At 41.5% G+C, this 70,171-nt stretch overlaps 9 protein-coding genes across 22 annotated transcripts in view; 5 read left to right on the top strand and 4 right to left on the bottom strand.

The window, feature by feature from the left end:
* Positions 1–694: 694 nt before the first annotated feature.
* On the bottom strand, positions 695–11,753 carry LOC308284721 (MAU2 chromatid cohesion factor homolog). Its single transcript, XM_080725443.1, has 19 exons — positions 11,459–11,753; positions 10,323–10,340; positions 9,961–10,026; positions 9,546–9,641; positions 9,311–9,405; positions 9,017–9,044; positions 7,884–8,039; positions 6,997–7,143; positions 5,778–5,868; positions 5,123–5,226; positions 4,369–4,446; positions 3,842–3,907; positions 2,848–2,931; positions 2,710–2,759; positions 2,524–2,601; positions 2,281–2,392; positions 2,087–2,177; positions 1,418–1,545; positions 695–819 (listed from the first exon to the last, which is right to left on the bottom strand). Exons 1-19 carry the CDS (start codon positions 11,693–11,695, stop codon positions 745–747), a joined length of 1,800 nt encoding a protein of 599 aa, XP_080581569.1. The 5' UTR covers positions 11,696–11,753; the 3' UTR covers positions 695–744.
* A 502-nt stretch (positions 11,754–12,255) lies between these two features.
* LOC308285694 (NADH dehydrogenase [ubiquinone] 1 alpha subcomplex subunit 13-like) lies at positions 12,256–18,045 on the top strand. Its single transcript, XM_080726539.1, has 5 exons — positions 12,256–12,367; positions 13,515–13,593; positions 15,496–15,567; positions 16,019–16,088; positions 17,803–18,045. Exons 1-5 carry the CDS (start codon positions 12,274–12,276, stop codon positions 17,920–17,922), a joined length of 435 nt encoding a protein of 144 aa, XP_080582665.1. The 5' UTR covers positions 12,256–12,273; the 3' UTR covers positions 17,923–18,045.
* A 1,341-nt stretch (positions 18,046–19,386) lies between these two features.
* Positions 19,387–26,974, bottom strand: LOC308285412 (uncharacterized protein). Of its 7 annotated transcripts, XR_013962055.1 has the most exons (8): positions 26,626–26,974; positions 25,621–25,727; positions 25,423–25,529; positions 25,113–25,248; positions 24,816–25,008; positions 24,652–24,716; positions 22,063–22,154; positions 19,387–19,631 (listed from the first exon to the last, which is right to left on the bottom strand). XR_013962055.1 is itself a non-coding variant. In XM_080726164.1 (7 exons), exons 2-7 carry the CDS (start codon positions 25,718–25,720, stop codon positions 23,507–23,509), a joined length of 609 nt encoding a protein of 202 aa, XP_080582290.1. In that variant the 5' UTR covers positions 25,721–25,727; positions 26,626–26,968; the 3' UTR covers positions 23,228–23,506. The 7 variants fall into 7 exon arrangements, 3 of the variants coding, with proteins under 3 accessions (XP_080582290.1, XP_080582289.1, XP_080582288.1); XR_013962056.1 differs by lacking the exon at positions 19,387–19,631 and having other exon boundaries at positions 22,106–22,154; positions 24,652–24,720; positions 26,626–26,762; XR_013962057.1 differs by lacking the exons at positions 19,387–19,631; positions 22,063–22,154 and adding an exon at positions 23,228–23,514 and having other exon boundaries at positions 24,652–24,720; positions 26,626–26,762.
* Positions 26,975–29,136: 2,162 nt separating this feature from the next.
* Positions 29,137–32,644, bottom strand: LOC308285414 (uncharacterized protein). 4 transcript variants are annotated; one of them, XR_013962059.1, is made up of 7 exons: positions 32,519–32,644; positions 30,777–30,884; positions 30,556–30,662; positions 30,197–30,311; positions 29,884–30,079; positions 29,734–29,802; positions 29,137–29,278 (listed from the first exon to the last, which is right to left on the bottom strand). XR_013962059.1 is itself a non-coding variant. In XM_080726167.1 (7 exons), exons 2-6 carry the CDS (start codon positions 30,874–30,876, stop codon positions 29,735–29,737), a joined length of 582 nt encoding a protein of 193 aa, XP_080582293.1. In that variant the 5' UTR covers positions 30,877–30,884; positions 32,519–32,644; the 3' UTR covers positions 29,137–29,278; position 29,734. The 4 variants fall into 4 exon arrangements, 2 of the variants coding, with proteins under 2 accessions (XP_080582293.1, XP_080582292.1); XR_013962060.1 differs by having other exon boundaries at positions 29,137–29,317; XM_080726167.1 differs by having other exon boundaries at positions 29,734–29,798.
* Positions 32,645–42,518: 9,874 nt separating this feature from the next.
* Positions 42,519–70,171, top strand: part of LOC308286232 (histone H1-like) — a gene marked incomplete at both ends in the record, with an annotated part of 38,400 nt that continues 10,747 nt past the window's right edge. For 2 of the 3 annotated variants that reach the window (XM_080727204.1, XM_080727205.1), the window contains one exon: positions 42,519–43,034. In XM_080727204.1, the coding sequence (XP_080583330.1) occupies positions 42,519–43,034 (516 nt within the window). Of the gene's footprint in view, positions 43,107–70,171 lie in introns of all 3 variants that reach the window. The other variant, XM_080727206.1, reaches the window with a different exon arrangement.
* On the top strand, positions 55,592–55,966 carry LOC308284527 (histone H2B-like; the record flags this gene model as incomplete). Its single annotated transcript, XM_080725181.1, has 1 exon — positions 55,592–55,966. One exon carries the CDS (start codon positions 55,592–55,594, stop codon positions 55,964–55,966), a length of 375 nt encoding a protein of 124 aa, XP_080581307.1.
* LOC308285445 (histone H2A-like) lies at positions 57,253–57,636 on the top strand (the record flags this gene model as incomplete). Its single annotated transcript, XM_080726211.1, has 1 exon — positions 57,253–57,636. One exon carries the CDS (start codon positions 57,253–57,255, stop codon positions 57,634–57,636), a length of 384 nt encoding a protein of 127 aa, XP_080582337.1.
* Positions 58,581–58,991, top strand: LOC308285663 (histone H3.2; the record flags this gene model as incomplete). Its single annotated transcript, XM_080726496.1, has 1 exon — positions 58,581–58,991. One exon carries the CDS (start codon positions 58,581–58,583, stop codon positions 58,989–58,991), a length of 411 nt encoding a protein of 136 aa, XP_080582622.1.
* LOC308286230 (histone H1-like) overlaps positions 59,705–70,171 on the bottom strand; it is a gene marked incomplete at both ends in the record, with an annotated part of 28,052 nt that continues 17,585 nt past the window's right edge. The window contains one exon of one of the 3 annotated variants that reach the window (XM_080727202.1): positions 59,705–59,821. In XM_080727202.1, coding sequence (XP_080583328.1) covers positions 59,705–59,821 — 117 coding nt within the window. Of the gene's footprint in view, positions 59,894–70,171 lie in introns of all 3 variants that reach the window. The other 2 variants (XM_080727200.1, XM_080727201.1) reach the window with 2 other exon arrangements.

The raw sequence follows: 70,171 nt of genomic DNA on the forward strand, positions 1-70,171 counted from the left end.
AAAACTATGGTTTAGTGATGAGTCATCACTTCTCACAGTTTTGTGGGAGGCACCTTCACCCCAAGGAATGTTTTTTGTGCAAAACGAATGCTTGCAATGAATTCAGAATCATAAAAAAAAACCTAGTTTGACCCCTCACATGCTACTTAAAGCATATTTATTTTGGTGTGTTTTATCCTGTACAGTTAATTTAATGGGACCCCAACTTTCAGCAACTGTCAAGGATTCTCCTGGGGAAACTGAATTTCAGTCTTTGTGAGATGTGTTAACCCTAACCTTTACAAACACATTGGTGAACATTTTTTAAGCTATTCTCTTCCTAAAAGCCAAAATGACACGTTACATACAATTATTTTGCCCATAATGATATGCCCAAAAATAGGGACGCAAGGCTGAAAGTGGTTAATATACTCTACGTATAGATATATATCTGGGGGTGGGGCACACTTGATGCTGAACTAGGATGGGAGGAAATTAAACATTGGGAAGGGATGACACAAAACCTACATCAACTCATACATCTGAAAGCTGCTGCAGTAATGTCACAGTCAGTGGAGTCTGCCACTGGCCGTGCATACCCCCCCCCCCCCCCCCCACACACACACACACACACTCTTGTTTACCGTCAACCTGATCATATACTCTCTAGCATCCTCCAAGAAGAATCATCTTCCTTTTTTTTTCTCTCTCTCTCTCTCTCTCTCTCTCATTCTTTTCCTGTCTCTTTCAGTGCAGGCTCTGCTCTCAGAGCAGGCTGGCCAGGCTGGTATTGGGTCCATTCTGGGCCTGGAACTGCACCGGCGGAAGGCCGTCTGTCCACTGCAAAAGACACAGACGGACAGAAAAACAAAAGATAAATGGTAAATGTTGCATTTATATTGCACCTTTATCCAAAGCGTGCTTTACAATATGCATTACATTCAGCAATTCTAACCAGTGTTGATTTTAGTAGTCTTTTGTATAAGATTACATTTAGTTTTAGTCATATTTTAGCGATATGACATTTTTCAGTTTTATTCTAGTTTTAGTTGAGTACATACTATAACATTTTAGTCGACTAAATTGTACAGTTCATAAATATTCAGTCAACTAAAATGTATTTTGGCCGGCCGTGATGGCGTTGAAATGCCCGATAAATTTTCAGCTGTATGCCAAAAATAGCAGATCTACAAGCTCACATAGAAACACAATAAAACACTACTTTATTAGGACAACTAGTTAAAAAGTTAAAAACTAAAGGGGATTATGTTTGTGTGATCATGAAGCAGGTTCGTGTAATATTTGAGAATTCTATCTGTACCTAGTCGTACAATGGTTTTGCACAGCGAAAATAGCGTATCTACAAGCTCACAACGCGGCACGGTGCAATACGTTGTGAGCTTGATTGGAGATATGTTGAGTGGTTGAGAGCACTTACGCTGACAAGGTTGTGTTCAGGCAGGCTGCAGGCAGCCATGTGGTCCTGTAGGAGCTGCTGGGAGAAGTTCTGGTGCATCTGGGCGGCCTCGTGGGCGTCTATGGTGTTCCCACATGTCTTGTTCAGATCTGCAGGGAGTTCAACAGCATTAGGAGTGAGGATCACATGGATTTTTTTTAAAAGCCTATGAAAATTATAGTAATCTGCGTTTCGTCAACGTGAAAGGAGCCCCACACACTAGCGCTGTTTCATAAGCAATTAGCACATTAAGAACTATGTGTAAAATTATAAGTAATATTGCTGTCAAGAAATCACAGATTGAGGCTTTAACTTTAGCAACGCTAGCATGGATTAAGATGAGGTCTTTTGTAATCGCCACGGCGTGCACGAACCATGCACCATCGCCAAATCGAGTAGCCCAGTTATGCTTGAAGTATCGAGTGTGACGAAAGTGACGTAAAAACGACAAAATAACTGTCAACGAGGATGTCCGCCGACTGTGTTGCCTACCCTTGGAAAAGCTACTACACTTTATCCAAATTGATTAGAACATGTTCCACTTATAATAATGGTCAAAACATAGGTAATTGGTGGTCTAGAAGTCTCCAAAATCGCGATCGGACCAAGGAATTTGGCATTGATCTCAAGACTCTGGTGCTGCAATCATACCTTTGAGGAGCGCGGAGGACCAGAGCTGGACGGACATGTCAGGGATCTTGCTGGCCAGCTGCATGGCAGGTACCACCATGTTGCTGCTTTCCTGGGAGGAAACAATGAATTCAGAACACGGGTTAGGAACATCGTTCGTACCAGAGAGATGCTGCTACACGGTCCAATGGATGAGGAGGGTTTCTTATCCTTACCCTGTGGTTTCCCAGGACAAAGAATATATGTCCCAGCAGGACCAGTGAGCAGGCGGTCAACCTATTTAAATCCTCTGCATTCGACATCTTCAGGGTCTCCCTCAGGAACCTCCTGTAATGTTTAGACATGAATAAAGTCTTCCCCCCCATCGTGTAAAGTGTCTTTGGGTATTTTTGCCTATAAGAACATGCCCATAATAGGGATGCCAGTGGTAAGATTTGTCAGTTGTTCAGAACACTTACTTGGCCTCATTGTAACGTCCCTGGAAGAACGACAGGAGCCCTCTGATGTAGAACGCTGCGGCTCGCAGACAGTGAGAGCTGGAAGTAACATGAATTTCTTTATTAAAAAAAAAAGAAAAAAAAACTCTGAATCATATACTGTAGGTTTGTTTCTATGAGGATTATATAGGTGGTAAAGTTACCTACCTAACAGGGAAGTTGTGGTCGGGATTGATCCTCTCAAGAAGACTATAGAGCTGTGGGTAGAAAAATACACTTAGTACTCTGCATAATAAGGCCTACTCCTTCACATGATGGAGCAAATGACCTGTGTCTCAGTCTGACCTCCTGGTGTCTGTTGCCTTCTCGGATGTAGACGGTGGCCAGGTTGGTGACGATGAACGTCCATAGCTCCTGGTGCGTTGTCAGCTGAGAGTGAAAAAAAAAAGAAGAAAAATTAGTGTCTCAGTGCGACGCTGATTATTATGGTTCTAACAGTATTTTGTCATTGTAGAGATCGTAGATCTGATATTTTCCAAGCGCAGCACCATGGCCCAATTAAGTATTATCAAGCAACCAATGTTTAATTTCCCCACTACGCAAATTACATTTTTGTTCAAAAACTTTCAGAAATTCGAAGGTCTTAGGAAATATTATTTAAACAGATTCTTTGCGACCGTTAGGCCGCAGTTACTATCAAAACCTCCACCGGCTGTCAGTCTGTCCGTCAGTCAGTCTGTCCATCACGTCACACTTTTCCCCTACTCATATCTCTGCAACCGTTGCCCCGATCCATGCCAAACTTTGCACACACACTCCTTGCCTGCCAATCCATCCTCATTTCTCACATGGCCCTCTTCTAGCGCCACCATGAGGCCGATTCTTGCAAAACACATTTTTAGACACTGCTCCTAGTATAGAGATTTTGCCCTAAAATCACGCAAAGCGGTACACAGTATCTCTACAGTCATGTCATCAACATGCATCTGTCCCATCTAGCGTCCACCATCAGGCCGATTTTTGCAAAACACATTTTTGGATACTGCTCCAACAGATTGTGCCCTAAAATCACACAAAGCGGTACACAGATCAACATGGATCTGTCCCATTTCCCATACTCCCTCCTGATTGCCTACCATTGCCTTCTAACGTTTACAAGTGTATGCGACTTGACGGTCGTTTATCTGCCGATTAGGGAGTCTTACTGGTGATACATTTAACAAAACTATGTGTGTGTGTGTGTGTGTGTGTGCGCGCACTTACGGTGACTGCCATTGCCAGCTCAAAAGTCGTCCTATGTGGACACGGCCTATAAATGTTGTTCATGTAATGGACTTACTTGTAGTGCAGCGGTGAACTGAGCCTCAGCGTTGTCCATGCAGTTCACTGAGATGCAGTACAGACCCTGGGAATGAACAGAGGAATGGACACACGTCTATGACTGATTTCTTTCTCAGTCTCTGTGTGTGTGTGTGTGTGTGTGTGTGTGTGTGTGTGTGTGTGTGTAGGGTTGGGATCCTTTAGGATTTTAAAGATTCCAGTTCCTTAACGATTCTCACGTAACGGTCCGATACCTTTAGGGGGTTCCAAATGGACCCTTAAAGGTCTTTAACTATGACAGTGTACAAATGGAACCAAATGGACGGGTCCATTTCTACAATGTCAAGAGTCCTTGAAATTAAAACGTTTGAGAACCACCAGTATTGTAATTGTATAGCAGATGTATAAAGTCCACAGCACTCCTAATGTGATGGAACCTAAGCTCCTCAATGTTGAATCCGGTTACTCCGGTTCTATATTCTAAACCAATGTGCGTGTGTGTGTGTGTGTGTGTGTGTGTGTGTTGTGATGGAGACCTATACTTGCCAGTAGTGTGTGAAGCTGTGCAGCATGGTTGGTGAACAACCTGGGCGACTGCTGGCAAAGCTGGCACACTTGAGAAATCTGAATACAGGGTAATTAGACTCATCATCATCATAATATGAGAACAAGTATTAACCCTATAAAAGGTTAATGCTCAATATCATCACAAGTAGACAAGCAGAATTTAGCAGAACAGAACCTATTCCTTTCTTCAGATGCCATAAATTGGTCAGTAGTGTACACACACACACACACACACACACACACACACACACACACACACACAAGGGCTGTCACGATATGACATTTTACATGACGATTAATTGTCACTCAAATAATTGGCGATTAACGATTTAATTGTTTTTGTCGTTGATAATTACATTTCTGTTTGGCTTTTAGGCTTTGAAGTTGTACATGGTAGATATGACACATAACCTAAATACACAAATAAATTACTGACATATTTGACAACTTACTACTTAAAAAATAACTTTGATAGTGGAAATATCCGATCTACAAGCTCACAACGCGTCGCGATGCAACACATTGTGAGCTTGTAGATCTGCTATTTCCACTATTTCTGTCATTTTTCAACATTCACGATTATGACGATTATGACGATTATGACAAAATAATTGCGATAATGTCAAATAATCACGATTAGACGATTATGTAATACTTGTGACAGCCCTGACACACACACACACACACACACACACACACACACACACACACACATTATGATAGTGTTACCCACCTCCTGTAAGGCGGTGGCCTTGTGTCCAGTGACCAGCCGGCACATGATGATGTGCTCCAGGAGGATGACTTGCAGAGTGGACAGAATGGGACTGTTGTCCAGCACTTCAACAAAACAACAAGCACACCTGGGTGAATTTAGGGTAGGGTGACCAGACGTCCCGTTTTACCCGGGACAGTCCCGTTTTCAAGCTGCGTGTCCCAGTGTCCCGACAAATATCTCTAAAACACTAATATGTCCCGGTTTTCAACATTCACTGCAAGATTGTCCCGGTTTTCACCAGAATTAAAATAATAGTAGCTGTTTGCAGTGGTTGCATAGACATTTATCATGTTCTTTTCATGAAAACATGCTCACCTAACCAATCAGAAAAAAGGAACAAATTCATTGCGTGTCTGAATTCAACGCTGAGGCTGTTTGTCAATCACTTACTGCCTGTTTGCAATGGGAACACGTGTCTCGAGAGTGGAGGAGTGACGAAAAAGGTTTGGATAAGATTGTGGGATACCGTTTATTTAATAAGCATATGCTTACAATTGCATGATTAGAGCATATTTATAAGCCATTTTACTATAAAAAATGTTTTGCTATGAGAGCAGTCACATGACCGTTATCCGCATCGGAACTCAAGTCGGGTTCTACCAACAACACTCACTTTTCAGCTTCTCCAGCTGCATGAGTGCTTTGTCTGTGTACTTCTGAGCCTTCTCCAAGTAGCCCGCCTGCATGGAGTGCATCACAGTCACCTGTTTTTATTGGAGGGGGGAAGAGGGAAAATACAATATGTGTTATTCTATGTTACTGTTGTGAATTCCATTCAAATGTATGGATTGTGTTTTTGTTTTTAACACCTTCTAAGCCTGGTCGTACTCCCTCGGACTTCCTACTGGGTCCCATCAGCCACACGTCTATTCCCGGACTTTTGATATAAATGATAATAATAAAAAAAAAAAAACATCAGCCATTCTTCTCTGTGTCTTTTTGGAGCTATCTGAAACGGTTAATATGCTCTCACAGTCATTTTCTGGTGCTGGGTGTGATACTCGTAATATCCAGCAGGCCACGCCGTTGACTCACATTCTGGATGGATGGCTGGCCAGGAGTGGCCTCATACTCTCCCCAGTGTTGAAACTCGACAAGGACACACAAGATGGCTACTCTTTGTCTCTGTTCGTGGATCGCGGTTTCAATCACGTTCGGGCGCCGCTTCTCTATCGCTCCTTTCCCTGCTTCGCCGCACGTAAACGAATGGAATTGATCTCCCCTCCGCCTCGCCAAAGTAAGATCGCCGACCTCTGCAGGATGAATATGTACGCTGTATCGAGCACTCCATTACGTGTTGTTATCATGTGGGCTTTGTTTTTTTAAAACATGTTTGTAAATAAATGGCTTATTTCTTCGGCGCTACCTCTGTTCAGAGGGTTCTGCCGCGGCTTGCAACGTGTTAAGCTGTGACTCTGCAGGAGGCTAGCCCTCTATGAGCGTGTGTGTGTGTGTTGTCCGTAGAACCGCTGGATGGTTCATCAACAATTTTTCAATTGAAACAAAATTCAATTTCATATTGGAAGTCAATGACGTGCCTGCGTCTATGGGCTCTATACGAACTAGGTTTTCCCTCAACACTACATTTCACTACAAAGTAGAAGTAACTTCAGTCTTATCTTTTTTTTTCTCTTCTCCACGTTATATGAAGTTTAATTCTATAATTGATGTTAGTGGTGAAACATTGATATACGGTACTTCAAAAATGTCATAGTCCACTGTTATAATCTGATCACAGCCACGCAGTTCCCATGTGGATCCCGATTAAAATTTCTATTCATTATATCTTTATGTGCGTTACACATGTTTCTGTGCAGCAGTTAAAACCTCACCAGGTACACAAGCACACACATGTGCTCCTTAGGCAGCCAATGGAAGAGGTCTGCTGGATTGCTGGGTAAGATCTCGTCGTCATGGAGAGTAGAGATGGTCTGGATGCACTGTTGAAGCTGTTTCAGACACGGCTTCACGCTCTTCACCTGATCAGCATGTTCAAAATTAAAACATTAGCACAGTAACAAACTAATAACGGTATAATAACATATATGTATATAAGATATAGAGTATAATATAGAGGAGACAGAGACTCTCTTGTTAGTCATCAACTTACTGCACAGTGGGCATTACCAAGATGACATCTGAGAGAACCAACTTTGTTTTTTGGGGAGGATGACACCGTTTATACATACTGAGTGCTTTACCATATATCGAGACAATGAACACTGTCTACATCACTGGTTCTCAACATGGGGTACAGGCCTTGAGGGGCATCCCCAGATAAACGATTAACGGTTAGGAACCAAATGTTAGCAACTCTGTGAACAAATGGAACCAAATGGACCTGTAAGGGTCCAATTTGTTTTAATTTGTACACACCCACTATCATTGTTAAATTAATAGAGTGCAGATTGGGGTCCCAGAAATAAAGGGGGTCAGTGGCCTTAACCAATATTAAGAAACACTAGACTGGGGCGCCTGGTTGCCTAGTGGACCAGGCGCATACCATATAGGCATTGCCATTTCGGCATCAATGCCTGTCGGCGTCGGCGGTTCGATTCCCGATCCGGGCGACCTTTGCCGCATGTCACTCCCTGTCTCTCCCCCATTTCCTGTCAGTCTACTGTCCTATCTAATAAAAAGGCAAAAAGACCCAAAAAAACAAATCTTAAAAAAAAAAAAAAAAAGAAACACTAGACTTCATGGTCCATTGTTGTTGTACCTGTCCAGCATCCAGGTAATGAGTGACCTGCAGCACCATGAAGAAGACCCTGAGGGACTCCTTCTGGATGGGGTTCCCCTGCCAGTTGTCCACGATGGTCCCACACAGCGTCAGCAGAGGGTTCACTTCACTGAGCTTCCTCTCCATCAGCAGCAACTGCAGTGCCACAGATAAAGGGACAATATGTACAGGCGAGCTTAGTCTCGATGCCCCTATCCCACAGGGAACCCATAACGGGATTAAAATAATAATAATAATAATAATACCAAGGAAAGGCTGTATATATATTTGTGTCTGTTCCTCCCACGTTAGAGGACTGTCTGTTACATATATGGTATTCTATTCTATTGTACAAGGGTGTCGTCCTGTCGCCTGTTGGAAATAGCAGATTTACAAGCTTCTAATGCATTGTGAGCTTGTTAATCGGCTGCACTCTACTATCCTTTTACCTAAATTGTAAATTGTCTATTCTCAGTATTTGACACTGAAGTATAGATCAGACTTAATGAGTGCAGTACTAGGCATTTGGGGACGATTAAATATGTATTTGGGACGAAGATATATCATCCCTAAAACGCAGTCGGGACAAAGGATTATTTTAACTTTTCTGCTTGGAAATGTCAATTGAGCTCACATTCAGTGTTCATGTCACTGGAAACTAACACACGTCTTCTGAATGCTTGCTACACTGGCATCTTGTCTTTGTAAAACCAGGAAATGCCAACTTGAAAGAGCTGCATTGTATGTGTGTGTGTGTGTGTGTGTTATTTTTTTCTGCAAATCTGTTAGATACACCAACATTGTTCTTGTAAAGTTTTGTTCTTATCAAGATTATAAGGGAGAAGGGAGGATCACAATACATATAAGGAAACTAAAATGAAGTAATTAAGAGAATGTGAAACTCTGTAGAGAATACAATTATTTGTCCCCAACCCAGCAAATTATGCCAGCGATGACCTTATGAAGCAGCGTTGTTCATAAAACGTCACAAGTTACTTTCATTCTTACTGAAGATGTGGGCGACAAATTATGTAAACATTACTAGGCTGAGAGACGTGATATAATGTGATACAACATAGCAAGCAATGTGCATCATATGACTAGTGGGGAAGTGGGAAATGATTTAAGCTCACCATTCCTTTACTTAGTAAGAACAGGGCTCTGTAGAGAAGGAAGAAACACACACACACACACACACACACACACACACACACACACACACACACACACACACACACACACACACACACACACACACACACACACACACACACACACACACACACACACACACACACACACACACACACACACACACACACACACACACACACACACACACCCACCCTTAACTACAGTAATGACAAAGACTTAATAAGGTACAAATATAAATATAAATATCTAAGTGATATTTAAACACCCTTTACCTGGTGTATTCTGAGCCCACAACCCTCGCATACTCTGCTCCCACGCCCAGGAGGTCACATGCTGACACCAAATCTTTCTCTAGTGTGTGTAGTTGCTGAGAGAGACGCAAAGAGAGAGACATAACATACATTAACCATGCTGTAAATCCAGTGGCCACAGGAATCTGGAATAGAGAGATCTATGAGTCGGTTTCTGCCATGTGTCGAGTTCTGCCATAATGTTGGGTTCTCTTACCGCCAGTTGGAATAGAAGTCTGCAGTGCCAGTAGGGAGTTTGTTGGGAAATCTGAATGGCTTTCCGCAACAGGGGTTTTGCGGAGTCCACCAAATTCTTCAAATGAATCAAAAGCAAGTTAAACTATGACGCAGCGTAGTGTAAGGCAGAATTCTAAAGCTTGATTAACCACAACCATATTGACCATTATTTTTCCAACAATTTTCTACAATAGCGAAAATAGCAGATCTACAAGCTCACAACGTGTTGTGAGCTTGTATATCCCCAGCTAGTTTCCCAATACTATACATATAAATACATATACAGTAGGACTTAAGTGCCAATAGTTTCCATTGAAATGTGAATGTTTTATTTCTGGTGCATTACACTGTAACAGTAAATTGTAGCAGCGGGCTACTTGAAATACATCACCTACCTGCTGGCAATAGAGCTCCGACAGAAGACTTGCTGCTTCAAATTTGACATCTTCAAATTGAGCAATCTGATATTATTGGTTAAAGAATTAAACAACTTTATTAGTACTAGTAATGTGTTACTTTAAACGTCAATGCAATTCTGCTGTACATTATAGGTGAACGAGACTTGAGTGATATTATAGTGAAAAACATTAACCCTCATGTCCCTGAACAGGTCATAATAGGTGGACATTCAGCAATAAATAAATTAATAAATAACATAGGCTAACATTACTCCAAAATAACAGATCTACAAGACGCTCAGAGATTCAAAGGTAGAAAATCACTACAGTATATGGTGCACAGAAGGAGAAAAGGATACTTGCTGAGAGATGAACCACTGGGGAAGAGAAAGAAAAAGAACAATTCAACAACACCATTCAAATCAACATGACATCTAAAACCACCACCAATAGCTAATGCAGAACGAGCACAAAACTAACACATAGATTGTGTGCGATATGCAACTAACTCCGAGTGTACAGATGATGGAACCAAATGGACCCTACACTCTCAAGAGTTATGGTGGTTACCGTGGTCCTTGACATTAAATGATGAATACATAACGCAAGAATGATTACAAAACGTAATACAGGAATTATGTCCTCATATTTAGTTTGGTGTTTACGCGTCTGTAACTCTTGAGAGTGTAGAGATTGGAACCAAATCACGAAATGTGATTACGTACACTCTCAGAGTTAAAGGACCACTTCACCCCTGGGACAATCTTATTTTATAGTTGTTTGGGACACGGTCAACACAATCCTGAGTTATTTTTTGTGTTCAATCTGTGTTTTTAGATATTTTAGTATTTCAGAAAGATTAGTGAAGCATTTTGCATCATCAGTGATGCGTTTTGCATCATATGATGCAAATATTGTACACTCCAATACATTTAAACGAACCCTTCAGTTATTAGTTACTTTGCAGATTTAAATCATATAAAACATACAATACATTAACCAGTTTAGCCCTATTTCACACCTAGGCTAATTGAAAATAGCCAATCTACAAGCTCAGACGTGTTGTGAGCTTGTAGAGCTGCTATTTTCACACAGTTTTCTGTACTTAGTTTCGGTGCTTTAGTATATTTTGGTGCCAATGCTTTTGTACTTTCTCTCAAGTACATTTTGAAATACGGACGTTCACTTGTAAAAGAGTAGTTCACCATTGCAGTATACTTTTACTCAAGTAAAACAAATAGAACCCGTAGTGGTCCTTGACATTATATTAATAGATAATGCACGAATGAGGACAAAACTTAATACATTGTGTCCTTATATTTAGTTAATGTGTTTACGCATCTGTACCTCCTCTGAGAGTGTATCTGCCGTACACTCTCACACTCTCAGTCATGGTGGTGCTTGAACATTAAATCAATAATGCAGAATGAGGACGAAACGTAACACATTGTGAATGATATCCTTGTGTTTAGTAATAATTGTGGCTCTCTCTCACCGCCTTCTCCAGGTGGCTGCGGGCCAGCTCGGTGTTCTTGGTGTGGTGGTACAGGACCGAGCCCAGCTGGAGGTGGGTGCGGGCCTCCACCCGCTGCGGGGGCTTGAACTGGAACACGGCCTTCAGACAATGGACGCACAGGCGGATTTTGGGCGGACTGGACGTGCGAAAGTGTTCGGCGAAGCCCAGCAGGGCCAGGTACCACGGCTCGGGAGCTTCCGCACTGCTTGCCGCCATTTTGGGGAAAAGCAAAAAAAAAAAAGAGGAGGCCGACAACAAAAACACAACAAGACGACGACGCAGTAACAAAACGAAACGACGCAACGACCGCGACGACGACGTCAGTGAATGACGACGACGACTGGAGCGGATACGGAAACGGACGGAAAGGCTGCTCAGAATGATGACAGACTGTTGATCTATGCTGTTGTCGCCGTGGAATAGTTGCCTGGCGCGCGAGACTACTTAGATCCGGTCTAGCCGCACACAGAAAGACCGTTTCCGTATCCGCTCCACTAACTACAACAATGCAAACTACAAATCCCACTTTTATCAGCTACGTTCACTACTTCTTAAACATTTGCTTTCTAATTAATGGCATTTCTTCGTTCATGAAAATCTTAACTTTGGGGAAAATGTTGTTTTAATGTTTTGAAATAATAATAAAAACAAATTGTAGGAAACAAAGACATAAGGGACCCATAAAAATGTTCCACACATTACCCCGACCCACCGTTTGGGAACCAATGAATGTGATAACACGTTCAGGGTGACGCGTCTGTGTTTTGGAAGGAGGAGGAGAGAGAGCCTGGAAAATGGCGGCGTCCAAGGTGAAGCAGGACATGCCTCCTCCGGGAGGTTATGGTCCTATCGATTATAAGAGGAACCTGCCCAAACGAGGACTATCTGGTACTAAACTACAAGATGTAGCGTTGCTTTTGTTTCAGTGAGATCATAAAGTGAAAACGTGTCTATCGGGGACAGACTGACACAGACAGGCACATAGATGCTAAACGGCTAGCGCCTGCTAACACAGTATAATGCCACTGTCGCCCCTATGCTTTGATTCCGTTATAACGCTGTTATACAGGTGGTGTGTATGTGTTCAGTGCAATGCAGTCTTGTCTTGCTGTCTGAGTCTGACATGCGTTTTTTGGCTGCGTTTAAGTGGCTTTGTGTCGCATGTTTATGTTGTGACAGATTCATAATCATGCTAGCACTACAGTTATGGTCAGCAGTACTACTCTCATTTACCTGTCTGTTAGGGTTTTGTTCTGTAAGTGGGCGACAAGTGGGGATTTGATACATTGGCTCACTCACAGCATTAGATTGATAGACAGACAGAACCTTCTGAGTGACATTGAGTCATCATAGCAGCGCCACAACAATTAAATTCAATCTTTATTTCAGACCCAGGGAGATCCATACATAGGCTGGCTATAATATCGATGGGCATAAAAGGGATTATATTAGTGTGGTTGCCCTAACAGGGCATCATCTGGGAATCAGATGTATAGGTCAGCTCCATATATGGAGATCTAGGTGATGATCCAGTCGTCTCCATGTATGTATATCCAGGGTTTGATCTTTGATCAGGTGATGTCACAACAATGTGATGTCATAATGTCAACAATGTGACAACAACTATAGACATTGAGGTGTTACTTACTCACTGACTCAGATACGGACAAGATGTGCTGGTTTTCATAGTGACCTACGGTGGCAATAAACTCAAGAGAACAGAAGTACAGAATAGGTAGTATTGGTATTGCTAATTAAATGGCATTCAAATATAACATGTATAAAATATGACTTTACGTGATCTAACATGGCCCTCTGCGCTTGCCAAGCGTTGTTTGGGCAGGTCAGGTGAGCTTGCTGCCCTCACAAACACATTGAATAATAATAAAGTGGTCTGTTTTAATTATCTTTGTCATAATATAAAAATGTATGGATCATCTCAAAAGTGCAACAGGAGCTGAGAATGCAAGTCTGGTTTCCGGCACTGAAAAGTTTCCGAGTGGTGCCGTGCTAATGTTAATTCTTTCCTTTGCAGGCTATAGCATGTTTGGCATTGGAATTGGATTGATGCTGTTTGGTTACTGGAGGCTGTTTAAATGGAACAGAGAGAGGAGGTGAGATGAGCCTTCTAAGTAACTGTTTAACAATATTTGTATGGCCCCTATAGTTGAGCGAAATATTTCCATGGGCTACGCCAAACAATGTTGCCAGAAATAACCGATATATAAGCTCATGACACGTTGTGAGCTTGTACATTTGTAAATCCCCCAGAACAGGGTTCATCACCATGCCAGCTTGTGATAGACATTTCCATCAATATTTTATTTTTTGCCACAGACATGTAAAACAACTGATCAATATCAAACACATAGCCTAGCCCTAAATGTATGTACTACTAATCAACTCCTGATGTGCCATAATGTCTACTATGTCACACTGTGCTACACATTTTAAAACAAGCCACTTCTACACATTTTAGATTTTAAATAACATCTAAATTATTATGGGGAACAGCCGATCTACAAACTCACAGCACATCACGGCATGTTGTGAGCTTGTAGATCAGCACATTTCTTTTCTTTTTAGCCTCTAATGGCACGCTCAAATTTGTGTTGTCTGGGAGTAGTAGCTACTCAAAGAAAAGGGTCAAGTGGGCGGTCCCTTTTCTTGACGATGGCTTGCCAGATTGGGGTTAAAGTGGTCAGCTATATTTCTGTTAATAAAACAGGAGACTGGGAGGTTATCCACTGTATTCTGGCAGCTAGGGGGCAGTCCTGAGACAGGCATTAAATGTGGCATCATGGTCCAACTATATTCCATGTTTGAGATTTCAATAATTGGTTCTACCAATACAGACAGTGAAAAGGGGCCACTTAGCTGCAAAGGTGAGTGGGTGCGTATTACACTTATGAAGTGTAATACGCACCCACTGCGTATTACACTTATGAAGTGTAATACACACCCACTCACCTTTGCAGCTAACCATATTATGGTTAATGACAGATGGCTTTTCAGAGGACATTGTTACTTGAGGACAGGAGGATACAGGAAGTTCTAGCTAAACAAGTTTGTGTGTCATCGTAGCTTCAATACTTGTGGTTCCATTAAGGTGAAAGGTACTGAGGGCTGGCTATGTTGATCAGAAAGTATGCAGATGGTTCAATGGAAAAAGGGCATGGCAGGATTGAAAGGAATGCAGTTTCACAATAGTTTGATGCAAAGCTGCCTATACTTTGATCAGAAGTGAGGAGGTATGATGCTGAGGCTGTGGATCTATGGTTTCCATGGATCATGCTTGTTGAGTGCTGTTATAATTTAGTTGTTTTTGTTACTATTGGACACTTTGAAACACTTTCTCTCAACTGATGAAAATTGCCCTCCCATTGCCTTGGTGCTCCTTCTCAACAGATGCCATGCCATGTTTTTGCTCTGTTCCCACATACCGTACATCGTACGACATATGTGGTACAGCCAGGTATCACGTACAATACCACAAATTACTTAGTCACAAAATATTTTTCGTAAAAAAATAAAATAAGGAAAAAACTGCCACAGACACGGACAAGCCTTGCCACAGACATGTTTGTCCTTGTATGGACATGTTGATGATCCCTTTCCCGGAATAATGATTATTATGAATTTATTTATTTAGCGCTTCCCAAACATACTTACAAAGTGTTTTACAGAGCAGAGGTAAAGGTAGATACAAACAGGGTAAAATGGCTAGATTCAAGAAACAAGACTTGGCATAGAGGTGGGTTTTCAGAACAGATTTAAACGATCACACTGATTTAGACAGGTAGGGCGTTCAAAAACGTAGTGGCCCAGACTGCAAAAGCCGGGCCACCCTTTGTGATGAGGTGGGCTGTGGGAACCTCCAGGAGGGCCTTTTCTGAGGATCTCGGGTTGCGTACAGGCATGTTAGGTTCCAGCATGTCTGATACGGATGCTAGGAAGTGACTAACATTCAAAATGAATGTAATATTCACATGCTGTCACATGTGTGCACATTGTAGGAGGTTGCTGATCGAGGAGCTGGAGGCCAGGGTAGCTCTTCTACCCTTGCTGCAAGCAGAACACGATCGCAGGTGAATGCATACATTTGTACACACACACTCTCTCACTCTCTCTCCTCATTCTAAATGTTGTGGTATTTTGGAAGGTGCATGATGTTTTGTTAAAGTGTTGTATAGCTTTATAATGCTATATTCTGATAGCTGTAATTGTTTGTGTTTTGTTGGCGGGGGGTCGACTCCTTGTCTCTCCGGGCTCTTTAGTAAGGATCCCAATTTTATACAAACATAATTGAAACAGATAATTTGGTACTCTCCCCTGATAGGATAATTGGCAATCCACCTGAAAATGTATTTTCGTTTATTAAAGAGAGACGGGCAGACACATAATTAAATAATAATAACTCACTTAACACACCTTTAACCACAAGCCATAAGAAAAGGTTGCATATAAATACATGCTCAAGAATTGGGACACCAGATTGAAAGTGGTTAAATGACTCTGGAATGTAAACTTTCTTACCAGCACATTACGGACTCTTAAGGAAAATCTGGAGGAAGAGGCCATTATCATGAAGGACATCCCAGGCTGGAAGGTAAAACGGCTGTCTTTCCTCTCAGGGGTTGTTCTCGGATGAATAGGCTCTTTTCCACCACAAAAACAAAGTGAGCCGTGCCGTGAAATAGGTTTGGGATCCTTTAGGATTGTAACGATCCCAATTCCTTAACGGTTCCCTTTAATGATTCCTATAGGGGGTTCCAAATGGACCCTTACAGGTCTGTAACTCTGAGAGTGTACAGATGGAACGGTTATTAGTTATGGTGGTCCTTGAAATAAATAAATAAAAGTTTGAGAACCACTGGTATTGCAATCGTATAGCAGAAGTCCACATACCAGATCTTGGTGTGAAACCGGTTCCAAATGTGATGTAACAGATTTCGGCTCTTCAATGTTGGATATATTTTCTCTGGTTCCGACTTTGTTTTCATAGGCTATGGCTCTGTCTCGGATAAGGTTCTCAGAACCTAATTTGGGTCCTTTTTTATGACATACCTCCCCCTTAAGGGCTGGTTCTGTTTATAATGTAAATGGAGATCTACCACAGAACTTCTTAGGTTATGGAAGTGGCACGCAATGCCACTAGTGGTGATTTTCTCTGACCACTGACCAGTCAGTAGTGTCTGGAGTTTTTTCATGTCACCTTTTGACGTCATCTTGGCTTGAAACTTGACGGAGGTGTTTTAAAAAAAGAAAAGTGCATAATGGAAAAGCCACATGCGGCCCGCCGCCCCCACCTTCACTTAATGCGGCCAGCAGGTTAAAGGTGATACACCATGCAATTAAAAAGTATTAATGTCATATTGTTTATGTCCCAAAAACGTTTTTCAAAAGGTTTGAGGCTAAATTACCACTCCTGTGATGACGTCACAATCGGCAGATGACGTCACAATCGGCAGCAAATCTGGACAGCCTGTTTTGAGAACCCGTGGGATACTTTTAACCTTCGCCTTCTCAAAACCAGAGAAAGACACAACGGTCATAAATGGGACTTTGTGAGGATAGAAGGTGCTAGTGGGACCCCAAAAAAAGGTTTTGAAATAGGAAAAGTTAAATTTCATGGTGTATCACCTTTAATATTGGAATACTGATATAGATTTCATGTGCTAGAATTCAATTTCCAACCATGCAAACATGACTCGCTTTAATTACTTCAGTCAATATAAGTTGCTTAATGACATAGTACTAGTCTTTTTTATGTCCAATATTATTTGTATTGTTACTTTTCAGGATTCCAATTAAAAAATAGCAAAAAGTTATACCGGATTCCAATTAAAAAATAGCGCGTCGCAGATTTTGAGCTTGTAGATCTGCTATTTTTGACTGTAGGCCTATTATGCATTGTGGCCCTCTGGAGTGAATGTGAAAATATAGTGGCCCTTTCCACCATCAAAGTTGCCCACCCCTGATGTACACCAACCTGGACGTGCTAGTATTAGGGTGGCTGCTGAGGTTCCAGGGGGTCCCCAGCTAAATTATTGACAGTTAGAAATGCACCCTTACAGGTCTGTAACTCCAAGAGTGTACAAATGGAAATGGTTCCATTTGGCCTATTCCTTACCAATTAAAAGGTTTGTTGGTTTATCTGATGAAAAGGCAATCATTAAAGCTGACTACTTGCTCCATTACGCAAATATCCATGCATTTATGAAAGACATCCATGCGATGTCAAGACTGGATATTGTTCAAATAAAAACAAACCATGGGGAAAGAAATATATTGATTATGAGAACTCTTCTGTTGCCTTGCAGGTTGGGGAGTCCGTGTTCCACACGGACCGCTGGGTTCCCCCCCTCTCACAGGAGGTGTACAACCTCAAGCCCCGTGAAGAGCTTTTGCACCAGCGCTTCGGGTTCCGGTGGTACGTGTAGTACCGCTTGCACTGGACATCTGGACCACGTGTCTACCACATCCAATACCTTGTGGACATGAGCCTGTAGGCTCAATCAAGCTTGTAAATGTTCAATATTAAAGTTATCTTTTTTTCTGTACCATATCCGGTTTACCCGTCTTTTTTTAATTGAGTCAAAGTTCATGTTAACCACACTAACCTATTTCTATCTATTTTGGGCTTGTTACAGGCACATTCTTAAAAAAATAGCCCAGTTCTGTGTTGTTGCTGTTTGGAAAGAAACCTTGTACCTCCATATTTCAGCTCGTTTCCTTTACATAAATTCTGTCCTACTTCATAGAAAGTAGGACGGGAATGAAAGTCATATGATAGCTGTGTACTGGACTCTGGAGCGTACTGAGAAAAAAAGCTTAGGAGTCTAACCACTTTTACTAACAGGCTGAACAACACTTTATGCCCCTTACCATTTTTATATTTTGACATTGTATGTGTATTTAACAATACTAGTACAATGTTATTTTCAATGACTTCAGCCGGGAGACATTATCTTTTGATCAACCGTTTCTTTCCACTTCTGGATAATGCAATAAGATATGTACATATGTAGTCAAATACACTCAAGACAATGTAGATGTATAGTAGCATGCCTACTGTATAGTGTCAATCTGTTTTTTTTTTTACTATGAAGTTTAGAGATTACATTTCAATGTTTAGCAGGCTACACTATATACAAGCCTATATTGTATACACAATCAGTGTGGGGACTGGGGGTTGTGGGCATTACCCACCAATTGAATTTGTATTTCTGTATTGCCCACTGCTTAAATCGCCTGGTTTTTGCTCATTTAATCAACAAGACTGTTCTGAAGAGCTAGAGGATGTATTCTTATTTCATCTTTAACCTACCCCTGATGTTTTCAGAGAGCTGCAGAAAAGCACTAGAATACTGTGCATAGCCTCCCTAGCATTTTTTTTTGCAGACATGGCAAACAATTTAAGTTACAATTTCAAATAAATTAATGGGAAAATATTGTACTGGCAACGTGATTCTCCCACCCGTTTATCTGCTGGGGCATGGAGGTATATGCAGAATATTGGTGAGTTTGAGCATCAGCAGATGGTTTTGTTTCGTGATCATCTGCTGGTCATGTGGTGAAAATAGGTCAGGGTCAGCCAATCACAACATGTCGGAAACAGGCTTATTTATATAATAGCAGCCTATAGTGTTAGTAAGTCCTTGTCAAAGATTGAGGCAGGCTTATTTTGTAGAAAATTATTGTCAAAATAGGCCAAATTGTCAAACAGCTTACACACAAGCTCTGTAGCGGAGGGGGAACTAAACAGATGTAATATAGTGGTAATAACACCATGAATTGTTAGAGCATGTTTACAGCATAACTTGTCTTTGCTTCATTAGAGCACATTTCTAAAAACAGTTTTGAGTACACACTGACTGAATACATCAGGCACAGTGGATACCAGATTTGTCAAAAAACTTTATTCCATATTCACCATTATACAGCTGGTACTTCCAGTGTCCGCTCCAGTAGAGCAATACACCTTTTATATTCTATTACTAGAGGAAAATGTTTAAATGTAGTACAATGGTATAGTCGACCATCCTTGTCTTCAGTCCTTAATGCTCCACAAAGGTCTGTTTGGACCAGCCCTCGCTGATGATCGTCTCGGATCCCACATGTAGCCACTGCAGACGCTGCCATGCTGAACCTGGTAGAATCAACACAAAGAACCACCGTAAGGACTACTAACCATTATGGTTTTTCCTGCACCTAGTGGACCTCAGACATAGAATCATTGTACATTAGGGATGCGAATCTCGACCACTGAGGCGATACGATACGCATCACGATACACTACCAGCGATACGATATAATTGCGATACATTGAAATCTTGCCGATACGATACATCACGATTCACCCGACCCCGATGCGATATGTTTCACGATACTTTGCGATACACCCCTGGTCCTTACGATGCGATTCACGATTCGGTGCGATTCAACACAATGCAAAGGATTTATATTAAAGCCCATGTAAATTCCCCCCCCAAAAAAAAATTACTAAAAATGCATTACATTTAATTTCCAAACAATTTATTGTTTCACTGTAGTACTAGGCTCTGTCTAACAATCCAACTTATTGAAATCTGGGAGAACACTCCCTGGCTGGTAGAATTGTTTGATTAATACTATATCATGATATCATTATTATATATCATTACATCCTCAACAGGTGGTCAGGGACCCCTAGGGTCCTCAGAGTTGTGAGGCAGCCAAATATTAATAGTTAGTTGTTACAGTAACCAATTGAACCCTAGCAAGTAGCAACCCTATAGGGGAACATTAGCCAATACATTAACACTTAGTGGGGGTTTAAGAGATAATAATTAATGGATTATAATGAATAACATAAATCCATCATATTAATAGAAAAGATAATGTGTGAACAAATAAACACAACATAGTAATGTATTAATGTCACTGATGATATCGTGCTGTCAAACAAGTCTCTGACAAGTTTTAATCTGCAACAGTTTTATATAATAGCCTACAGTAGTCTAACATATAGCCTACAGTGGGGGTCCCTGCTTGATCTCTCTCTTCTCAGTTAAGGATCCTTGACCTGTATTATTATTATATTGTATGAATATAATCTAGGATTTTGCCATTTCTAGTCAAAATGTTTTAAAACGTAGATATTTGAGTCACAACGCGTCGCGTTGTGAGCTTGTAGGTCTGCTATTTAGGTGCGTGCGCGACACCGTCGAGCTGCCAAGTATAAATCAGGCTCCAGCCTGAGCCTCTCTTTGCAGAGGGAACAGCAGCAGCCTGCAGCTACAGTAACAAGTTGTGAATCAGTGTCAAATACTTTAAATCGCTAGTTGCACGCCCAGTATCGTTGTTGTAGTTCATACGTGTGTGTAGTTAAAGCGTGGAAGCTTCTGCTTTGTTTAAATCAATTCCGTCGCAGACTCGACAAGAAGAACAAACGGGTGTGGAATGTGGATCATAATATCACGCAGCGTGCTCCAGTCCAGTGACACAACAACGGATCACATCAGCGAACATTGGACAGGGATGTTGGGGTATTCAATGCGCCTCGGAAACACAGTATAGAATGAAATACTATGCAAAAACCGATTCAACCGTGGAATGTACCGATCCAGACACTCACGATACGATACAATCACGATTCAGCCGTCAATTGTACAGATCCACCCTGAATGAACCGATTCACTCGTGTCACGCACGTTTGTATCGCGATTACGATCCGTATCGGTATATCTCCGCATCCCTACTGTACATAGGAACACTACCTGCAGAGTGGACCTTTGACAGAACTACATATTAACTCATAAAAAAAAAAAAACATCTGCGTTGGAAAACTGCTGCCAAGAAGAGAGACTACAACACCCCTGAAAGATTGTCGTTTGACATGAAAAGCTTTATATGAAGCTACCTGTATACTTGGATTAAAGTTTACGTTGTTAGGCCTAGTCCTAATCTGCGATTTGTGAAACGTGAAAGGAGCCCTGCACACCATAACTGTTAAACAGCACAATATGTAATTCAATAATTCATGTTTTGGAAATATTGTTCAAAAACCTATGTTATTGCTGCTCTTGTACAGCCAGGAAACCAGTTGAAGAAATCACAAATTGAGGCATTAACCTTTATGAAATATTCCAGACCATTAGGGGTTTATTGGAAGATGCTTCAGAACACTCTTCCCATTTCACCAATTCAAATCTATAACCAAAAAAAGGTTACTTGAAGATTGCCGGTGTGTGACATGCTTCCATATAAAACATGCCGACTTCTATGGATTCCAAATGATCGTGGCGACTAGGGTTTGGATCTGGATCAAACATTGACCAACTGGAATCTGTTCCATCACATTTGGAACAGCTTCCAGAAAAAAAAATTCTTCACACTGTCAGAGCTGGTATGAGGACTTCACGTCTGCTATGCAATTACAATAACGGAGGTTCTCAAACGTTTTAATTTCAAAGATCACCATAACTTAGTGTATAAATGGAACTAAATGGGCCCGCGAGGGACCATTTAGGTTTGCAATATGTCTACATATGGCAATTGAGTCACACTCATTCAAAAGCTACAAGGACACAAGTATTTACCTGGGAATTTTTATCTGAAGCGGTCACTGCCAACAGAGGCCAGTCATTTCAGGTACAGGGATGCACAGGTTACCATCCACAATCGGGTTATCCTGAACAAAAAAAGTGAAAAGACGAATTAGCTAAACATATTTCCACTTAATATAACCCACTGGTAAAACATGCAACACTTAAAACAAAAAAAATATAACTGAATAAAAGGACAACACTGAAAATATTATAGAGGCCTAGCGAGTAAATTCAGAGTGCTTCAGAACAGTTTTGTAGAGCAAATGAGAATCGAATGCAAAGTGGACATTAGTGGACACAGTGGACTATCATTGGCTGAAGGTTCAATGGTGGATTCAGAGAAGTTGAGCACCAGAGGCTGGATGTTCAGTTTCCCAATAGACGAGTATCACAAATGAGGGAAAGGCCAAGGCATGTTTTCAATGAGACCACATTTGAAGCAGGACTAAAATAGCCAACTCTGAAGGTTATTCATGGGAACATGAGAACTCAGTTTGAAGGATGTGAGCAGGAGAGCAAAAGAGTTTTTGTTACCTCAAGTGAACTGGCCTACTGTTTCTCCACAAATGAACTAGGCAAGAGAGCAGCTTTCATCTCAGACGAGCACTTGTTGGTAGGCGCAACACCTCACTCTCCAAGGACTTGTAGGTTTTTGTAGTAGCTGACCTCTTGAACGCAATGAAGCATTACATGACCAACACCCAGCTCATGTTTCCCCACCATTACCATGCACCACTTGGGGGCAGGTTAATTTACAACCCCTGCAGAGGTGCAATTGAAAGCATCCCCTGGTTTCTACAATTCTACCTGTCAAAACACAGCCAGTGCATGTGCCGTTTGAAGGTTAAGGGTCCAAATCACCTTGATTATTCTAACTTAGAACATCCCTTACACATCAATATTGACTTAATGTCCTTTTTTTCCATTTTAAGCTAATCCACCACCCCATCTTAAAAGACGCAACTACAAATGCCAGACTATCATCTAAGACGGCACAACTGTAAGAGATAAATCCTCCATAGAATTACAGGTTCTCCATTGACATTTAATTTCCATGTTTCAAGCAACAAGTTCTCTAGCAGCTTAAGACGCTTTGAGCCGACTAAATCAGCAAAGTACCTCCATAGAGGTACTTCGAAAGGCACAAGAATCAGGATTATTTTCCAACAAATTGTTTAATAGGCTCCATGAAGTCAATTTGACAAAAAAAAAAAATATCCAACGTTGATAATACAAAGAACATAAAGTACAAAATTGTTCCCAGTTGGGATATTATAATATTGGGGAGTAGTAGTTACATTTGACGATGATCACAAGTTTAAGTCCATTACAGCACATTAAAAAAATGCAGACGTTGAGCAGAGCAAATATACCTTGGCTGACTGTAGCATGCTGCAATTTGCAACTTCATCAACAGCCGACCACCTCGTATGGTTCACCTGTCTGAAAGGAATTCACTTTTTGGGAAATCGAACATTTACAGGACCCTCAGCTTCTCCAAGTATTAAAAAAATAATTAATGCTGAGGAACTGCTGCCTAGAGGAACACCAAGGAATGTGGTATAAAAATCCAGAAAAGTCCTTTCTGAACAGATCTCTCATTCTCGCTCAGTTTACTTTAAAACTTAGCAGGAGGTAGATCAGAAAATTAAAAAAGAAAAAGAAAAACAAGGTCAGCAAACTTAGGAGGAATTCCCCTATAGTAATCAGGTCAACGCATCAACAGTACTGGTCAAGAACAGGGCTAAGCATGCCAAGATGATGGCTGACCAAAAACTACCATCTTGTAATTTTGATATCCACCAACCTGCAATTTAAAGCCCCTATCAACTCAGATATTCCCATCAACGTTATCAAATAAAGTTATAACTAAATGCCTTTAATAAAGATGCAATCTCATAGCATCTTGGAACTAACTTGTTTAAACATGGTCATTTGAAGAGCAAAGGTTCATGGCTACATTTAAAGATGCTTGAGCAACTACAACATAAGTTTTCAAATAAATCAGGGCAACAGTAACACGAGGACATTTCTCTTGAGGAGCGCATCTTTTAAATACAGCCAGCCAAGGGATGATCTTGAATTCAGGGAGATTTTTAGTCGTTTGCAGCTGAGGACAAGAAGTGGGCACACAGGTAAAGACACTGAAGTTCAGGCAAGTTCAAGAGTTTGACATCCTACTCATCCCAAAATAAACATTAAAAAGAGATCCTTTTGCAGATGGCTGTTAATTGAAGTTAGTGATGATTATTGGATAACAGAACTTTTTTTTTCTTTTTTTTTATATAGTAAGGCATATTTGGATTGAGACAACACATTCAGCTTCCACCCTATTTACCCATTTAAGCCCAATAGTCAAGTTAGTTGTTAGCTACATGTTCACAACATGGAACATTTAGACATGCTGTGAACTTGTAGATATGCTATTATAAAACTTAACACCTATAATGCCATGCCCAAAATAGGGATGTCAGGGGGTGGGGGGGAGCAAGAATTGACGCATTGAGATGTTTGGAGTACGGGTTGAACTGGGCAGCATTAATTAACACTTCTAAACAGAGACACACTACAAATACTTACCATAGCTGTCATATCCGTCCCTGTAGGATCCTCCCGAAGAACGATCCCCATAACCACCATGACCCCTAACAGTAAAGACACAATCATTAAAACCAGTGGGATGAAAGCAGTGTACACAGGTGCTCAACTCTCTAAATATTCCTGAATTTAAGGCTTCCCCTTACCTATTATCCCTGTAGCCACCACCGGAGGAGTAGCCACCGCTTCCACCGCCGCTCCTGTATCCGCCGCCACCGCCATAGCTTCTGTCTCCTCCGCCACCATAGCTCCTGTCGCCGCCATAACTTCTGTCGCCGCCGCCGCCGCCGCCATAGCTCCTATCCCCGTAGCTCCTGTCACCTCCATATCCTCCGCCACCTACACAGAGACGAGACGGGGGAGACATTTAACATGCCATCGATCAGGAATAAGTGTGCCAGAGACAGGAAAGCCTAATTAAGAGTTTCGGGTAAAAAACCCACCTCTACCTCTTCCACCACCGAATCCGCCGCCGCCTCCATATCCTCCCCTTGAGCCTCTGAAACCACCACCTCCACCTCCGGAACGGCCATTTCCCTTCCCAGCTTCATCGACACGGATCGTCCTGCCATCCAGACTCTGAAATGATATCAATAAATGATTACAGTTGCTATTCTCAATAACAAATTAGGCCTACTAGTTAGCCATTGTTGTACTCAGCGCAGTTCCACGTTGCGCCACCAGGCCACCATGTGCTTTACAAAATGGCTACCAGCAAGCCATCTGTGACAAGACAATATTTAATCATCTCACCTTTCCATTCATTCCTTCCAATGCATCCTTTGCATCATCGGCGCTGTCGTACTTCACAAAGCCGAATCCACGAGACCTGCCTGTCTCTTTGTCTCTGATGACATCAACTGTAGACAAATAAAACGATACATTTTAGATAAATAAAATCGTAAATGTAAATTAATTTGTGGTTACTCATATGGATCGCAAGTCGTTTACCTTTGGCAATGTTTCCGTATTTGGAGAAGGCTCCCGCCAGAGAGTCCTCTGTGGTGTCGAAGCTCAGCCCACCGATGAACAGCTTACCCTCGTCCGACATGTTTCGTCTAAAGAGAACAAATGAACGGTCACATTTCTGAATAGACCCCTTATATCATGGGACGTGTTTTAGATAATCGGATGAAAGTAAGACTCCGTTGTGTAACCGTAGAATTGGTTATATAAATCAACACCGTAAAAAAAACTACGTAAAAAAGACCGTAAAAGGTCTTATTTTCGTATGTTCCTTTTAGGCAGGGTGTTAACTGTAGGCCTACTTGTATTGTACATTTATATTGTATTGACTATACTTTTACAGTAATAAAATAATCAAAACCCGTTCATAAGCGATAAGTAGGTCAAATGCTGCGTAGTGCGTATGTCGTGGGACCATCGTCAATTCTAGGTCACGGAGTAAACGGAGCTTCACATCTACGCCTCTTATAATATATTTATACCACGTCAATTTAACAATTGTATAATTTACAGGGCGATAAAAAAATTAAATAAAAAAAGTAGTAAAAAAAAATCCATATAGGTATTGTAAACTCGTGGCCCTCGCCAGGCCCGCAGCCTGGGGAGTGGTTATCTTCTTAGCACTAGCTGTGCTAGCATGATCTCATTCAGTAACACAGGACGGTGCGCCATTTTACACCACGTTGCCTCTTTCTCTTTTGTCCCGTTACAATGCGCCATCTTGGCTGCCGAGATTTTTTTCTAGTCCCAAAATAAAATAACCTTGACGCAACACAGCGCTTTCTCCAACATCACGTTTGTTTTTGTTATTCAAGCTCAGGGGTCTGTCGCTAAATAAACAAGAGTCACGGTAGCTGAAGCCAAAACGCACCATGACAAATCTTTCGTTAAAACAGGTTTAATATGCCATTGTCTGCCGAATACACGAAAACACAATATTTAGACACATTATAGCGAGCTATAATCTTTTCAGAAAGCATAAATTATTACCGTTATTTCTTTTTCGCAAGACTGTGATGATAACGTCTTGCTGTTCGGTCGAAAGAGATGAAACTGGGGGAAAATGGATGCGCGCGATGTGGTTTTGACTGCGACCTATATAAATACGTCTCCGTGGGAGGGGCCAGTGCTATGCATCTCACTGCGGCCTGTTTAAATATGTATCAATGGGAGGGGTCAACTATTTGCAAATATGGAGTAGGGTAAAAGGCTTAAAATGTATTTATGAAACACTCCATGTCAACATATAAGGCAATGCTATGTTGAGCTGGGTAGTGGGTACAGACTTTTTAAAATCCGATCCGGTGCTAGGATGAATTAAGTGACTGGTATCATTTGGCCTACTTCTGCATGTATGTATGTAAGCGATTGATTGAAATCAATTGATTGATTTTCCCTACATCTAAAAATATCCCTACCTTACCTTACAGTTTCCTCTTGTACTGGAACGCTTGTTTGTGAAAGCAGAGCTTGCGAGGGACAAAATAATATAGTGCACATACAATCTAGCAAAGGTTTGATTTTATTTTTCTCAGCCTGCATCCCCATGTTTTAGCTACTGATAAATATTCACAAAAGAGGACTAACAGATTAAAAGAACAACAGAACAAGGGTGAAAGTAAACTGCATTTTATAAGATTCAATATTCTTGGCTCACCCCTGAACCTGCAGGGCTTGAGCCATGCAGCCCATAGCAGGCTTGATGTACAAGTACATCATCCCCCAACCATGATATACAGTACAAGTACACCCCTAGTCCAGCCATGGCACGGTTAAGAATATTTCTTTGCACTAAACACACATCCAAAATAAAGAATATGAGCATAGTTCAGTGGTTCTCATTTGCATGCCTGCGGACACCCCATCTGAAAATAAGTTGTGCTAGGAAACCCCACAAGAGTAGATTTGTGTTAATACTTTTCAAAATATATTTTTCAAAGAACTTTCAATACGCTTTGGAAACATATCTACAAGTACACTCACCACTTGAGTGCGACATGTGAGCTTGTAGAGCAGCTTTTTTGAATAGCTTAAGTAGTGTTAAAAGTTGTTAAACTGTTGCCCTGGAATGCCCCCAAAGAACCTATAGTTGTAAGTCAATAGCAAAAAATCTACAAGCACACAAGTCTCAACCAGGCACATTGAGAGTACAAAAAGTGTGTAAAAAGGAACATCATTTGGTTTTGTCTCGCAAAACTGTCCAGCTTTTACCCTGATAAAACCATAACAACCGTCTTATTGGAGTTTTATTACCCTCTTATTGGGAGTTTTTTTAATCAATCTTGTGTCATAGTTCAGTAACATGTCACTGCAAAAGAAATGTTGTCTAGACTAAACCAATTTGTTGAGTGGCTAAGCTTATCTTTAGGTCTACATAGTATGATACAAAGTACTTTTGTTTTTGCTGTGTGCGTGTATAAGCACTGTCATTTACAGATTGAGCTGCAAGTGAACCAGAAATAATTTAAAGAAAAATGTGAGCTGCCATCAACAACATTCAGCTCCACAGCTCCACCCTGTGGGGGGAGGGGAGGCATTGTTCCATTGTGTTGAACTCCGGCAAGAAGCTTCATACCAAAATCAGCAGATAGTGAAACAAAGAGAACTCATGCATGGACACTAGATATTCATAGTCCTGGAATATAGAACTATGAGAGGAAAGCAATTTGCCATCCCTGTAGGAAGCTCTGAAACATTTTGTCACCCCTGTGCCTGCCAACCTTCAAGTGTTTTAATGTACATTTTTAATCAACATCTATGCATATTTTTTTTTGTCTTTATCAGCTGGACTGAGGTGAACAGATGCAAAATGATTATTAACCCTGTTGGCCCCATTTTGGGCACCAAAGATGTTCACACGTTAATCTAAGATTTGTCTAAAATAGTGAAAATAGCTGATCTAAAAGCTCACAATGCTTCATTGCGCATTTTAAGTTTGCCATTTTTGCTAGTTGTCATAGTATGACAAAGTTTGCACATTTTAAGCTTGACATTTTTGCTATATGACAAAGTTTTAATTGTTGTATTTACTGTTTTTATCCTAATAAAGTTGTTTTCTTTTTGTTGTTAAGTGCTTTGGGTACCTAGAAAAGCGCAATATAAATCAAAGCTATTATTATTATTATTACAGGTCTTTAGGTTAATGTAAATGACAAAACAAAACGACAAACTGCTGTAAATATGTACTTTAAAACCACAATCCAAGACTCTTGCATTGTCATGGACTCAAATCATGTGACTTTTAACAGCCATATACAATCACAAATATGCTACTTTAAGGGGGTGGGGGGGGGGGGGGGTCATTTCAGTTCACGGCAATGATCCATTCACGTTCAGTAGTGCATGGGCTACTTACTAGCTTATATGCATGCAACTGTGCATCTGATCCCACTTACATGACTGCACAGAAACACAGCACTGTCATTCACATTCTAATTGCAATCTTCTTTGTTATAGGCTATAATAATGTGTAGAAGTAATACACAACTACAATAAATAATGTAAAGTAAAAAAAAAGATTTATTGGTCCAGAATTATTTCAACAAAATCAATATTGTATACAAAGCAGCCTAAGTGAGTCGTCTTTTAAATACAGCCAGCCACGGGATGATCTTGAATTCAGGGAGATTTTAGTTGTTTGCAGCTGAGGACAAGAAGTGGGCACGATTTTAGTTGTTTGCAGCTGAGGACAAGAAGTGGGCACACAGGTAAAGACACTGAAGTTCAGGCAAGTTCAAGAGTTTTACATCCTACTCATCCCAAAATATACATATCAAAAAGAGAACATCCTTTGCGGAAGGCTCTTAATTGTTAAGTTAGTGATGATTATTGGAGATCATTATTTTAATAGTACGGCGCTAGTATCATTTTTGCAAATATTAGCGTTTAGCTACATGTTCCCAATATCGATATATTGTGTATTATGTTGTGAACTTGAATCTCCTACTGTAAAACTTTTCATCTATAATTGCATGCCAAAAATAGGCATGTCAGGGGTGGTTGCAATAAACTGGTTCAAGAATTGACCCATGGAGAAGTTTGGTGTAAGGGGACCTGAGCAGCATGAACACTACCCAAACAGTGGCACACTTTACTTACATTAGTTGTCATATCCGTCCCTGTAGGATCCTCCCGAAGAACGATCCCCATAACCACCATGACCCCTAACAGTAAAGAGACAATCATTAAAACCGGCAGGGTGAAAGCAGTGTACACATGCTCAATTCACAAATGTAAGGTTTCGCTTACTTATTGTCCCTGTAGCCACCACCGGAGGAGTAGCCACCGCTTCCACCGCCGCTCCTGTATCCGCCGCCACCGCCACCGCCACTGCCATAGCTTCTGTCTCCTCCGCCATAACTCCTGTCACTGCCATAACTTCTGTCTCCACCGCCACCATAGCTCCTATCCCCGTAGCTCCTGTCACCTCCGTATCCTCCACCACCTACACAGAAACAAGATGGGGGGACAATACATTTAACAGGCCATCATTCAAGAATGCCAGAGATGGGAAATCCTGTCCTAATTAAAGAGTCTTAAGTAAAAAAATAAAAAGACCCACCTCTGCCTCTTCCGCCACCATATCCTCCTCCTCCCCTTCCGCCTCTGTAACCACCACCACCTCCGGAACGTCCATTCCCAGCTTCATCGACACGGATCGTCCTGCCATCCAGACTCTGAAATTATATTAAAACATTTTTACAGTTAGCCATTGTCAATACATATTTAACACCGCCAAGCGAGCAAGTTACTAGGCGATGTCTCACGTGGCTCGCTTGACCATCGCATTTGTTGGAAAAGTAATGTTGTGTCCATGCTTTCTCTTGCATTCAGCCAATGAGAACACAGGGAGGGCGGCGCTTGCCCGAATGTTGCTACGATTCACTATTATGCACCTGTGACAATATTTCATCAACTCACCTTTCCATTCATTGCTTCCAATGCATCCTTTGCATCATCTGTGCTGTCGAACTTCACAAAGCCGAATCCACGAGACCTGCCTGTCTCTTGGTCTCTGATGACATCAACTGTAGACACAAACCAATAATAATAATTAAAAAAAATGTGAATACATGAAATATGATTCAATCATAAATGTAAATTTAATTTGTGATTGCTCATATGGATTGCATGACGTTTACCTTTGGCAATGTTTCCGTATTTGGAGAACGCTTCCGCCAACGAGTCCTCGGTGGTGTCGAAGCTCAGCCCACCGATGAACAGCTTACCCTCGTCCGACATGTTTTTTTCTAAAGAGAACACAAAAGAACATTCCTGAATCAACCCCTTCCATATTGCAAAATGTGCAATTTATGTGAAAATGTACAGAAGTGTATAAAACTGTTTTATAACTAGCATTATATAAATCCCATAGATCTCCCTGTCCTTTTTAGTAGGGCTAGACGAAATGGCTTAACAATTTGTATTTTATATTCATATTTTGATACTGCTGCCAGTTTGAATATCCTGATGATGACCAAATGCATAAGAGTTCATTATGTAATGGCTTTTGGCTGCCGGTTTTGTCTGGTAAATGATTGCATTATGTGTCTGTAATAATGAGTGCACTACACATGTACACATGTAACTTTGTGGACCTGTAAGGGTTATTTGGCTCCATGTGTATGTGTACAGTCACAGAATTACACTGACTGAGGATTTTACATGGGATCCCTGCAGAAATACTAATCATATCAAATGGGGGTATGTGGCCAAATGTATCAAACTGGGGATCCTTCAAATAAATAGTTAACCTATAAAATAGTAATACATTAAAAATACAAAATGTAAATTGCAAATATATATAAATGATATTGAATAATATCCAAATGTAAACACACAAAAAAGGCAAGAGGTGGGGGGAGATGATTGCTACAGTCAACTCAAAGACAAGTGAATCATTGTGCAGCTTTCAACAGCCCTCTTCAGTCACTTTAAAATAATATAAACAAATGATTTCAATATGATGGACGCCGTGTTAACATTTTGTCAAGAATCTCCTGATCTAGGAATCGATGATTCTGTTCTACTCTCTCCACTGCTAGCTCAATGTTCTTCACTGCTGCATCTTTCACGTCATACCTGATTCATGACTAGTCGTACGACTGTGTCGCGCTCATAACATGGCAGATCTGCAAGACTACAGCGCTTCGAATCGACGCCACGTTGTAGGCTTGTAGATCAAGCTTGCGTAGGAAATGGGCGTGGACATGCAAGCCAACGGTCCGTGACTGGTAGCGTTTTATCAAACTGGTCTGTTGTCATGGTTCCCGCGCCCCGTTGACTTTTATTCCTCGCCCCGAACCAATCACGTGATTAATACAAAAAAAAAAATGGCCGCGGGAATCCCGTGACCTGCGGGAATCCCGAAAAATGTCATCGTCTTATGAAAGCAAGCTCTAAAGAAGCAATTACGAGCACTTTAAAACTATATGTGTCAAAAAAGAATCTAAATAGCAGCTCTAAAAGCTCGTCGTGAGCTTGTTGATCGGCCATTAAAAAAATAAAATAAAAATAAAAAAGAATATCTAAATGACGACGCGCCATTTTACACCACGTTGCAGTTTCAGTAACAGTTTAACATCACAAATCCTGGTCGAGGGATCACTAAATACATTTCGATTGGGAGGGGCAAATGTATATTGTGTATATTAATTTGAGTCAATGGGCTCCTTGGCATGAAAATGTTTGGGAACCACTGGTAAGGTTTAAACAACATTTGGAAGCAAGGCCCAAATTAAGCAGCTACGCTTTAGAAACAAGGCCCAAAAAAAGCAACCCGCAAACTACAAATATTTACAACGGAAACACACGGCCAAAGTCGCCTATAATACGCAGACATGGCAACATTGCATACATTTCAGAAAGCAGAAATAATAATTACCGTTAGTTCCTTTTCCAAGACTCGAATCTCTGATGATAAACGTCTTGCTTCTCGGTCAATTGAGAGGGAACTGGGGCGAATGGAAGTGCGTGCTCTGCTTTTGTTTAAGCGCGACGCGTTTGGTGTAGAAACAGCCAGTTCCTGTTCTTTCATTTCAACCAATGAGAAGGAAGGTGTGGGCGGTCCTTGGCAAAACACTGTTGACTGATTTGGTCCCGTCTCAATGGGAGGGGCCCAAAGACAGCGCTATCCAAGACCAAAATGTACCAAGACTTGCCATCTCTCCGGTTTACTCTCCATCCCCGAGTGACCCCTTTGTTCCCGACTCGTAGCGTGTCTGCGTGAAGTAGGGGGACGCCTTTTTAGGAGACAGGAAGCAGGTTGGAGTCTATTCATTCCAATGGAAGAGTGCACGTGAACACAGCTTCTGAACCATTCTTTAGGCCTGTGGTTCTCAACCAGTGGGTCGGGAGCTATCTTTTATACAGTCTATGGTCGGGAGTCGGGACCCCAGATTATTTTGGGGGGTCCCCAGATGATTAACTTAATGTGCAACGTTGTTTTCTCACTCAACAGTAAACAATCCAACATAAAGTTTAAGTGTATAGAGGGTATCTGAACATTTGACTGTGGCAATAAGACAAGTCACAATTTATGGACTTTTTTTTTATTGACCAAATTGTCAAATATTAGAGGAATACATTATGAAAATAGACAATCTACATGCTCACAGCAGTTGTGAGCATGTAAATCTGCTATTTTCACAATAGAACCGTGATACACAAAATAATGCCTCAACTCTTAGTGCTCGTCAGAGTGTTGGGTCCCCAGTTAAAATATGATTATTTTGGGGGTCACGGCCTGAAAAGGTTGAGAACCATTGCTTTTGGCTGGTGGTTCTCAACCATGGTCCTTGAGGGGGTTCCGGATGGTCCCCAGCTAAATGATGGAGAGTTGGTAACCAAATTGACCCAGTTCATTAACTGTAAAATGAAACCAAATGTGTATGGGTCCATTTGGTTTCATTTTAAGCTCTCAAAACTTACAGAATGTAGAAGAATTGTTATTTTGAATTGAATGATTGACCTGTTATCTCTCCTACGGATATCTCCATTCTGCTGCCGACGCTGGTGAATGCTAACCTGGTGAAATACTAACCTGCCGACACTGGTGAATGAAAACCCCTGGTGAATGCTCAATCCCTGTTTTTAAGTGGGGGTGTTTCTGAATGGGGATGTTTCTAAGTGGGGGTGTTTCTGAATGGAGCAAGAGCACAACGGGTGGACAATAATATAATCAGAAACACAAACAGATAGCCCTGAATGACCACAACAGGTCTGTAACTCTGAGTGTGTACAAATAGGTCCATTTGGGTTCCATTTGTACACTCTCAGCGTTATGGTGGTCCTTACACATAACATGTGGACTCATAATGTGCCATATTGTCATAGTAAATCAGTGTCTTACCTATTCTGAAGAAAACCTGGAGACATGACTTTCAGTAATTGGGTATTATGATCAAAATAAAAACATAATAATGGTGTGTAAAACCAAAATCTAGAATTTGCCAAGTTTTGCCACGGAGACGCTACAGACATATTGATGACCCCTGTTTATATAATCTTTTGTATGACTCTGCTATAAGGATTGAACCCCGGCCTCCCAAGCTCAGGGTGGACACTCCAAACACAAGACTGGTCTCTCCTTTACTTACAGCCAATATACTTCACCAACGTGGTGACGATCAGATTTGGAGGAACCATGTCAGGGTCTAAGAAGTTATGTTAAAGTGATATTGTGAAGAGAAGCCTATCATATGTCATGAATTTCCTGTAATTGTAGCTTATAGTATAGGCTAGGGCTAGGCCATGGATAGAACCATTGTATACAAACTTGGATTCAACATGCAGCCTACTTTTATTTAAATTTGAATAGGCTTTTCATTTTGTCTTATAACTTTACCAGAAATAATAAGAATAATACGAATAATCCACTGTCCTTGACTTTAGCCTAATATATTCTGTACACCAACATTTGTCAAAATAAACATGACAAAGGGTCCATATTGGCATATTTCTTGGAACTAAATACACATCCAAAACAACGCATATGAGTATATATAGTTCAGTGGTTCTCAAACATTTTCATGTCTGCGGACCCCCATCTGAAAATGTGTTGTGCCAAAAAAAAAACTAATCCTTTAAATGTATTTATTTATATTTTTTCTGCATTTTAACTCTTCCTTTATTGATAGTATATATTAGACTGGAAATGGGGAGAGAGGGAGAGATGGGGCGTGAAACGCAGCAAAGGTTGAGATTCTAACCTGTGAAAGTGGTCCGGGACACAATTATTTTAAATTTGGAAACAGCAGATATACAGTACATAAGTTGACAACAACTTGCAGTGTGGCCTGTTGTGAGCTTATAAATCAGCTTTTTGGAAAAGTTGAAGTAGGGTTAAATATGTTAAACTGTTCCTTAGTTTCCTGGGATCCCCTGGAACACCACCAAAGGACTCTTGGGAGTCGCTGTGTAACGGAGGTGATCCAAACCTCCCCACCCAGCTTCGAACCCGGGTCCGCGTGAAAGTCCAATATCTTAACCATCACTCCAAAGGGATATCCCTATGGAACGAGAGCAGATACTAGACTTTTGAGGCTTCAGGCTGGGGCTGCGACTCTCTCCGCCACACTCACCCCCATTTGACCTCCTCCTACGGGGAAGCCCGGATCCAGGTCACGGCACCAATGTAACAGAGGTGATCCAAACCTCCCCACCCGGCTTCGAACCCGGGTCTCCCGCGTGAAAGTCCAATATCTTAACCATCGCTCCAAAGGGATATCCATATGGAACGAGAGCAGATACTAGACTTTTGAGGCTTCAGGCTGGGGCTGCGACTCTCTCCGCCACACCTGCATGGACCCCAATTTGAGAACCAGTAGATTTCAGATCTCACAGATTATGATTAAGTCATAACCTAGCAAACACGTTGTGAGCTTAATTGTACAAATTGACCTTCAGGAACAAGAATGTGAAGAAATGTGTATAAAAGGAACAATAGCGTATGTTTTGTCTCACAAAATTGTCCAGCTTTCACTCTGATAAAACCATAATGACCATCTTATTGGAGTTTTATTTAATCAATCTTGTGTCCCAGTTTAGTAACATGATTTCTCAAAAAAAAAAAAAGTTTTCGAGTGGCCTATATGCATACTTATATTTATATTTTATGATACAAAAAAACAAAAATTGTGTGTTTACTGTGCATGCATGCACATACAGTATGCGTGTGTGCTGTGCATGCATGCGTGCGTGCGTGCGTGCGTGTGTAAGCACTTAGTCATGACCTTTCTTCTCTTTATAATTGAATCAATGCATACTGTTTTCATCAATTATTTGATACTTTTAAAACAATAAATCTACTCTTGCATCGGGTACTGATAAAGAAATCTTGAACCTTGAGCCTAGAGAACACACAGGGAATGCCAACAAACTGAAGGCCAGCTCCCAGTCAGGGGCGTCACACCAAATTCTGGGCCCTGGGTACAAGGATTCACTGCGGGCCCACCATGAATGTTAACTATTGAAAAATAGCAGATATACAAGCTCACAGTGCGGCACCGAGTGCCGCGCTGCGAGCTTGTAGATCTGCTATTTTTGAAAAATTGTGAAAATGTGTGCAAGAAACCCATGTTTCCATGTCAGTGATGCTCAAATCTTTTCATGTGAAGGACCCCCGAAATGATATGAATTTGGCCACGGACCCCCATCTCATAATATTTAGTTCCGGAAGCAAAATTTAAGTTACAAATGTTCACTTAAAAAATACATATTCAAAGATTTGCACACATTTTCACGACTTTTCCCAAAAAAATAGCAGATCTACAAGCTCGCAGCGCGGCACTCGGTGCCGCGCTGTGAGCTTGTATATCTGCTATTTTTCAATAGATAAAGTTATTAGGGCCCCTCCACCTTGGGCCCTAGTAACTCAGTCCCACTTTCCTACCCCTTGTGACGCCCCTGCTCCCAGTTGGAGTTGAACTGGACCGTCTATTATTGGGATTGTACTTTAACCACATTAACACTGGCATCCCTAGCCTTTTGGGCAACATTTCAAAATATAAAAAAGGAAATAGAGAGAGAAAAAAAGCAATTGAAATTAACATTGTATAATTGCGACCGTAGCTACACAACCCACAATATAGGCTATTTGTGTGGATAAACAAGAAATCTAAGGGTGACATTAAGTCAGTTTTCCCCATGGAGCCACGTAGGCCTATATAGGCCTATGCCAATTACTTAAGTTGTGGTCTTACTTTTACTCTAATTGTGATATTGATTCTTTTTTCATAGGGCAGGCTAGTTTGGCTAAAATAACGTGCTGGAGTTCAAGTTTTGCATTTACAGAGACAGATAGGTGCCACTACTACAGAACACAAGTCAAGACAAGATTAAGCATGGGATTTGAGACCTGGCCATGGCCCTGCTGGTAGGCCTATTCGCAGGCAAACATGCTTGTGTGAATGCAAATCATGCACAAATAAAGTTACTTTGATTCATTCAAAGTGGGATGAAAGACTGAAAGTCATAAACAAATAAAATGTCTGGGTGGGAGCTGGGTGGGTTTGTGGGTGTGTTGGGTCTTTCCGAGCATTTACAGATCAAGCTGCAAATGTGAGTGGAGCGTGAAGTATGTTTTTTTTTTAATTCTAGCCTATTTGGCAGATTTAGTTTTGTCTTAACTTAACCATGAATAATAATAGCCTAAATGACAATTAATTCTAAGCTGCAATGATTTGTTTTGGTTCCACCTCATTCACTCAGACATTCAGCTCCACAGCTCCACCCTGTGGAGGCATTGTTCCATTGTGTTGAACTCTGTAAGAAGCTTCACACCAAATCCAGATATTAAAGCAATGAGAACTCCATGCATGGACACTATATTCATAGTCCTGGAATACAGTAGAACTAGAGGAAAGCATTCCTGATAAGTGAATAAGCCCTTTAGGAGGGGGGGAGGGGGGAGGGGGTGTCAGAATGTCTTTTTAGTTGTTATGAAGGTGCTGTGAGTTATTTTCAAACAAAGTTAAAACTCTTCGACAGAGGGTTTGTTCAGTAACATGGGCCTCCCTGTCTCTACAGCTCTTTAAACAGAAAACACATCTTCAGGTTGGTCACCATCACCAATGTAATCCAATCAAGAAAGACATTCCATTTATTTTATATGCTATAGTATTCCAAAATGTGTCTGCTCATTTGTTATATGATATGAGACATGTTTCAACTATCTGACTAGAACCTTTTCTTTCGCAAAGCAGCAAAAAAATAAAATAAAATAAATAAAAAGCAATGTGCTTCTCACAAAACATCAGAAGAAAACAGTCGAAAAGTGTAAAATGATATGAAGCGGTAAAAAAAAAAAAGTAAAGTGATTGAAAATAAATAGTTCTGCAGCAGCAGACCTGCAGTTTTCTGTGAGTTTGGTCCAGATATTATGTGGTGTATGCATTTAAACACAGAAAGCAGACCTCTCCCAGATGAGCTGAGAGATCTGGAAGGATGGAAATACATTTTAACTTGAGACCCATGGGGACCCTGACAGGCAGTTAAGAGTTGAGGCATAGCCTATGCCTATACATCCACAGATAAACATTGTGAAAATAGCCGAGCACAACGCATAACACTGCAATGGTATTGAGAGCTTGTAGATCGGCTATTTTCCAATTGTTTTCATTTTTTATTTGCCTGCTAGGTAGCTAAAAATAGGCCTTTCTGATAATTTGGCCGATGTTTGATCATTTTTGAAATTTTTGTTTTTGTTACTTTTGATGTAGTAATGGTCATATTAGTTTATTTTTTATTTATTTTTATAGGTAGCCTATTAAAACCCATACACTTACTGTATGTTGTGTTTACTGTTGAGGGACACCTCCTACATTGGGACCACAGTTTGGGAACCATGCTCTAGTCTATAGCTACACTTTTATACACTGCATGGTATAGTAGGCCTACACTGTTTCCCAAACACTGGGTCGGGACCCATGTGTGGGTCTCGGACACATTTCTGGGCCCCTTATTTGTTTCGAATACATTTTATCAAAACATTTTCAGAAACATTCCCCCAAAAGCTATTTTCATGAATAAAAAATATATGATAGTGCTAATATACAGTACATTATATAGTAATTTAAGATTTAAGTAATTTAATAAATAAAAGAAGAATCTGAGAGATGTCATAGATAAATTAGTAGTGAAAATAACCGATCTACATGTAAGCTGTGAGCTTGTAGATCTGCTGTTTTCACTAGTTTGGGTTGATAAATCTTTGATATGATAAAATACCAAAAGGACAGAAAAATAGAACAGTACACTATACAATTAGGGCAATTAGTAGCTGTTATGAGTGAACTCGTTTTTATCGAATAACTTGAGATACTATATTTGCAGGAATTTAAATACTACAAAATCATATACTGTATGACAAACAGAGTAACTCAAAGAAATAAACATACTAAAACCTTAGTTTAAGCAACTAACCTGACAAACACAAAATAAAGTTACAACAAAATCCTAATAATTGCCTGCTTTACATAATCTACCAAATCAGGTGAATTACAAAAAGCAGGCTTCCATGGCCATGAACAGGTAAACTTAAATTCTCATTAAAGTATTATTGTGTGCAAATACTTTTAACCGAACATAGTCAACAAATTAACTAATACAATGAACACTGTGTGTGTGTGTGTGTGTGTGTGTGTGTGTGTGTGTGTGTGTGTGTGTGTGTGTGTGTGTGCGTGTGCGTGCACATGGGGGGGGTATCTCAACTTTGGGGCTAAAACTAGAAAGATAATACAAACATATTCAACAAAACACAGATTCTTACATGTTTCGACTAGTTCGACTTAAGGCCTATCCATACTTCGACCGAAATGTTCGGTGAGTTGTGTTTTCCGACGTGCAAATTTCCGAACTCTTGTTCGGTCCAATGCTTTTCAGAAGTCCCGAGGGATATCATTTTATGGTAGAAAAGGACCTTTTGACCGAAAACGGCGGTTTCGGTCGAAGTATGGAGAGGCCTTAAGGGTTAGGGTTATGTTCACTCACCGAAATGTTCGTGAGTTAATTGCGACTTTCCGAAGTGCACATTTCTGAACTCTAATTCGGTGTTATGCTTTTCAGAAGTCGCGAGTGACATCATTTTGTAGTCGAACAGGACCTTTCTGCCAAAAAGTTCTGTTTCGGAGAAATTATATGGACAGGCTGAGTAGTTCACTCCAAAAATGACTTTTTCTCTATTGATTACTCACGTGATGGACACTTGAGTTCAATAATATTTTTAATTGTTTTGTCACATTGCTAAGACAACATTTTGATTATAGTGAATTTACCCCCACCGATTCCGGATGGGGACCCGAATGCATTTGGTAAACATCACATTTTTTTCTTAGGAATGCGACAAACACAAAAAAATATTATTGAACTCAAGTCTCCATGGCGTGAGTAATCGATAGAAAAAAGTCATTTTGGGGGTGAACTATTCCTTTAAGGGTTACGGCGGTTAGGTTTAGGCATACTAGCATTCACCGGGTTAACATTCACCAGGTTAGCATTCACCAGGATGGAACAAATGTGCAGTCGAAATACCGCTACGCTCCCCAATAAAAGATGGGCTGACAAGTATTTCCCCCAAGAGTATAATCTGTAACAATTCAGCCATTATAAAAAGGAACTTTATTGCATCAAAATAGTTTAAAATCAATTAAAAAGAGAAGCTCTATATCAGCGGTCAGCAACCTTTTTGAAGTGCCATGTTTTTATTTTCTAGATAGTCAGTGTGCCATGTCAACATAAAATGCAATGACACCCGTCAAAATTCTGACATGTTTTGATTGCCAGGACATTGTTATAACGATCATTAGACTCACAGCAATAACCCACCTATCTCCTCGACTCCCTCCCCAGTCATAGTTCAGAATTTTAATGAACGTAGAAGGATGTAATTTGCTGCAAAGTGGGTGACTTCATTTAATTGACCACATTTAAAACGATATTTGATTCAAAAATATAGATCCTCTCTTTCACACTTCTCACACTTCTGCCAGTGTGCCAATGATCACCCTCCCCTGTGCCAATGTTGGCACCCGTGCCTAAGGTTGCCTACCCCTGCTCTATATAGTACAAACTGCATTAGGAGGGAAATGAGAGAAAAGGAGCACTGAAGGATGGCAGGTCGTAGTCAAAAATGGAGGGGAACTAAGGGCCTATAGCAAACAATGCAAGTGCCCTACACAACCACCTTAAAGGTAAAAGCTAAGGCATTCAATAAAGTAAAGCAGAACATGCAAGGGAGGTTGAGTGCAAAATACCGATCAGTAAGAAGGGGCCCCATGCACCAATCCTGCAGCCTCGGATACAAAGGAAAGAGGTTATATCCACACTAATAGATTATCAGTGAAAACCAGTGTATGAGTACATATATCTTGGGGGAAATGCAAGTTTAACAAAGGTTCAGTTTGCAATGACCAAACCACTAAATACTATCAAACAAAAAGAAACTGAAATTAAAACAAAACAAAACCCAAACAGAACAAAAAGGCAGTGGCAGTCTACCTACAAAAAAAAAAATCATACATGTTAATAAACTAACAGATATATTATATAGACACAACACATGGCAGCAGTCTCTATGGCGCAGGGCCTAAAGTGACAATCAAACAAGTCAGTCTCAAGGGCAAACATTGTATTAACTTCACCTATTACTTGTTCCATGATAAGATAGGGTACAGGTGGAGCAGGAAAGGTAAGAAGAAAATAATGCACCAGGCTGAGGACACAAGGTATGTATGCATGCCAGTGATGGAAGAAGTAGGCCTGTTACAAATTTGGTAGGCCTACAACATTTTTACTTTTTTACAAAGGTATTGGCATCAACATATAAAGTACCTGAAGTAAAAGTGCTCATTATGCAGGTCACTAATTTCACTATCTGTTTTCATAAAAATTATTGCAAATTGGAAACACTCTTGTAAAGTTAAAAGTAGCCTACCTCAGTTAAAACTACTGAATAACAGTACGTAAATGTAGTTACTTTCCACCACTGTTTGTATCCATTGCATATTGTCACCAGGTTAATAATAGTCACTGTGTCACATCTACTTTTAGAATCAATTGAGAAGCCTCAGTAACTTGAATAAAATGTATATCTTTTGTCAAATCATGCATGCCAACATACATACAACATGTTCCAAAGTCACAAAACATCTTCACAGTATTATGAATGGTATTGCATGGAAGGATTGTGCCGGTGAAAGTGTATGTGTGTCCTAATCGCATACAGATAGATACCACAGTTGATTGAAGATTTAAACACATTTCGTTTTCTGTAGGTTGATCACATAGTTATTTGTCCATAAATCCATCTAGTGTTGCAACAGTTTTCATCTGTCATTGGAAGTCGGGATCAACTCCACCATCATGCTGCCGTCAACTGGAGTGTGTTTACTGGGGTCAGAAAACCTTCTGTTTATAGCAAAACGGATGTCAAAACCAAAGTATATTGCATGGTATTGCGTCGCCAGGTATGTCTGCTAAGAGTATTGTGAGTATTGTTGTTAATTTAACGTAGTTTAAAATGTTTTAGAAGCAAAATGACAGAGGAAACACAGTGCTCTGACTGTGCAAGGGGGATGTTTTGAGCGTATCACTTAAAAACTAGAGTGCTTTTTTCATCGCAGTTATATTGATAACAAAAAGGCACATGTGTGCTAACTGGTCAGCTCTTTGTTTCATTTCATAACATACACCGTAGTTTGTTATAACTTGTTTTAATCGAGGAGAAAACACAAGTGGCACATTAAGCCACCTAGACAAGAGGAGCTGTGTGCATGTTGTCTCTATATGGTTCTCATGTGGTGTTTAAGTCCAGCCCCCTCAAAGCGTACAGCACCAGTCTGACAGACTTTACTTGAAGGAAGGACGAACGACTATCCGAGACAACTATGGCAGAAGTAGCACCAGCACCCGCCCCAGCTCCGGCCAAGGCCGCCAAGAAGAAGGCGGCTCCCCGACCTAAGAAGACAGGCCCCAGCGTCGCTGAGCTGGTCGTCAAGGCCGTGTCCGCCTCCAAGGAGCGGAGCGGTGTGTCTCTGGCTGCGGTCAAGAAAGCCCTGGCTGCCGGCGGCTACGATGTGGAGAAGAACAAGGCCCGCGTCAAGATCGCCGTCAAGAGCCTGGTCGCTAAAGGCACCCTGGTCCAGCTCAAAGGCACCGGCGCGTCCGGGTCCTTCAAGATGAACAAGGCAGAGGCGGTGAAGGCGAAGAAGCCTGCTGCAAAGAAGGCAGTTAAAGCAAAGAAGCCCGCTGCCGCCAAGAAACCCGCAGCGGCTAAGAAGCCCAAGAAGGCGGCGGCAAAGAAGCCCGCAGCCGCCAAGAAATCGCCCAAGAAAGCCAAGAAGCCCGCCGCCAAGAAGGTAGCAGCTAAAAGCCCCAAGAAGGCCGCCAAGAGCCCCAAGAAGGTGGCAAAGAAGCCCGCAGCAGCCAAGAAAGCTCCAGCCAAGAAGGTTGCTAAACCCAAGGCCGCAAAGAAGGCAGCCCCCAAAAAGAAGTAAACCATTTGTTCCATCTCTGTACCCACAAAAGGCTCTTTTAAGAGCCAACCACTTCATTTTATAAGAGTATCCTCACTTTTATACACCATATGAGCACTGGAATAATAACCAGCCTGTTTCAATGGACATGTGTGTTAAATGGTCTAATACCACTCGCAAATAATGAATGAATGGTAACATTATTTATGACAAAGTTTAACATTAACGCAGCCTAACTTTGTCCTACATTATGAATGCGGCCATTTCTCACTTTAGCTATATCGATCTTGCAAACCCAGCCCTCCCCTATGGCCTAGTTGTGTATGTTAGTCCATAAATCACTGTTCGATTTGCCATTGTCCTGACTACTAGTATGTTTGGTTCAAATTCAACAACATTGATATTGAATAGTGGCCTACTACCATTGTTCAGGTTCAAAATCATATACATTATTATACATAGTAACTCTGGTCCACCTCTACATCATGTGCAACAGATGGCAAATGTCAACATTGCTCAAATAAGCGTGACATAAAGTCCGCATAATACTTGATTATTGATGATTTTCTATAGGCCCTACTTTTATTTAGGTTATACGTGACAATACAAACGTTTAAACTTGAGAGAGTCGAAAGAAATGCTATGGCCCAGAGTGTGTACTACGCATGTATTCATTGACAAGAATATTAATAGGGGAGAATAAAAAAAAATGAACAACACTTATTATGGTATAGAGGACTGTGTGGGCGGGGGAGGGGTAGGGGGTATGGCAACGCCCACATAGTCTGCCTGTCCTCCCTTACGTCCTCAGAACACATATAAAAAGGCATGGCTCAGAGCACTGGAATCATTCACTTCTGCATCTTCAACTCAACTGAAACTGAAAAATGAGTGGGCGTGGAAAAGGCGGAAATGTCGTCTACTTTTGCCTCCCGGTACGTCAATAACTGGGCTAGGTTGAAATACGCGGGCGAGGCAGATCTCCCTACACGGGAGTTTGTAGGGAAAGAGTTGCTTTTCAAGAGTAAGCTAGTTTGTGCAAAAGACATCTACTCTTTCATCGCCCTGCCGAACCGGCGTGAGTTCGAGTTGTGCTTTTATCAAGAGCTAACGCTTCGTCGCTTTCTGGAGCAGTATACTCTTGATGTGGAGGAGGAAAAATGGAAGGACTGGACCATAGAATCCTCTGTGAGTGTCAGCAACGTAAATGTTGTAGTGAAGTTCTGGACCGGACGGGTCTCAGACCATGATGTGGAACTATACCTGAAACGCTACTGCAACATACTGGAGAAACCGTACAAGCCGGTGGATGCGTTCGGGATATGGTACGGAGTACGAAAGTACAAAGTGGAGATTAAGCTTGACGCCAACGGGAAACGCATGTCTCTGCCCAGCTCCATTTCACTGGGCCCCTACAACGGGCGTATGTTTTACCCGGGCCAGGAGACCAGGTGCTTCATCTGTAACAGCACCGCGCATCAGGTCCGGGAGTGCCAACAGGTCAAATGCTGGAAGTGCGGGTGTCTAGGACACAAGGCGAAGGGTTGTGAGAACGACGCGGAATGTAGTCTCTGTGGAGAGCGGGGACACTCTTACTTCCAATGTCCAAAGTCATACAGCAACAAGGCTAAAGAGCACCGAAAGGAACAAGCAGCAGAACAGCAGAGGCGTGTTGTGGAGCTACTGCGGAGCAGCAGGCTGGCGCCGCCCTCTTACTACAACTCCATGGGGCCGCCACCAGACGGAGCCAGCACCCCACAGTCGGCTGACAGTGGGCAGCAGAGCCGTACTCAGCTTGAACCCGGCGTTCCAACACCAACTCCAACGGAGGAGCGCGGTGAAGCTGGGATGACAGCTGAGACGGTGAGGCAGATGCGTGGCGAGGTGACGGTGAACCAGCAGCCGGTGTCCAGCAGAGGGAGAGGCCGTGGGAGAGGAACCTTCTCTGCCGCCAACATGAGGGAAGCAGCAGCAGCAGCGAGTTCCGCTCTGATGGGGAGACAGCAGCAGCAACAGCAGCAGTCACCGCCCCCCTCTTGCCCAGAGGTCGCTGCAGCAGAGGAGACGGAGGAGGCAGTCAGACAGCTGGAGAAGGCTGTCAAAAACATCCTGCCTCCCTGGTCCGACTCCTCTGGCGTCGAGGAGGAGAAGGGAGCAGAGGCCAGTGAACAGCGTGATGAGGAGCAGGGCGAGGAGTCGGACGCCTACGACTCAGCAAGTGAGGAGCCGAGCGAGAAGAGCGAGCGGAGCGACAGCAGCTCAAGCAGCAGTATTGATTCTAGCGGAGGAGAGGGGCTCCCCTCCACTACTGCAGAAGGGACACAAGGAGACGGAGCTCACGTGAGTGCTAACAAGAAACGTTATACGTCGCCTCTGGCGAATGAAGAAAAGAAGCATAGGAAAAAATGAAAGTTTGATTAACATTCACACCTTTTCGTCATGGCCACAATCTCAATCGTTACATGTAACGTGAGAGGAATCAAATCTCTGGAGAACAGACAGTCCAAGATGAGCATTCTCCACAGCACAAGGTATGATATTATATGTGCACAAGAACTGAGGCTGACGACAAACAGTGATATTGCTGATGTAGCTGCTATGTGGAGAAAAGGCACTTCTATTATTTCTTTAGGTTTTGATAAAGCTGACGGAGTGGGTGTATTTTTTAAGAGTAAAGCGGAAATTATAAAGAAAAGAGAAATTATACCAGGCAGAATTTTACTAGTTGACTGTTTTTATTTAAATTTAAAAATGAGAATTATAAATGTGTATACTCCACCAGATGCTGCAACTAAAGTAAGGATGTTTAAAAAGTTGTATGAGCTGTTGACTGTTGGTTACTACACTATATTATGTGGTGACTTTAATGCGTACACTGAGGAATTAGACAGAATTTCTGCTGTGCACGTGAATCCCCGGGTCCGCAATAGAGAAGGAAATGAATTGAAAAAAATGTATGAGTTCTGTGGTGTCAGGGATGTTTTTAGAGTGTTGCATCCAACAGATGTGGGCTATACTCGTTTTGACAAAAATGTCAAGACGAGAATAGACCATATTTATATAAATGAAAATATTACTCCTTTAAATTATAAAACCTGTGTGTTGGTTAAGTCGGATCATCTGGCCGTAGTTGTCGTTTTAAAACTCGGCAAAACAGAAAAGAAGGGTTTTTGGAAGTTGAATGTGAGCTGCTTAAGAAATAATGATGTATTGACAGAACTAAAAAAGGAGATGGCTATTACCAGGTCGTTACATGTGTTAACTGAATCATACATTGAGTTATGGGAGGTTTTGAAAGAGCGACTTCGTTTTTTCTTTAAATTTAAGTCTAAACTTTTAAATAAGGAGCAAAACGAAAAGTACAATGCTTTAATGGCTGAGTATGTGGATCTCCGAACGAAAGTAGATAAATCGGAGGCTGATATTGAGCTCTTAAGTGAAATGGAAACTCAATTGGCTAAATTAAACGATGTGTCTTATTGCCTCCGCCTACAGGCTGGTATGGGGGACACAGATTGCTCCAGTAATATACATAGTCTAATGAATATACACAAGAAGGATTTGGAAAATAAACATGTTGGTCCAATTCTAAATGACAATGGTCAATTAATTGAGGATGAAAAAATAAAAAGGGAAACCATTAGAGAACTCTGTAAAAAAATGTATGAGAAAATTACTATTAATGAGGCAGTTTTGCATAGCTTTCTCGACTCCATCGATCTGAGCGAGGTTGGCCTTAATTCAGCAGGTGGGGAAATAACTAAAAATGAGGTGAGGGAAGCTATCTCACAGTTAAATAAGGGCAAAGCGCCAGGCCCAGATGGCCTGTCTAGTGAGATTTATCTCTCTTGTGTAGAAGATTTGGTGGACCTGCTGACCTCGGCTTTTAATGATGGTGTCAAGTTGGGCAAAATGCATGATTCTTTTTATCATGGTGTTATATCCCTGATATATAAAAAAGGGTCCGCGAATAATTTGGATAATTGGAGGCATGTCACTCTGATGAACATCGATTATAAAATACTTGCTAAGATAATTGTAAATAGACTAAATAACGATTTGGAAAAACTCATTGAAAAAGAACAAACATGTGCCATTAAGGGTAGATTTATGTGGGATAACCTGGGGATTCTAAGAGAAATTACTAGTGGTGAAGTGAAAGAGGAATTTTATGTTATAAGTTTAGATCAAAAGAAGGCTTTTGATTACATTTCAAGGGAGTATTTGTGGGAGGTTTTAAAAGCTTATGGTTTTAAAAAGGAATTTATCAATTTGATTAAAATGCTGTATTCAAAGTCCACAGTTCAGGTAAATGTTAATGGTGTCTTGACTGAAACTTTTGAAATTAAAAGAGGAGTAAAACAGGGTTGTCCGCTATCGGCAGCTCTCTATATTCTGGCAATTAACCCTTTATTAAAAAAGATAAAAAACGATAAAAGACTAACAGGTATTAAAACTAGTGGGGGTGAGCGCTTGGTTGTCCTGGCCTATGCCGACGACGTAATTGTAATTGTTAAAAATAAGAAAGAGTTAGATATAATTAACGAGCATCTATCACATTATGAAGAGGTCTCTGGATCAAAGTTAAACCTGGATAAAACGGAGGGTGTCTGGTTTGGGAGGAGTGAGGCACGGCCGAATATTAACATAAAGGATACAGATTCTATGACGATCCTGGGTGTTAAGTTCAGTGCCAGTGATTCCTATGGGAGAAATTGGGACGAAAAAGATAAAGAAATTAAGGAGGAATTAAACAAGTGGGAAAACAAATCCTGTTGTTATAGAACTAAGATTATTATTATTAAGTCATTTATTGTTTCTAAGGTGCTTTTCTTAGCAACAATTTTTCCTCCCAAGGACCAGACTCTGAAAAAAATTAATAAAACTTTGGTTAACTTTATTTGGGGAACCACCAGAGAGGTAACAAAAAGAGACCTGCTTTATAAAAGTAAAAAGAATGGGGGGCTGGGGGCTGTGGACTTTGGGCTCAAACTAAAAATTTCATTTTGTAAAAATGTTGCATCTGGCTTTAAAAGGAAAGCTCTGTGGATTGGAGAGGTTTTAAGTTGGTCCAAAAAGAAGGGTAGGGCAAGGAGCTCAGTACCTTATTATAAGTTAATGTATGGGGATTTATTATCCAACTCTGAACACCTGAACATTGACTGGGTCGAAATGTCCAGTAAACATATTTATTCTATTATCTGTGATGATCTGTATGGTGGCATCTTCCCCTATAAAGGTCTTGATGATGTGCAGAAACAGGTGTGCTTGAAAAATATATGGAGCAAAAAACTATCTGAAAAAAAGAGGGATGTAATGTGGCTTGTCTCTGTTAGGAGGCTAGCTGTTAGAGCGGTTGTAAAATGGAGCTGCTTTGTAACAACGGTGAAATGCCCAATTGGAAATTGTAATGACGATGAGTCAATAGAGCACCTGCTTGTAGACTGCCAGAGGTCAAGATATGTTTGGGGGAAGATGGCACACATCGGTTTTAAAATCAAGGTGACTTATAACGCTGTTATGTATGGTGTTTTTGAGGAAAAAATGTCTGCTATGGATCATGACTTCTATTGGTCTGTGATTTGCACTGTAGTAAACAAGTTGTGGAACACTAGATGTGCCATGGTGATTCACCAGGAAACCATATCTGGGGAAGTTGTGTTCAAGCAGATAAGAACTGAACTGAAAAGACAAAGAACACTGGACTCAAAACAAAACATACTAAAGCCATGGCACCTTTTGGCACTTTAAAAAAAAGAAAAAAAAAAAAAAAAAAAAGTTATATTTTTCTACTTTTTTGTCTTGTATTTACAGGCCTTTTGGTTTCGATGTAAAAAAAAAAAAAAAAAAAAAGGGGGTTGAAAAAAAAAAAGAGAAGTAATGCCCTTGTGTATAATGGTGTAATTACTGTATGATTGTTTTCATATGCCTTTTTACTGCTTAAAATGAATGTATTCATATGCCTGTTTGATTGCTTGAAATGATTGTAAAACCTGCAAAATTTTCAATAAAGTTTATTTAAAAAGCAGAAAAGGCGGAATAATGTCCTAATGTCATAATGTCCAATAATGTCGTCTACTTTTGCCTCCCGGTACGTTAATAACTGGGCTAGGCTGAAATACGCGGGCGAGGCAGATCTCCCTACACGGGAGTTTGTAGGGAAAGAGTTGTTATTCAAGAGTAAGCTAGTTAGTGCAAAAGACATCTACTCTTTCATCGCCCTGCCGAACCGGCGTGAGTTTGAGCTGTGCTTTTATCAAGAGCTAACGCTCCGTCGCTTTCTGGAGCAGTATACTTTTGATGTGGAGGAGGAAAAATGGAAGGACTGGACCATAGAATCCTCTGTGAGTATCGGCATCGTAAATGTTGTAGTGAAGTTCTGGACTGGACGGGTCTCAGACCATGATGTGGATCTGTACCTGAAACGCTACTGCAACATACTGGAGAAACCGTACAAGCCGGTAGATGCGTTCGGGATATGGTACGGAGTACGCAAGTACAAAGTGGAGATTAAGCTTGACGCCAACGGGAAACGCATGTCTCTGCCCAGCTCCATTTCACTGGGCCCCTACAACGGGCGTGTGTTCTACCCGGGCCAGGAAACCAGGTGCTTCATCTGTAACAGCACCGCGCATCAGGTCCGGGAGTGCCAACTGGTTAAATGCTGGAAGTGCGGGTCTTTGGGACACAAGGCGAAGGACTGCGAGAATGACGCGGAATGTAGTCTCTGTGGAGAGCGGGGACACTCTTACTTCCAATGTCCTAAATCATACAGCAACAAGGCTAAAGAGCACCGAAAGGAACAAGCAGCAGAACAGCAGAGGCGTGTTGTGGAGCTACTGCGGAGCAGCAGACAGCAGGTACCGCCCTCTTACTACAACTCCATGGGGCCGCCACCAGACGGAGCCAGCTCCCCACAGTCGGCTGACAGTGGGCAGCAGAGCCGTAGGCCTACTCAGCTTGAACCCGGCGTTCCAACACCAACTCCGACTGAGGAGCGCGGTGAAGCTGGGATGACAGCTGAGACGGTGAGGCAGATGCGTGGCGAGGTGACGGTGAACCAGCAGCCGGTGTCCAGCAGAGGGAGAGGCCGTGGGAGAGGAACCTTCTCTGCCAACAGCATGAGGGAAGCAGCAGCAGCAGCGAGATCCGGAGGGACTTTCGCTCTGATGGGGAGACAGCAGCAGCAGCAGCAACAGCAGCAGTCACCGCCCCCCTCTTGCCCAGAGGCCGCTGCAGCAGAGGAGACGGAGGAGGCTGTCAGACTGCTGGAGAAAGCTGTCAAAGACATCCTGCCGCCCTGGTCCGACTCCTCTGGCGTCGAGGAGGAGAAGGGAGCAGAGGCCAAGGATCAGCGTGATGAGGAGAAGGGCGAGGAGTCAGACGCCTACGACTCAGCAAGTGAGGAACCGAGCGAGAAGAGCGAGCGGAGCGACAGCAGCTCGAGCAGCAGTATTGTTTCTAGCGGAGGAGAGGGGCTCCCCTCCACTACTGCAGAAGAGACACAAGGAGACGGAGCTCACGTGAGTGCTAACAAGAAACGTTATCCGTCGCCTCTGGCGAATGAAGAAAAGAAGCATAGGAAAAAATGAAAGTTTGATTAACATTCACACCTTTTCGTCATGGCTACAATCTCAATCGTTACATGTAACGTGAGAGGAATCAAATCTCTGGAGAACAGACAGTCCAAGATGAGCATTCTCCACAGCACAAGGTATGATATTATATGTGCACAAGAACTGAGGCTGACGACAAACAGTGATATTGCTGATGTAACTGCTATGTGGAGAAAAGGCACTTCTATTATTTCTTTAGGTTTTGATAAAGCTGACGGAGTGGGTGTATTTTTTAAGAGTAAAGCGGAAATTATAAAGAAAAGAGAAATTATACCAGTCAGAATTTTACTAGTTGACTGTTTTTATTTAAATTTAAAAATGAGAATTATAAATGTGTATACTCCACCAGATGCTGCAACTAAAGTAAGGATGTTTAAAAAGTTGTATGAGTTGTTGACTGTTGGTTACTACACTATATTATGTGGTGACTTTAATGCGTACACTGAGGAATTAGACAGAATTTCTGCTGTGCACGTGAATCCCCGGGTCCGCAATAGAGAAGGAAATGAATTGAAAAAAATGTATGAGTTCTGTGGTGTCAGGGATGTTTTTAGAGTGTTGCATCCAACAGATGTGGGCTATACTCGTTTTGACAAAAATGTCAAGACGAGAATAGACCATATTTATATAAATGAAAATATTACTCCTTTAAATTATAAAACCTGTGTGTTGGTTAAGTCTGATCATCTGGCCGTAGTTGTCGTTTTAAAACTCGGCAAAACAGAAAAGAAGGGTTTTTGGAAGTTGAATGTGAGCTGTTTAAGAAATAATGATGTATTGACAGAACTAAAAAAAGAGATGGCTATTACCAGGTCGTTACATGTGTTAACTGAATCATACATTGAGTTATGGGAGGTTTTGAAAGAGCGACTTCGTTTTTTCTTTAAATTTAAGTCTAAACTTTTAAATAAGGAGCAAAACGAAAAGTACAATGCTTTAATGGCTGATTATGTGAATCTCCGAACGAAAGTAGATAAATCGGAGGCTGATATTGAGCTCTTAAGTGAAATGGAAACTCAATTGGCTAAATTAAATGATGTGTCTTATTGCCTCCGCCTACAGGCTGGTATGGGGGACACAGATTGCTCCAGTAATATACATAGTCTAATGAATATACACAAGAAGGATTTGGAAAATAAACATGTTGGTTCAATTCTAAATGACAATGGTCAATTAATTGAGGATGAAAAAATAAAAAGGGAAACCATTAGAGAACTCTGTAAAAAAATGTATGAGAAAATTACTATTAATGAGGCAGTTTTGCATAGCTTTCTCGACTCCATCGATCTGAGCGAGGTTGGCCTTAATTCAGCAGGTGGGGAAATAACTAAAAATGAGGTGAGGGAAGCTATCTCACAGTTAAATAAGGGCAAGGCGCCAGGCCCAGATGGCCTGTCTAGTGAGATTTATCTCTCTTGTGTAGAAGATTTGGTGGACCTGCTGACCTCGGCTTTTAATGATGGTGTCAAGTTGGGCAAAATGCATGATTCTTTTTATCATGGTGTTATATCCCTAATATATAAAAAAGGGTCCGCGAATAATTTAGATAATTGGAGGCATGTCACTCTGATGAACATCGATTATAAAATACTTGCTAAGATAATTGTAAATAGACTAAATAACGATTTGGAAAAACTCATTGAAAAAGAACAAACATGTGCCATTAAGGGTAGATTTATGTGGGATAACCTGGGGATTCTAAGAGAAATTACTGGTGGTGAAGTGAAAGAGGAGTTTTATGTTATAAGTTTAGATCAAAAGAAGGCGTTTGATTACATTTCAAGGGAGTATTTGTGGGAGGTTTTAAAAGCTTATGGTTTTAAAAAGGAATTTATCAATTTGATTAAAATGCTGTATGCAAAGTCCACAGTTCAGGTAAATGTTAATGGTGTCTTGACTGAAACTTTTGACATTAAAAGAGGAGTAAAACAGGGTTGTCCGCTTTCGGGAGCTCTCTATATTCTGGCAATTAACCCTTTATTAAAAAAGATAAAAAACGATAAAAGACTAACAGGTATTAAAACTAGTGGGGGTGAGCGCTTGGTCGTCCTGGCCTATGCCGACGACGTAATTGTAATTGTTAAAAATAAGAAAGAGTTAGATATAATTAACGAGCATCTATCACTCTATGAAGAGGTCTCTGGATCAAAGTTAAACCTGGATAAAACGGAGGGTGTCTGGTTTGGGAGGAGCGAGGCACGGCCGAATATTAACATAAAAGATACAGATTCTATGACAATCCTAGGGATTAAGTTCAGTGCCAGTGATTCCTATGAGAAAAATTGGGACGAAAAGGATAAAGAAATTAAGGAAGAATTAAACAAATGGGAAAACAAATCCTGTTGTTACAGAACTAAAATTATTATTATTAAGTCTTTTATTGTTTCTAAGGTGATTTTCTTAGCAACAATTTTTCCTCCCAAGGACCAGACTCTGAAAAAAATTAATAAAACGTTGGTTAACTTTATTTGGGGAACCACCAGAGAGGTGACAAAAAGAGACCTGCTCTATAAAAGTAAAAAGAAAGGGGGGCTGGGGGCTGTGGACTTTGGGCTCAAACTAAAAATTTCTTTTTGTAAAAATGTTGCATCTGGGTTTAAAAGGAAAGCTCTGTGGATTGGAGAGGTTTTAAGCTGGTCCAAAAAGAAGGGTAGGGCAAGGAGCTCAGTACCTTATTATAAATTAATGTATGGGGATTTATTATCCAACTCTGAACACCTGAACATTGACTGGATCGAAATGTCCAGTAAGCATATTTATTCTATTATTTGTGATGATCTGTATGGTGGCATCTTCCCCTATAAAGGTCTTGATGATGTGCAGAAACAGGTGTGCTTGAAAAATATATGGAGCAAAAACTTATCTGAAAAAAAGAGGGATGTAATGTGGCTTGTCTCTGTTAGGAGGCTAGCTGTTAGAGCAGTTGTAAAATGGAGCTGCTTTGTGACAACGGTGAAATGTCCAATGGGAAATTGTAATGACGATGAGTCAATAGAACACCTGCTTGTAGACTGCCAGAGGTCAAGATATGTCTGGGGGAAGATGACACTCATCGGTTTTAAAATCAAGGTGACTTATAACGCTGTTATGTATGGTGTGTTTGAGGAAAAAATGTCTGCTATGGATCATGACTTCTATTGGTCTGTGATTTGCACTGTGGTAAACAAGTTATGGAACACTAGATGTGCCATGGTGATTCACCAGGAATCCATATCTGGGGAAGTTGTATTCAAGCAGATAAGAACTGAACTGAAAAGGCAAAGAACACTGGACTCAAAACAAAGAATACTCAAGCCATGGCACCTTTTGGCACTTTAAAAAGTACTGTTAAAAAAAAAGAAAGAAAAAAAAAGAGAGAAAAAAAAAAATATATTCTTTTTTTTTCCTATTTTATATTTTTGTATTTATAGGCCTTTTGGCTTCAATGTAAAAAAAAAGGGGGAGTGAAAAAAAAAGAGAAGTAATGCCCTTACATGTAGTAATATAATTGTGTAATTACTGTATGATTGTTTTCATATGCATTTTTGTAGTCTACTGCTTAAAATGACTGTATTCATATGCCTGTTTGATTGCTTGAAATGATTGTAAAACCTGCAAAATTTTCAATAAAGTTTATTTAAAAAGCGAAAAGGCGGAAAGGGACTGGGGAAAGGAGGCGCCAAGCGTCATCGCAAGGTTCTTCGTGATAACATCCAGGGAATCACCAAGCCCGCTATCCGCCGTCTGGCTCGCCGTGGCGGTGTGAAGCGTATCTCCGGTCTGATCTACGAGGAGACCCGCGGTGTCCTCAAGGTCTTCCTGGAGAACGTGATCCGTGATGCCGTCACCTACACCGAGCATGCCAAGAGAAAGACCGTGACCGCCATGGATGTTGTCTATGCTCTGAAGAGACAGGGACGCACTCTGTACGGCTTCGGAGGTTAATAATGCTGACTTGATCTACCAACAAACAACCCAAAGGCTCTTTTAAGAGCCACCCACACGTTATGTAACGAGTTTATTCCCACTTTTGTAAATAACTACAGCTTTTAAACTGTACATGTCTATATATATATATATATATATGAATACGATAAATTAACAATCCAATTACAAAACATGAATATACTGTGCTGCTAATCTGTGCTGTAATCCGACACGCACAACCAGGCAGAAACGTCTATTTCCACATTTGCCCAAAATAAGCCTAGCTTTGCTTCATAAACCCATTTCAAGCAGCACGAAAGTGGAGCCTCGCACACAATCCTTGACAAGCGCTTGTGACTCTGCCATTATTAGTGTATGGACATCTAGAGGCTGGAAAACACACCGAGTTCATTATCTTACTTTGAAATACTCAAAATACAGAGTTTACATTGTCCCAACTGAAGTTAACTGGAGTGATGGAACTAAGTCGAATCTGCTTTCATTGCCTTGAAGTAATAAACGGGCTAGGGTTCAGGAATGGAGAAAAATAAAGTAACACCCGGTTCTCTATTTTGTTTTTCTAAGCCCAGAAGAGAGCGGAATCACATTTACACATTATAATACTTAATTAACTATTTCTTATAATGCCATTGTCTCAATGAATGGACAGACTGAAATAGTCTATGACAGCACTGTTTCCTTTGGGGACCTTTATGGACATTAAAAATATACATTTACCCAAAGTGCATGTTTAGCCGCTCAAAATATTACAGGGACAATAGAGCGCACGAGCGGGAGAAATAATACAGAAATAAAGACACCGCCCTCTTTGTGGGAGGACCAGATCAGCCAATCATCTGCTGGGAGTCACACCACCACATTGGCATTGGCTGTGTATAAATAATGGTGCGACTGCGCTCTCTTACACATTCGTCTCTGCAAGTCACTGATAGAACAGTCAGGATGCCCGAAGTTGCGAAGCCAGCGCCCAAGAAGGGCTCCAAGAAAGCCGTCTCCAAGACCGCGGCGAAGGGCGGCAAGAAGCGCAGAAAGTCCAGGAAGGAGAGCTACGCCATCTACGTGTACAAGGTCCTGAAGCAGGTCCACCCTGACACCGGCATCTCTTCCAAGGCCATGGGCATCATGAACTCCTTTGTCAACGACATCTTTGAGCGCATCGCCGGTGAAGCCTCTCGTCTGGCTCACTACAACAAGCGCTCCACCATCTCATCCAGGGAGATCCAGACCGCCGTCCGCCTGCTGCTCCCCGGTGAGCTGGCCAAGCACGCCGTGTCCGAGGGCACCAAGGCTGTCACCAAGTACACCAGCTCCAAGTAAACTGAATATTCTACTGTCCTAAACCAACGGTCCTTTTAAGGACCACCCATCTTTTCAAGTAAAGGGTTTATCCGTGTAATTCTTGTGGTATTATGAACACATTAAATGATCACCTGAGCAAATGGAAACCGATGCTTGAACCGTTAAAGTATCTGTTTTAGTAAGTCTTCACTGAAAATGTCATACCTCTGATTTTGTATAACTTGGTTTGGTTTTGCACTGGTTTTCGTCTCATCTGTAGCCTACCTTAAACTGGAAATGACTTTGCAATTTTTACCAATGCAAATGAAGTATGCAGCCTTTTGTTTTGTTTACATGTCCAAATTGGCCATTTCAATTTCAACAATATGTAACATTGAGTTTAATGGGTGTTAATTTTATTGACGGTCAACAATTATTAGCATGATAGCCTCTGATCTGACCTAATTATGCTTGTAGTGAGGTCAAATCCATAAAAACTGGTGTGTTTTATAACATTCTCTATACTTCATGACAAGCGACCCAAACTGATAAGCTTTAAAGACGCTTTGTTAATATCACTCACACACACACACACACACACACACACACACATGTTGATTTTAAAACAAAATACTTTGACACATATGACTTGTTTCACTTGTATTGCATTGCCAGACATCTCTCCTCATACCACGGTCACATGGTGCGAGTACTGGCTAAATAAGAGAACATGACACAAATGGGGCCCCTGCTAAAATATAATATGTATTATAAAGTTAACATTTTCGCAGCTGGCCTGGATTTTAATCCAATCACTTAATTGCCATTTTCCTCTAGCTATGGAGGCCTTGCTTGCAAACACACCCAAGACTTTGTTACATATTGGCCTAATTGTGTTAAACCACTGTTCGATTCGCTATTGTCCTGCCGTGTTGGTTCAACTTGACAGCAATAGTACCATTACACATCTATCTTATAGTATAGGGATTGGATATACATAATGTGATGATTTAAGAGGAGATGAATATCACTTGTAAACTAAGTAGGGCGCTATGACCAAAAATGAATAAGGGTCCTCAGAGGGACACAAAGCTTTTAGACACGGGGCAGGGCTCTGGGAGGAGCCATAGGGAGGACCGACGAGGTCACTACTGCTGATTGGAGGGGAGCACAGACACACTCACCCCGCGCTCTCATCCTTTGTTGTGATTGGTGGGGCTCACCCAGACACTACTTTCCTTTCTTTAGTCGAAGATATAAAAGGTCTCGCGCGCCGCTCAGCCGCACATTTCTTCAAGCAACTGCTCTAGAAATAAATCTACACGATGAGCGGAAGAGGCAAAACCGGCGGAAAGGCTAGGGCGAAGGCTAAGACTCGCTCATCCCGCGCCGGGCTCCAGTTCCCCGTGGGCCGTGTCCACAGGCTGCTGCGTAAAGGCAACTATGCCCAGAGAGTCGGTGCCGGCGCCCCGGTTTATCTGGCGGCTGTCCTCGAGTACCTGACCGCTGAGATCCTGGAATTGGCTGGAAACGCTGCCCGTGACAACAAGAAGACTCGTATCATCCCCCGTCACCTCCAGCTGGCCGTCCGCAACGACGAGGAGCTCAACAAACTGCTGGGCGGAGTGACCATCGCTCAGGGCGGTGTGCTGCCCAACATCCAGGCTGTCCTGCTTCCCAAGAAGACCGAGAAAACCGCCAAGAAGTAAATTTGATTCGTTTGACAAACCCCACAAAGGCTCTTTTAAGAGCCACCCACTATTTCAATACAAAGATGAATTCCCCTCAATATGTACATCTTCTATTGGCGCGAATATTCTTATGAGCATATGTCATACATTGCATGGATAGTGCCTCAGTTAAGAGTCCATATTGAAAGCTTAACCTTTGTGAATTAATTATACTTGTGTTAAATAGTTGCTGTGGTTGTATTTGTGGGATTAATCTATTTTCTATGAGAATCATAATACATGGTCCATTATGGCAGATCTGTGAGCACATTGACTTAAAGGAGTAGTTCACCCCCAATCATTTTTTCTATTGATTACTCACGCCATGGAGACCAGAGTTCAATAATATTTTTAGTTTTTCGTCACATCACATTCCCAAGACAAAAATTGATTCGAGTAAATTTACCCCCATTGATTCCATCTGGAACGAATGGGGGTACATTTATTGTTATCACATTTTAGTTTTAGGAATGTGACAAAAAACTAAAAATATTATTTAACTCTAGTCTCCATGGCGTGGTTAATCAATAGAAAAAAGGTCATTTTGGGGGTGAACTACTCCTTTAATGGAGAAAAATGATTTAAGACTAGATATGCATACATATTCTGTATACAAAAAAAACATCCCTGTGTCAAGTGTTATTTTGTCACTCAAGTATAAATGTTTATTTCTTGTCAAATCTCATGACACGATTCATTTTCAGTTTGCTGGAAAGTATTCCATTGTGTTATCTATATCTAACCCACTAGCAGCTCCAGTGTTCCCCACCAATTGGTAGCAAGTGACTTATGGTACCTCCCTAAAGAAGGCGGTTCCTGACCACTGACCAATCAGAGAATGACGGCGTTTCGCAGACACTGATAAAAGGCAGCAGTTTGCGCTATTTTAGCATTCTAAGCTCAACTTAGTCAAAGAAGAAGTCATGGCCAGAACCAAGCAGACCGCCCGTAAGTCCACCGGAGGTAAAGCCCCCAGGAAGCAGCTCGCCACCAAGGCAGCTCGTAAGAGCGCGCCGGCAACCGGTGGAGTGAAGAAGCCTCACCGTTACCGTCCCGGTACAGTGGCTCTGAGGGAGATCCGTCGTTACCAGAAATCCACCGAGCTGCTGATCCGCAAGCTGCCCTTCCAGCGCCTGGTGAGGGAGATCGCCCAGGACTTCAAGACTGACCTGCGCTTCCAGAGCTCCGCCGTCATGGCTCTGCAGGAGTCAGCCGAGGCTTATCTGGTCGGTCTGTTTGAAGACACCAACCTGTGCGCCATCCACGCCAAGAGGGTGACTATCATGCCCAAAGACATCCAGCTGGCCCGTCGTATCCGTGGAGAACGTGCTTAAACTATCCGTCACTGTCTGAACCCCAAAACGGCTCTTTTAAGAGCCACCAAATGTATTATTTGAAGAGCAATAATTCCCTGCTTCGTATTAGGGTAGACACAAACACTGTCCATTCACGTGCAATATTACGCAGGTAAGTGTTTGTTGCACGTTCACAAGGCAAATCAATGTTATTTACATGAACCGTAAACAACCAGCATAATTTCTTAACAAAATATTAAACAAGATGGCCATGGTAAACTAACCTTTTGCATATGCAAAAGTGGTCCTTTATCTCTGTATTGGGATCAAAGGCAGGCGCAGTGGAGTAAAATATAATGCATGTTAGATTGAGCATCGTCATAGCAAAAGAGAACAGAAAATTACTATATTCCGATTGTGAAAATAAAATGTAACTTCCGAACTACCATTAGTTAACATGTAATTATTAAATACATTGATTGTATTTTAGCTGGGCTGTAGCCCCATTTGCTTTGTCTTAATTTAGACATTTTGCTCATGTGGCATTTTAGACCAGTTTGCTACCAGTTCTAAATTATTAAGACACGGATCTTAATCAATTAATACAAGTTCTCACTAATGACAACTAATCACATAATTGATCGATCCTGATTGGCAGTGCCAAGACAAAAATATAAATAGGAACTCTTTGAATAAAGTTGTGGGTGGCTCTTAAAAGAGCCTTTGTGTTAAACTGGTTGTTGTGAGGCCGTTTACTTCTTCTTGGCAGCTGCCTTCTTGGGTTTCGCCGCCTTGGGTTTGGCTGCCTTCTTTGCTGGTGCTTTCTTAGCGGCAGTGGGTTTCTTCACTTTCTTTGGACTCTTGGCAGCCTTCTTGAGGCTCTTGGCTACAGCTTTCTTTGCAGCTGCAGGCTTCTTTGCCTTCTTGGGAGATTTTTTAGCGGCTGCGGGCTTCTTGGCTGCCGCCTTCTTGGGAGATTTCTTTGCCGCGGCGGGCTTCTTGGCTGCAGGCTTCTTGGCTTTGACTGCTTTCTTTTCCGCCTTCTTGTTGAGCTTGAAGGACCCAGAAGCACCGGTACCCTTGGTCTGAAGCAGGGTGCCGTTTGCTACCAGCCTCTTCACAGTGTTCTTAACGATTACCTTCTTCTTCTCCACGTCGACGCCGCCGGCGGACAGAGCCTTCTTGAGGGCGGCCAGAGACACACCGCTCCTCTCCTTGGAAGCTGTCACAGCATCGACGATGAGATCCTGGACGCTGGGACCGTCCGTCTTGGGTTTAGCGGCGGCCTTCTTCTTGGCTGCTTTAGCCGGGGCGGCGGCAGCTGGGGCTGGGGCGACTTCTGCCATTCTCTTCTGTATCGTATATCAGATGCACTGAAGTACAGTCTGAGTAGAGAGACTGAGAGGGGAGGAGGGGGTGGAACTTAAATGATTTGTGAGAACCATGTAGTCTCAACCCACTAGGTCAGTGCTCTGTGTGCTGCAGAATACTGGGACACTTGTGTTTTCTCTGCAACTTAAAACAGATAAAATACAGACTGAAAAATATATTGAAGTCAATAAACAAATGGGGCACATAGCAGACACGTTTCACTTCATAGTCAAATCATGTGGAGTGCTTAGTGCTCCTGTGTTTTGTTTGGAGACGTTAAAAATCTCAGATATACACCATTACAAGGAGAGTAGTTTGCCATCTTTCCCCCGTCATTTGGCTTTTAAAATACTTTTAATATAGAACAACCAGTTTCATATTTTCCGCAGAGCAAGATTTGATGGCTGGCTTTGAAATAAAAGTAAAACAGGTCGTCTGTGGCAAAGCTTTTTGTTTTAAAACTGAAACTTTCCAGTGTCGGCAAACACAGCACTGCTGTTGGCCTGCCCTGTGGCATGGACACTTATGAGAGGACACTGGTCATTTATCTGACTCTGCTAAGCTCTTGTTTTGTTAATAATCATAAGAAACCTGACATAGTTCATTTCAAGGCTTACATTTATGATTTATATGTATTTACATTTATGATTTATATGTATTCAAGGACGGTCAGTTAAAGGCCCAGTTCACCTCTGGGACAACCAGATCTGATTACTTATTATTTTATTGTTGTTTGGGACAAGATCAACACAATCCTGAGTTGTTGTTTTTTTGTGTTCAATCTGTGTTTTGAGATATGTTAGTATTTCAGCATGAATGGTGATGCATTTTGCATCATATGATGCATCTTGCATCCAATGGTGCCATTCACAAAACACAATGTAGGAGCACAGGCACAGCAGACGAAAATAAACACCACATAATATACATACTATTGTGTCAGCATTGAGTTAACTGACTGTACATAGGCCATACTGATACTTAAAAAGAACAATACCATTGTGCTTTCTTGGGTTTAAATCATATTTGTAGACCGTGTATCTAAACTGTACTGCCATGTACTTTTTTATGCGGGGTCTCGAGCTAGTTAGAAGCAAAGTAAAATAATGATGCTGTTATCATCCCAATCTTCCCTTTGGCTCTGTATGCCTAGGTATCCAATAGATTGCTGAGTAAATTGACACGCAGCCAGCATAATGAAAAGAGCTATATAAATAGAAACTTTTATTTATGCTATTACTTAGGTCGGGGGGACAGGCAGACCTTTCTGCGTGGGCGTTACCACCCCCCCCCCCCCCCCCCTTACCCACCGAGAAGCTGTTTTCTTGATTGATTGATTGATTGAAGACTTTATTAGAAGTTTGCATAGAAAAAGGTACAGTTTCATGATGGTACAGTTCACTGGTACAAGGTCTTCTAAAAGGAGATCCTAGAAAAGACTAAGCTTATTTCCACAGGAAACCATTAAAGTATCTCATATAACATTGAATGACAGACGAATAGAAGAACACAGTACTATGCAGTAGATATAGTCAGAAAAAAAAATTAAAGAACAAAAAAACAGTAAGTTTATACAAACAGAAAGTATATACAAAGAACAGGCAGGGGGGGTAGGGCTGGGCTGGGCTAGGTTTGTTTTTACCAGTTGCGAACGGCTGCTGCCTGTAAGTGGGTTTTCAGGGCGATTTTAAAGGATGCTAGTGATCCACACTCCTTTAAGACCTTTGGTAAGGCATTCCACATTTTTGTGGTAAAGCAGAAGAACGAGTTTGACCCTTTCTTTGAGTTGACTCTGGGTTAAACGTGATCTGTGGCGCTGCCTCTGGTGTTGTAATTGTGGACATCCTCAACGTTTTTGAAGTATTTTGCCAGGTACATGGGTATCTTAGTGGTGTAGTGTATCTTGTACACCAGGCCCATTGCAAGTTGCTGTACTCTGTCATCTACTCTGAGCCACCCCACTATAACTGGTGAGTAGCGGTGAGGTGAGTCTGATAAGGAAGGTTAAGCAGGACCCTAATTAGTTTGTTTTGGGCTGTTTGGAGCTTAGTTTTTAGGGCTCGTGAAGCTGGATATTTCTGAAGCTAGACATTTTTTTGTGCTGTTGGGGCTTGCAGCCACATGAAGCTGGATATTTCGGCCGCAAAGCTGGACATTTTTTAAACCGGATAAATAAGTGGAGAGATTGAAAAATATCCGATTCACTGGGTCCGTGTAGACAGGGAACCCGGATATCTCTGAAGACTTTACTGTGTGTGTGCTTGTTAGACCTAGATATCTTTGTCGTGTGGACCTAGATATTTTTCTGTGGATATCTGAAAAAACGGGATATATGAAATATCCAGCTCTGTGTGGACCTATGGGTGGCAGAACGCTTTCACGTGTGACCCAAGCCATACTTGAGCCTCTCACTGTTGGTGTGGTGCAGGTTCCACCACACACACACACACACACACACACACACACACACACACACACACACACACACACACACACACACACACACACACACACACACACACACACACACACTTGTATTACTATACTTGTGAAGACATCAACATTTCCGGACTTCATTGAAAATGTCTGAAAAAAAGTGCCGACACACACTTATAATATATCATTTAATTTATATAAGTATAAATAAGCATAACTCTCTAACGCCAACCTAAGGAACCTAACCTCTTGTCTAAAAGTCTAATCTTAACTCTCTCCCCCACCTGAATCATTTCCGAATTGTAAATGTTTCTGCACTTCTTTTTGTAGACCATTTCTCTAGTGAGTACTAGGAAAAGGCTCCTTCACAATGTCTCAAATTCTGCTATACTGTACTTTTTTAACCCTCACAAGCATAGTAATACAAACGCGTGTGTGTCACACACACACACACACACACACACACACACACACACACACACACACTACACGTGTGGTAGTATATCATTTACACAATTATATATATATTCAGAACAAGCATGACAAAAAGCAGGTCTTAAGTTCAGCACTATTGTATAAAGCATCCAAAGTTGTAGTTAGGATATTACTATGTAAGTTTGTGCGTCTTTTTAGAAATATTGACTCTCTTCGACAGGTCAATGTAGAGGACCCTAGGTGTCCATTATTCATTTGTTTTGGTTTTTTACCCCCCTGCGGCCCACAAATGGCCCTACTGTGCAGGCCTGAGCTAGAGGAACCAGTTAGGGGCCGTTTCAAAAGAAAGGGTCCAAATCTCTTCGCCAAAAAATAGCCGATCTACACACTCACAATGAGATCGTCTTTTTTGGTGGGGTGCTGGGGTTCAAGTGGTTAAGAATAGCTGTGGTCTCCAAAAGTTGGAAAACTGTTTTCTGCTTCAAGCACCCAGAGCACTCCCACCAAAAGAAATGCTGGATGCCGAAGAGCGCTGGCACGCGATACTCGGCTTAGGGAAGAGGAGTGCTCCAGTGGGTCTGTACGGTACCGTAGACATGCATGACAGGAAGACCCTGGCAGTTAGACAAAAATAAATAAAAAACGCTTTCTGTGGGCCTACCATCACCTCGCCATTCTGATTGGTTAGTTCTGAGCCAATACGGCGTCGGCAGCTTCCGATCTACACAAAGTGTCTGGTGCAGCTATTGGTTGCATCACCTCCAGTTGTAGCAGCAGCGTTCGGTAAACCACAAGACATATTAGTTAAAAAGAAAAGAAAAAATGCTTTAGGTCAATTTTGTGAACCTAAGGCTTGTAGATCGTCAGTTTTCGCAGCTGCGGAGGTGATAGATCTCTGCTGACGATGCCACAGGGCTGTCCACGATCCAAACTGGTGAAGAGACAGAGCCATGATGAGAGAGAGTGCATGTTCTTTTCTCTAATGTAGCATAGAACTATAACATATGTTAATTTAACTGAGAATTATCACCCAGGTTAAAAAGCTGCATTCCGTAACTTTGTCGACCAGAGGATATGAAGTGCTTTTGAGCTTCATGTTCAAAAGCACCTGTAAATCACCTGTAAACCACTAGAGGTCCTCCTTCCTCACCAAAGGAGACCAAATACAACCACCACAGGTGTTCAATATATAAACATGCTGTACCATACAGATTTTATTCAAATAACATTTTTACAAAAAAAAAAAGTTACGGATTGCAAGCTTTTAATTAACAATCCACATTTTAACGCACTGGGCCTCTTGTTTTCCTGTTTAACTCACATTTTTGTCAGGGAAACCAAACCATTCGAGCCACCTGTTTATAACGAGGGTCTGTTTTCCGGGAACGGGGGGGGGGGGTTGGACTCTTGATGTGTGTTATTTGGAGGAGAGGGTTTGGACACTTGATAAACTGTATGCATGTCCATTGTATGTGTTTGCTGGGGGGGGTTTGGTTGGTAGATCTAAAGCCCTGCTTCTCAACATAGGCTCTGCTCTGGGGACCCTTACAGGGTCTGTAATCCTGAGGGTGTGCAAATGGAACCAAATGGGCCCGTCTTGTACACTCTCAAGACTTCAAATTAACACAGAAGATTGCACAGTCTTGATTGATTGGCGACTGAGATTAAAAATAATTAAAATAAATAAATACATGCGGGCAGGGCCGTAGCGCGCCTAATCGGCGCTCTAGGCGAGCTCTCTCGAATGCGCCCCCCCACTCCCGCGCGCGCGCGATTTTTGCGGGTTTTGCCGTGAATTTATTCGGTTTTGGGCTGGTTTGGGTCCACTCCCTCCATTTCGGCGCCCCCTCTAGGCTGGCGCTCTAGGCGACCGCCTAGTCCGCCTATAGCTAAAAAACGGCCCTGCATGCGGGTCCGTTGTATATCAATGTATATCAAACGGAGGGTCCTTGAAATTAAATATAAACGTCTGAAGTAAACTATCAAGCCCGAGAACACCATTCAAAACCGAGTAGTACATGGCAGCGGCCTCCATTGAGTGATTGGAGAACTGGTGTCCTGTTATATTTGGTTCCTCAAGCTGTTGTACTGGAACTCCAATCTACAAAGTAACTCTCAGAGTTACGGACCCTGTAAGGGTCCATTATGTGGACCCCTGGTCGGGTGCCCGAACCCACCGTTGAGAACCAGTGCTCTAATATTCTGTACACACCGTCTGAGGTCAAAGGTTGCCCTTACGATGTAGGTAAACGTTTAAGCGCTTTTTAAAACGGGAAGTTTATTGGATTTTGTCTTTTTTTTTTGTCTTTTTTTATTATTACCGATACTAACTGATGTATTGTCATGACTTTTGTGCTAGAGTTGGGAGTACGGGTGGTGTTTGGGGTGGGGTGGGGTGGGGTGGGGGGGGTGTTGCTGTACCTGACGATAAAACAGTCAGGGTTTGTTTATATGGTGTATACTTAACCTATTTGTTTGTATTATGATTTGTAATTTTATGTTTTTTGGAAACTGAAAAAAATATGATGTAATGATATTAATTCATGGGACTGAATCTTTACCTTTTTATTGACCATGGAAAATAATAAAATGACAATTATGTACAAAAAAAACACAGTAGGCCTATGCACGTTTTTTAATGTATAACTGTGTTTTTTTATATACAGTGCTTTCAACAGGAAATACTAGGTGTGTGTGTGTGTGTGTGTGTGTGTGTGTGTGTGTGTGTCCTTTTATTCTGCCCATCCATATTCAACCGATAATCCGAAATCGGGTCGCGGGGGTGACAGACCCAAATGTGAATTCCTCTTCCCTCTCCTGAGCAACTTTGTCCACTTCCTCTGGGGTATCCTGAGGTGTTCCCAGGCCAGTGTGGACATGTATTCCTTCCATCTGGTCTTTGGTCTGCCACAGGGTCTCCTCCCAGACGTGCAAAGAGGACCTTCCTAGGAAGACGCTCAGGAGGCATCCGTATGCCCGAACCACCTAAGCTGACTACTTTTGGCGTAGGAGCAGCGGTTCTACTCTCTCTCGGGTGACTGAACTTCTCACCCTATCTCTAAGGGAGATGCCAGCCACCCGTTTGAGAAAACTCATTTTCACATGTGTTGTGTGTTGATTTGGAACTGACAAAGGAAAGAGCTCTTAAAAAAAGGTATTTTTTTTATTTTATATATTTTTATCCCAATACAAAAATCTAAAATGGGCCAATGTGTACAATGTTCTAGTCCACAAAAAAAAAGGGAAAATGCTCTGTTTTTCATGTTTTTCTTCAAGAGCTGCATTGAGTAATGGTCTGGAACATTCAAAATAGTTTTTAATTTCCACCCAAATATTTTCTTGCAAACGCATGCATGCAGATGACTGTTATTACTGTGTATTAGCTCTCTCACCTGGCCCAAGTTCAAAGTGCATGGCAACACTAGGCTACCTCATATGACTGCCTGCCTAGATATGTTACACCCTGCATTGTCTAGTAAGTGGGCTGGCTACCACACTGATGATCCTACATTACACTGTATACTGCATATACAGTAGCCTATATCGCTAAAATGTGAAATGATAATGACATGTTTTGATGGGTTAACAGTGTTGACATAAGTCTTACAGTAGGCTACAGTACAAGTACAGTAGTATTCCATTTAAAAGGAAGAAGTTCTGAAATAGACACGTATTTAATCAACGTTTTTCAAGTTTGATTTGGATTCACCGATTTACCAGTAAAATGGAACCACTTAGCTGGCCTACAAGTTCACAATGTGTCACATTGATGTGTCTTTGTAGACCAGCTATTTTGAAATGTATAGGCTAATATATTTTTGGGACGCATTTTGCCACAAATCTTACATATTCATTTTGGGATCTTTGACTTGAAAATGTTTGGGACCACTGCTCTGGTCATCAAGCTGAGAGAGAGAGAGAGAGAGCGATGAAGCAGGGACCCCCACTATATAATGTATTGCAGGTGCATATAGGCAACCTTAGGCACGGGTGCCAATTTTGGCACAGGGAAGATGATCATTAGCACACTGGCATAAGTGTGAGAGATTTTTTCTTTGAAAATAAATTCAAAAAGTTAAATTAAATTAAGTCAAATCTACATAAACATTAGGCTACATTCTGCACACAATTCAACATTCATTCAAACTCCTAACACTGACAGGGTAGGGAGTCTGGGAGATATAATTTTAGATGAGGTTATTGCTAATCATTACATCCTGATGTGAAAGAAAAAATACAATTTGATGTGGTTTCATGTTAAACCTAATGTTGATATAGCACACTGACTATTAAGAACATCGAAAACATGGCACTTTATGTCAGACATGTTAACAACCCCTGCTGTATTTTATAAAATTGCGTTGCAGATTAAACATTTTCTTAGATAGCTTCATAGACTTGTTTGAGTGTCATCAGCGTTGTGTCAATTAATCTTTTCTATAAATAGGTTCATATTAATGTGTATTTTCTGAAATTTAACCACCCTCAATAACTTAGTTAACTTGACCATTGGCTCTGGTCTGCTCTTTTTTACCCTCCACACCACACCTCTGCCGAAAATAGCCGATCTACAAGCTCAAACGCCTCACAGCGCAAGGTATTGTGATCTTGAAGATCTGCTATTATCAGCTAATAATAAGGAGTGGTTTGTGTAAAAAAAAACAATAACAAAGTTTCTATCACAAAGCTTTGCCCCCCCCCCCCCCCCCCCCCCCCCCAGAACAAAAGATAGACCTGGCCTAGAAGTAGAACGATGGCCCTGCTGGTATTCATAGTCAAACCTGTTTGTGTGTGCTTTCACACGGTTTCAGCTCCACCAACCCAATCACACCCCAACTCATACATTGGGTTGACTCCACAGATCCAGCCTGCAGGGGAAGGGGAGGCATTGTTTCATTGTGTTGTACTCGGCAAGAAGCTTCATACCAAATCCAGATGAGAACTCCATGCATGGACAATATATTCATATTTCTGGTATCTATCATATAATTAGGGAGGTCAGTCAGTAGGAGGTCAGTCAGTCAGTCAGTAAATGCTTTTCCACTACAAACCACCCACCAACAGGGGGTGGTGATGTGCGGACTGAAGTATCAGGCTAACACACACAGTTAGGAATGTTGCAGTGTCTCTCTCTCTCTCTCTTTCTCTCTCTCTCTCTCTCTCTCATATATGTGGTTTGCCTGCATGCACGGGTCACTAATGCACCGGGTGCATTTGATGTGTGTCTTATCTTCCGACGGGTATGGCAAGCGCATACATCCCCATACTTCTATATATTCACCTAATTTAGCTGTTAAATTATTTGTATCCATCAAAAAATATACACTCCTCCATGGGTTGCTCCTTACATTATGATGCTCCCACATATTCTCACACACGCACCAATTACAGTTAATTTCTCCATAACCCACACTCTGCACATATATTGGAGCACATATCTTCAAACGGGTAAGGTCTAGTATAGTAGAACTATGAGAGAGGTAAACATTCCTGATCAGTGAATACTTTCAAAGACATCCTTTTAGGAATCTCTGAAAGATTTGCCCACATCTTCAAAAGTAAATCAGTGGCTTCTCAAAGTGGAGGTGGAAGTTGGGTTTCAGCATTTTGTGGGTGGTGATGTGAGATGATGATGAGCATTATTATTATTATTACTATTATGTGTACAAATGTTTCTTTTCAAACAATGTAAAAACTCTATGCTCTGATAGCAATCATTTCTATAGATTGTTTGTTCAGTAACAGGGGTCTGTCTCTCCAGCTCTTTAATACAGGCTTTGGATAGGGAGTGAAATAATGATATTTGACCACCCTATCCTGTGGCGTAATGCCACATCATCTTCATCAGAAACCCTCGAGGCGGATGATCACTTCACTCGTGTGAACAGGAGTGATTTTGATGTAATTCCTTAGTCCTTGGTGCAACTATGCCTTACCAACTGGCATTGTTCCTGAGTTGCATCGTTACCGAGTAGGCCAGTGCAAGACAATGAACTCCCTGCTGGGTCCTGAGATGAGCCACTTCTGTACAAAGCTCTGAATCATTCATGACCACACATCTTTAAGTATTTTGGTGTGAATGTAAATTAGCATGTCTATCAGTGGCTTCTCAATGCGTAGGATGGGTTGAGGGGGTCAGCATCTGCAGAGCAAAACATACATATATAAACCATATCATTCTAATCAAATTACTTAGTTTAGTTATCTTGTCTAACCCTCGTGTAAAGGCTTTAAGGTGACTTGAACTGTTCAACAGATAACGTGCTGTTGCAACAGTTTCTCTTCTGCATTGTTATGGAGTGACAAATTGTGTGAAGGGTAGACATCTTCTGGCCAGATGCACTCATAAGACAGCGCCATTGTCATATAACCAAGACAAGGCATTGGACTTTCTAATATATAAAAATACATATGGACCATTGCCAAGTTTTATTATATTCGCTAGCCTGATTTCAGACTCAGCTGATGAGAGAAACCGCTCAGAGAGTGGGCGGGTCTATGGGCTGGAACCAATATATTCATTTTATAGGCCCTGTTTATACATGCAATTTGTATTATTGATACCTCTGCTGACACCTTTAGGGTCGATTCAGACTCTTATAAGGAGCCTAGCTACCGAAGTCTCTTGCAAATATTGGAGGTCCTTGGCATGAAAACGTTTGTGGCCGATAAATGAGCGGATACATATCTGAATGGCCCTCGTGCCTACACGCTGAATGGACTGGAGGTCCAGTTAGCAGCAGCACCAGATGTGGACGAGCTCTCTCGAAAACATATTTGGGTCTGGACAGCTAGTGCCGAACCAAAATAAGTTAGGCTCCTTATACGAGTCTGAATCGACCCTTAGACTTCTACAGTGAGTGCAGATTGTTTCTTCTCTATGATACTGACATGACACGTACTGACCATGATTCTGAACATGATACTGACATGATACTACCATGATAGTATAACCATGATACTAAGATACACAATAC

Source organism: Nannobrachium achirus (genome assembly GCF_963921795.1).
Source record: "Nannobrachium achirus genome assembly, chromosome: 5".
NCBI classification, from domain to species: Eukaryota; Metazoa; Chordata; class Actinopteri; order Myctophiformes; family Myctophidae; genus Nannobrachium; species Nannobrachium achirus.

Bases quoted from the DNA above. Each gene is read 5' to 3' on its own strand.
- LOC308285412 (XM_080726162.1), bottom strand. From the start codon at position 25,720: ATGTCGGACGAGGGTAAGCTGTTCATCGGTGGGCTGAGCTTCGACACC. The intron at 25,249-25,422 runs GTGAGATGATTA...ATATCATTTCAG, and splicing joins TGGAAGGAATGAATGGAAAG to AGTCTGGATGGCAGGACGAT. The intron at 24,717-24,815 runs GTAAGGGGAAGC...CTTTACTGTTAG, and splicing joins GGTGGCTACAGGGATAATAG to GGGTCATGGTGGTTATGGGG.
- LOC308285414 (XM_080726167.1), bottom strand. From the start codon at position 30,876: ATGTCGGACGAGGGTAAGCTGTTCATCGGTGGGCTGAGCTTCGACACC. The intron at 30,663-30,776 runs GTAAACGTCATG...TTGTGTCTACAG, and splicing joins ATACGGAAACATTGCCAAAG to TTGATGTCATCAGAGACCAA. The intron at 30,080-30,196 runs GTGGGTCTTTTT...GTTTCTGTGTAG, and splicing joins TGGTGGCGGAAGAGGCAGAG to GTGGTGGAGGATACGGAGGT.
- LOC308284721 (XM_080725443.1), bottom strand. From the start codon at position 11,695: ATGGCGGCAAGCAGTGCGGAAGCTCCCGAGCCGTGGTACCTGGCCCTG. The intron at 9,045-9,310 runs GTAAAGGGTGTT...CCTTCTCTACAG, and splicing joins GTGGGCTCAGAATACACCAG to AGCCCTGTTCTTACTAAGTA. The intron at 820-1,417 runs GTAAGTGCTCTC...TGTCTTTTGCAG, and splicing joins CTGAACACAACCTTGTCAGC to TGGACAGACGGCCTTCCGCC.
- LOC308285694 (XM_080726539.1), top strand. From the start codon at position 12,274: ATGGCGGCGTCCAAGGTGAAGCAGGACATGCCTCCTCCGGGAGGTTAT. The intron at 12,368-13,514 runs GTACTAAACTAC...TTTCCTTTGCAG, and splicing joins GCCCAAACGAGGACTATCTG to GCTATAGCATGTTTGGCATT. The intron at 13,594-15,495 runs GTGAGATGAGCC...TGCACATTGTAG, and splicing joins AAATGGAACAGAGAGAGGAG to GAGGTTGCTGATCGAGGAGC.